This window comes from Martes martes (genome assembly GCF_963455335.1).
Source record: "Martes martes genome assembly, chromosome: 1".
Classification (NCBI taxonomy): domain Eukaryota; kingdom Metazoa; phylum Chordata; class Mammalia; order Carnivora; family Mustelidae; genus Martes; species Martes martes.
This window is the reverse complement of record NC_137888.1, coordinates 211,637,640-211,703,724: the sequence shown is the minus strand read 5'-3', so window position 1 is coordinate 211,703,724 and position 66,085 is coordinate 211,637,640. Positions and strand designations below refer to the sequence as shown.

General features: G+C 57.5%; 5 protein-coding genes across 10 annotated transcripts; 2 read left to right on the top strand and 3 right to left on the bottom strand.

Annotated features, from left to right (window-relative positions):
- Window positions 1-8,435: 8,435 nt before the first annotated feature.
- On the bottom strand, window positions 8,436-16,945 carry STXBP2 (syntaxin binding protein 2). Of its 4 annotated transcripts, none has more exons than XM_080810037.1 (19): window positions 16,834-16,924; window positions 15,587-15,636; window positions 15,241-15,322; window positions 14,847-14,923; window positions 14,599-14,677; window positions 14,414-14,517; window positions 13,926-14,074; window positions 13,645-13,729; window positions 13,429-13,559; window positions 13,233-13,340; window positions 12,896-12,953; window positions 12,684-12,749; window positions 12,523-12,603; window positions 11,991-12,129; window positions 11,379-11,488; window positions 10,399-10,494; window positions 9,794-9,879; window positions 9,516-9,673; window positions 8,436-9,235 (listed from the first exon to the last, which is right to left on the bottom strand). In XM_080810037.1, the coding sequence occupies exons 1-19, from the start codon at window positions 16,868-16,870 to the stop codon at window positions 9,150-9,152; spliced, it is 1,782 nt and encodes a 593-aa protein (XP_080666163.1). In that variant the 5' UTR covers window positions 16,871-16,924; the 3' UTR covers window positions 8,436-9,149. The 4 variants fall into 4 exon arrangements, 1 of the variants encoding a protein (XP_080666163.1); XR_013967215.1 differs by having other exon boundaries at window positions 9,099-9,235; window positions 10,399-10,858; window positions 16,834-16,945; XR_013967216.1 differs by having other exon boundaries at window positions 9,099-9,235; window positions 10,399-10,663; window positions 16,834-16,945.
- A 4,169-nt stretch (window positions 16,946-21,114) lies between these two features.
- On the top strand, window positions 21,115-22,630 carry PCP2 (Purkinje cell protein 2). Its single transcript, XM_080803516.1, has 4 exons — window positions 21,115-21,190; window positions 21,270-21,384; window positions 21,669-21,793; window positions 22,451-22,630. Exons 1-4 carry the CDS (start codon window positions 21,188-21,190, stop codon window positions 22,568-22,570), a joined length of 363 nt encoding a protein of 120 aa, XP_080659642.1. The 5' UTR covers window positions 21,115-21,187; the 3' UTR covers window positions 22,571-22,630.
- On the bottom strand, window positions 22,630-24,154 carry PET100 (PET100 cytochrome c oxidase chaperone). Its single transcript, XM_080803533.1, has 4 exons — window positions 24,084-24,154; window positions 23,295-23,381; window positions 23,094-23,126; window positions 22,630-22,765 (listed from the first exon to the last, which is right to left on the bottom strand). Exons 1-4 carry the CDS (start codon window positions 24,108-24,110, stop codon window positions 22,682-22,684), a joined length of 231 nt encoding a protein of 76 aa, XP_080659659.1. The 5' UTR covers window positions 24,111-24,154; the 3' UTR covers window positions 22,630-22,681.
- Window positions 24,155-24,404: 250 nt separating this feature from the next.
- On the top strand, window positions 24,405-37,110 carry XAB2 (XPA binding protein 2). Its single transcript, XM_080812502.1, has 19 exons — window positions 24,405-24,470; window positions 29,603-29,751; window positions 30,026-30,149; window positions 30,337-30,534; window positions 31,273-31,407; window positions 31,494-31,658; window positions 32,815-32,959; window positions 33,284-33,435; window positions 33,527-33,646; window positions 33,823-33,954; window positions 34,059-34,190; window positions 34,291-34,404; window positions 35,387-35,549; window positions 35,633-35,823; window positions 35,908-36,030; window positions 36,114-36,285; window positions 36,562-36,691; window positions 36,791-36,900; window positions 36,997-37,110. Exons 1-19 carry the CDS (start codon window positions 24,420-24,422, stop codon window positions 37,056-37,058), a joined length of 2,568 nt encoding a protein of 855 aa, XP_080668628.1. The 5' UTR covers window positions 24,405-24,419; the 3' UTR covers window positions 37,059-37,110.
- A 1,153-nt stretch (window positions 37,111-38,263) lies between these two features.
- Window positions 38,264-52,889, bottom strand: CAMSAP3 (calmodulin regulated spectrin associated protein family member 3). 3 transcript variants are annotated; one of them, XM_080813552.1, is made up of 18 exons: window positions 52,657-52,889; window positions 47,084-47,337; window positions 46,649-46,771; window positions 46,471-46,566; window positions 45,285-45,332; window positions 44,886-45,024; window positions 43,957-44,096; window positions 43,779-43,872; window positions 43,651-43,705; window positions 43,418-43,491; window positions 43,097-43,166; window positions 41,545-43,000; window positions 40,385-40,524; window positions 40,005-40,303; window positions 39,512-39,611; window positions 39,109-39,221; window positions 38,903-39,021; window positions 38,264-38,815 (listed from the first exon to the last, which is right to left on the bottom strand). In XM_080813552.1, the coding sequence occupies exons 1-18, from the start codon at window positions 52,802-52,804 to the stop codon at window positions 38,510-38,512; spliced, it is 3,774 nt and encodes a 1,257-aa protein (XP_080669678.1). In that variant the 5' UTR covers window positions 52,805-52,889; the 3' UTR covers window positions 38,264-38,509. The 3 variants fall into 3 exon arrangements, with proteins under 3 accessions (XP_080669678.1, XP_080669680.1, XP_080669679.1); XM_080813554.1 differs by having other exon boundaries at window positions 41,545-42,949; XM_080813553.1 differs by lacking the exon at window positions 45,285-45,332.
- Between the last annotated feature and the right edge of the window lie 13,196 nt (window positions 52,890-66,085).

The window sequence follows — 66,085 nt, the reverse complement described above, 5'->3', positions numbered from 1 at the left end:
ATCCAGGAATGGGATTGCTGGATCATATGGCCATTCTGTGCTTAACTTTTCAAGGAGCTGCCAAAAAGTTCATATATTTTTGAATCATTGGGAAAAAAAAATTTTTTAACAGTGACATACAAAAAGTACATGAAATTGAAATCCCAGTGCCCACAAATAAAGTGTTCTTGGAGTATGGCCATGCCTACTTTTTTATAGACAGTCTGAGGCTGGCTTTCCTAAGTCAGTGACAGAGACGATGCCCTGCAGAGGTGACCCCAGCTACCATCTGGCCCTTTACAGGAAAAAAAAAAAAAATTTGACTACCCCTGGTCAGTAGCAAAGAGTGTGAATGAGAGATCATAAGTGGCAGCTGTGTATAACAATCCGAATGATTCTCTCCAACATAATTGTGAGCAAAAGAATCCAGACACAGAAAGGAACATTAACTGCACAAATCCGTTTATTAAAAAGGACCAGGACAGGGCACCTGGGTGCCTCGGTGGAGTGAGTGTCCGGCTCTTGATTTTTGCTCAGGTCATGATCTCAGGGTCCTGAGATCGAGTCCTGTGTCTGGCTCTGTGCTGGTGTGGACCCTGCTTGGGATTCTCTCTCTCCCTCTCCCTCTGCACCACTCCTCTCCCCACTCCCCACACACACTCGCTCACTCTCAAAAAAAAAAAAAGAAAGAAAGAAAGAAAGGAAGGATGGATGGAAGAGAGAGAGAGAGAGAAGAAAGGAAAGAAGGAAGACCAATTAATCTATGTTGTTGGAGATGATGCTGGAAGTTTCCTGGGGAGTGAGGGGAAATGGGAAGCTAGTGAAAATTCGAGCACACACTTAACATCTGCACACTTTACGCCTGCTGTATTTCGGTAAAAGTGATGTGTGTGTCAAATCCCTGTGTAAGCACAACCGGGTACACAGGGCCAAAGTGTAGAAAATACTTACTGAGCAGTTACTATGTGCCAGATGTGATGCTATGCATCGTGCCTGCCGTGGGAAGCAAGGGGACCCCCACCCCCAGCCCTCAGGCACTTTGCCCTGTCTGTCGGAGGAAGACAGACACCAAGAGAGAGTTCAATTAACCTCACCCTCCATCAGTCATCTCTGCCCTGGAGGAGAGGAATCGAGTTCTGGGAGAACTTCTGGCAGAAGAATGTGGCCCCCACTGGGAGAATCCAAGGAGGTTTTATGGAGGAGGAGATGGCTGAGCGGAGGGTAAGCAAGAGTTAAGCAGGAGAACCAGTCAGGGAGGGCATTCTGGGTTGGAGAACAGCATGTCCCAAGGCCCTGGGGAAGGACAGTGTGCACCAGCTTTGAGGAACTGAAAGAAAGCCAGTGGGCAGGAAGGCAAAGAGCCTGGTTGGCATAAACAAATTTCACAGGCTCCCTCCCTTGAAGACCCCGAAACACAGCTTGGATACAAGGTAGCTCGGGACACGGCAAGGGTCATTTGGTTGAGAGCGCTGATCCTTCAAACCCTTCAGTCTCAGAACTTTTCAGATAAAAACTTTTGAGAGGCACAGAAGTGGGCATCTCTGTCTATAGGTCAGGGCAAAAGCAGGGGGTTTGCGGAACCCCTAGGATTCCCTGGGGACTTAGCTTGAAAACCCTTGGTTTTCAAGTAGCAGGAAAGGGCCACGTGCCTTTTCATTCTCTTTGAAGAAAGGAAAATATTTTGGGGCCGCCTGCCTGGCTCATTTGGAAGAGCATGCCATACTTGATTTCAGGGTCATGAGTTTGAGCCCCACACTGGGTGTAGAGATAACTAAAAAGAAATAAACTTAAAAAATATATATTTTCAGGGGCGCCTGGGTGGCTCAGTGGGTTAAGCCTCTGTCTTCAGCTCAGATCATGATCTCAGGGTCCTGGGATCAAGCCCCGCATCAGGCTCTCTGCTCAGCGGGGAGCCTGCTTCCCCTTCTCTCTGCCTGCCTCTCTGCCTACTTGTGATCTCTGTCTAATAAATAAATACAATCATTAAAAAAAAATAAGGTGTCATTTACATAAAGCAAACTTCACTCTTTTTACCGAGTTCTAGGAGTTTTGACAAATGCACAGAGTTACGTGATGATCACCACCCAATACTTATTACTTAAATGACAGTTGGGGGAAAAAAGGAATTTCCCAACGATCTAAAGGAAATCTGTGTCCTGAGGCCACAGAGAGGATTTTTTCACTCCAAACCACCTGTCTCCCCGCGTGGCCCAGCAGACCTTGTGAAAATTCACAAGTATTACCAGCTTCTTCTTGCCTCTGTTACTGGACAGCTGTCCTTGCAGGGTTATTTTGAACCCACAGGGCCTGGGAAACTGACCTCCAGAAGTAACCTGAGTTACTTACCTCGCTAGATAACAACTTGCTGTCCTGTTGACAGACTCAGATGACAGGAGACGCAGCCAAATCAGGAAAGAATCACTGACACTCGCTTCCTGTCCCATATGAATGACAGAAAAGAAAAGCAAAAACCTTGGAACCCTGCCCGCTTTCTTTAGCAAGAGTTGGCGAGCCTGGCTTCATTTAGAAACACTTCTGACCTGGGGGGGGCGGGGGCTGCCTGGCGGAAGGGGAGTGTGAGCCACTAGCTACCTGCGCAGAGGTGGGGAGAGGACAGGCAAGACCCGATGGGGCCAGGTGGCACCTTGGGGGCAAGGAACAGCGACAGCCTGAAGGTTGGGTGGTAAAGATCATGGAGATTTCCAGCGTTAATGACCTGAGATTGTCCTTGCAGAGACCCACTCTCGCCTCTTGGTGTCCCTGGTGTCCTTGGGCCTCTGGACTCCTTACAGAATATCTTTCCCGTGGGGGCTCCTTGGGATGCTCTGAGATGACTGTGTCTGTTTGTTGATCAATATATACATATGACCACCACCCAGTCAGGTAGAGATGGTAATTATCTCTACAAAAGGAGCTGTTGAGGCCCAGAGAGGCTAAGTGATTTGTCTGGGGTCACACAGCAAGTTGGTGGAGGAGCTGGGATTTGAACCCCGGTGGTCTGGGTCAAGGACATGTACCTTTCAGCCTCAAGAAGTGTGTGGCAGGGTGGGGGAGCTCCCTGGAATGGCCACAGCACTGTCCCGGCTTTACTTAAAAAATAAAAGGAAAGAGAAAGAATAAAAGCAACATTGTTTTGAGAATATTCCTACAGCTTTTCTTTTGCTGTTGAAGAAATGACAGAGATAAAATGTCCCTATTTATTTTTCCTAAGATTTCATTTATTTGAGACAGAGAGGGAGAGAGCAACAAGCAGGGGCAGGGGAGGGGGAAGGGAGAGGAGCAGAGAGAGAAGTGGGCTGGATCCCAGGCGCCCTGAAATAGGGACATTTTGGAGCACCTGGGGGGCTCAGCTGTTAAGCGTCTGCTTTCAGCTCAGGTCATGATCCCAGGGTCCTGGGATTTGTCCAACGCCAAAGTCTCCCCTTTTAACCAAGGCATTTTCTCCCCCAAACCCGGGGATGGGCAGTACGTGGACCAGGGTGGGGATGCGTGGAGTACAAAGGAAAGGGGTGTGGGAAAGAGTTTCATAGAAACTCCTTCCACCCAGCCTGGCTTTTTCATTTTTTTAAAGCTTTTATTTATTTATTTGAAAGAGAGAGAGAGAGAGCATGAGCAGGGCAAGAGGCAGGGAGTCCTACACATGGGGCTTGATCCCGGGATCTGAGGACCCCAGGATCGTAACCTGAGCCGCAGGCAGACGCTTCACCAACAGACCACCCCACCAGGTGCCAGCCTGGCTTTTTTAGGTTCCACATATCAATCTTAAAGAAACAAACAAACTCAGCGTGCCTGGCTAGCTCCGTTGGAAGAGCATGTGACTCCTCATCATGGGGTCATAAGTCCAAGCCCCACACTGGGTGTAGGGATTACTTTAACTAATTAATTAATTAATTTAAAAACTGGGGTGCCTGGGTGGCACAGTTGATTGGGCATCTGACTCTTAGTTTCGGCTCAGGTCATGATCGTGGGTCCTGGGTTCAAATTCTGCGGTGGGCTCCACTCTCAGCTCAGAGGCAACTTGAGACTCCTTCTCGCTCTTGCTCTGCCCCTCCCCCCTGCTCTCTGGCTCTCTAAAATAAATAAATAAAATCTTGAAAACAAACCAAAAAACCACCCAAAAACCTTATAGAAACAGAGAACAGATCAGTGGTTGCTGGGGGTGGAGGGTGGGATGGAGAAATACAGGAAGGTTGTCCAAAGGTCCAAACTTTGAGCTAGACGATGAATAAGTTCCGGGGAATCTAATGTACCCGGGGGGGTCACAGTAAACACTACTGCATTGTGTGTCTGAAAGTTGCTAAGCAAGTAGACTGTAAAGGTTTGCACCACACACACACACACACACACACACACATACACACACAGTAACTCTATGAGGGGATGGATGTGTTAGCTAACCTTATGGTAGAAATCATTTTGAAATATGTCACATCACTACATTGTACACCCGAAACTGACACAATGTTGCAGATCAATTACATTTCAATAATGGCAGAGGACATCAGTTTCATATAAGGGAAATCATGCAGTGTTTGTCTTCGTCTTTCTTTCTTTTTTTTTTTTTTAAGATATTTATTTATTTGGGGCACCTGGATGGCTCAGTGGGTTAAAGCCTCTGTCTTCGGCTTAGGTCATGATCTCAGGGTCCTGGGATTGAGCCCCGCATCGGGCTCCCTGCTCACTGGGGAGCCTGCTTCCCTTCCTCTCTCTCTGCCTGCCTCTCTGCCTCCTTGTGATCTCTGTCAAAGAAATAAATAAAATCTTGAAAAAAAAAGATTTTTATTTATTTGACAGAGAGAGAGACAGAGAGAGAGGGAGCACAACAAGCAGGGGGAGTGGGAGAGGGAGAAGCAGGCTTCCTGCCCCACAGAGAGCCCAATTCGGGGCTTGATCCCGGGACCCGGGTATCATGACCCGAGCCAAAGGCAGACGCCTAACGACTGAGCCCCCCAGGCCCCCCAGTGTTTGTCTTTCTCCTTCTGACTTATTCACAGGCAGCTGCAGACACCACGCGGATCGGGACACCACACAGAACAGATGCTGCAGAAATGTCACCTTTCCTCACCATCGTTTTCCCAGAATTTCCCTGGCCACTGACAGGGATGGAGACTCCGAGTGGTCTCACGAACTTTGGTCACTAGAGGGTTCGGAAGCCCGAGTCAGGACCTCCTCTTCCTGTCCCGTCCCCCCTCCCAGCGCCCCAGCCCTGGGGACTCCATCTCTGCCCACCCCACCCCCCAGCAGAGTCTTCCCACTTGCTGGGCAATTTCTTCACTCCAGGGGCCTTTTCACAATATTCTTGGCAGCTGTTGGTTAACGGCTGTTTGAAGATTTTGAGTAACTTTAGAGAAACAAAAAAACGGGAAGCTTGCTTCGGTGACCTCCTGGCTGTCTGGGCTCCCCTGGAGCGGACAGCTGACAGCCTCCTGCCGTCTTCTCCTTCCTGGAGCTTTCCTTGGCTCGCTGAGTCACACTCACTTCCTGTCCCTGCCCTGCGGCCACTAAGCCCCTGCCTCCCAAGTTGAAGGTTTCAGACCCTCCTTCCTCTGCCAGGGTTCCTGCTTTCACCCCTCCTGCCCACCTGGCAGCTCTGGCGTGCCCCAGAGCCTCGAGTTTGTTTCAGTGGAGCAAGTTCCAGGCCACAAACTTGAATGAAATCTTATTCTAGAAGGACCTCCCTGCATGGCACGGGTGGAGAACTCCCACTCTAATGCATTCCTGACCCTGAGACCGTCCGTCCTCACTTCTCCTGGGGACGTGCCCTCAGACCCTCCAAAGCGCTGATGTGAGCCTGGGAAATCCTTTTTGCTCACTTTGGGGGGCCCTCCTTCTTAGCCCAGGCCCAGACCCCATTAGAGTGTCTAATAATAATAATAATAATAATAATAATAACAACATTATTATTATATCCATAAATTATCATGATGATAATTATCATTACGGCAGCCAGAGTCTCCAGGATGCCTCCTATAGGCTTACAATGTGACCACTGGTCACCCTGAGATCTGTTTCCCCCCTAGATCTCCCTGATAAACTCAAATATCCTGCTGCCTCCTGGGGATCCTGCAGATAATGCCTAAGAAAATGTATCAGGTTGTTACTTTCCAACTAGTTGCCAAGGGACAGGCTGTTTGAGAAGGATCCCAGCTAATCCCAGTGGAAGGATTCATGCACTTGGAAATAATCTTCAGGAAAGAATGGGTCCAGGCATGGAGATGTGATGGCTACTGACACCTTTAGGTGGAGAAGTGGTGGGGACCGAGGGACATCTGCCCCACTCCCACCAACCCACAGATGAACGGTAGCACCCTGACCTTATGGAGCCCCTGAGAAGATGCAAAGGGAGGTGTCCAGCCGCACCGGTGAGAGATTATTCTGACCTACAGTAGAACCTGGTTCAGGAAGTGCTAACCACCCGCTGATCTGAGGAAACAGCACGGTGGGGATGGTGGGAACAGATGCTAAGAACAAGTTATACCGGGTCACAAGGAAGCAGCCAGCCACATCCAGAAGGAGGAGAACCCTGAGGAACCCCAAAGAACACACGCCAAGTCGGGATAGATGTCCTCAGGAAATAAAGGACGGTGACATTTGAGCTAAAACCGGAAGGAGGGAGGATACGAAGATCTGCAGGAAAAGCACTGTAGGCAAAGAGAACAGCAGGTGCAAAGGTCCTGTGGCTGAAACGGAGTGGTGTGTTTGACTGATGGCAGTTGTGGCTGAGGGAGCCAGTGGGGAATGGATTTGAAGAGGGACTTTGTAAAACACAGAGAGAGGGAGGTTGGGTTTCGTTCTCATAGGACGGTTTTGACAAGTCTCAGTAATGCATGCGGAGGGATTGGCGTGATGCTTGACGCCCACAGGGGTCCATGAATTTTTGTTGAATCAAACTGTCCTTAAGTCGGAGACGCTACACCACCACCTCGGCATAGAGGGCAGAGGCTGAGGCGGCGGGAGCAGGGGAGTTTTGTTGCAGCAGAGAAGCTCGGAGTCACCGCTGACCCACTTACCGTTTCCAGGGAGGGTTACCCCAGCTCCCGGTACGGACGTCAAAGGGCCAAGAACCCGGAAAATTGGGGGCACAGCGCCCCCTGGTGCTCACAGCGTTTATCTACCTAAGCGGGCCCCGGGCAGGGGTGGGGCGGAGCGGGGAGACCGCGGCTTCCCGGGGAGGCGAGTTTCACTGTCAAACTTTGAAACCACCTCCTCTCCGCCCCGACTCCGGCCAGTTAAATGGCTTCTCTGCCAAGGCCGGACGGGGAGCCCCGCATCCAGCGCGGGCGTCCCAGGGGTCGGGGGTCGGGGGTCGGGGGTCGGGGCCCCACCCCGCCTCCTCGACGACCTCGCACATCCAGCCTTCTGCCCTGGTGGGAGTTCCGCGTGTATTCTAGAAGTAGACTGAGTCAGAGGGTTCAGCCCTTCTCGAGGGCCCCGCCTGCAAACGCGTCCTTAGAGTTCCCTGAATTCGGAAGGCAGCTATGCTCACCACTATACCACCAACGCTCGCTAGAGTTCCCTGAATTCGGAAAAGGAGAGGCGACTTCAATCGGGGCCACGACTTCCATGGCCGGTGAGGAAGCGTCCCGTCTCCGCCCAAGCCCTCCCGGTCCCGGCCTTGGATGGCCACATCCCCTAAGGTGACCTAACGGGAATAAGTAGCGCTCCACGGGGTGAGGGTGGGGTGGGGAGGGAGGCGCTATCCCCCGTTTGCCCACCCGGAGCCCCTCCCCGGGCACCCCTTCCGGCAGTACCTCTTTGCCAGCGTTAAACGTGGGCCCCTCCGGCCCTGGCTCGGATCCCTTCTGTAGTTTTCCCACTGCGCCGCCGGCAGGGGCCGGATCCCCACCTGCGCCCTCCTGGCGCTCCGCGGCTCTCAGATCTCACCGCCCCTCAATATCCTTTTCACTCCATCTCACTCTCTTGCCTTGACTTCCACTGTGCCGTCCCCGCCTTCCCTGACTCCTCTTCTCATTACCAACTCAAACTTCCCCTCCTCCAGGAAGCCTTCCTTGACTGCCCCTAGACAGGATAGATGGGGGCATCCCTCTGGGCTCCCACAGCCCCCTCTGCTGCTGTCCACCTGGCTCTCTATCTGTGCCCCAGAGAGGGACAGTCCTCATGTCTCATTCACGCTGCAAGATTCCTAGCTCCTTTTTAGCTGAGTGTTGCGGGCTGAGCTGTATCCCCCCTCCCCGAAATTCACGTGGAAGTCCCAACCCCCAGCGCCTCAGAATGTGACCGTATCTGGAGAGAGTTTTTTTTACAAGACAATTAAGTTAAAACTAGGTCATTAGGGTGGGCCTTACTCCAACATGGCTGGTGTCCTTCTAAGAGGGGATTAGGACACAGGCGTGCAGAGGGACAGCCACAGGAGGACATGGGGAGAAGATGGCCTCCCGGCCTCCACTCCCCAGGGCGAGAGGACCAACCAACCCTCACACCTTGAGCTTGACCTTGCAGCCTCCAAGGGCCGTGGGAGAACACATCTCTGTTGTTGAAGTCACAACACGCCCCAGCACGCGCATATACCCAGTTCTGAGCCCCTGTGAACACCCTGGGGGTGGGGCGGAGGACGAGAAGGGGGAGCTCGGAGGCTCTAGGCTGGGTGGGAAGTGGGCGTGGCATGCTGTGCACCTGTCTTCACGCAAAAGCACACTCTGATCCCAGGAGCTGGAGAGGACCCCTGGCCGTCCGGCTCCACGGCCCATCAAGTCTGTTCCTGGAGTGGGGGTTGGGGGAGGCTGTGGGAGGATAGGATACCGGGTCCCTTCTGCTTGTCGGTACTAACAGGCCCATCACAGCAGCCAAGATGACTCAAGACGGAGGAACAGCGGCTGTCACGCCCTCACGCCAACAGCTTTCTGGCATGATCTCTATACCTTGTCTGCAAAGCGGCCCCGAGTTTTGGGGGGATGGAGAAGCCAGGAAGCCGGCCAAGGCCTTACAGCGAGTCCCTCTCAGAGCCAATGTTCAAACGAGGCCCATTTCTTAAGCTTCAGATGCGTAAGATGCCTTCTGGCAGGACAAGAGTGGGTCCTGAGGGACAGGTCAGGGAGGAGGGTCCACGGGAGGCTGGCCCAGGTCAGCTCCATCAGAAAGAAGGCGAGGCGGGCGCCGGCGGGAGGACAGAAGGGAGGAGTTTATTTCTCTGGGAAGGGAGGGGGGGCGGGTCAGGGCAAGGCGATGTCCTCCAGCTTCTGGTCCAGCGTCTTGAGGTCATCCAGGAAGCGTGTCGGGGTGAGGATGTGCGAGGAACCTGGGCCACGAGGGAGGGTCGGGGAGGTGGATCTAAGAAGTCTAGACTCCCTAGAAACATAGGAGTCCAGCCCCCAGGGGACCCCCTTCCCTGGAAACCCAAGCCCCAGCCCCTCAGAAAGTCAGGAGTTTCCAGCTACTCACCCGGGGCTCCCGGACACAGGCCCTGCACAGGCTCCAGGGTTTGGGGACCCAACAGGGAGTCCCCTGTCAGCCCGACCCTCTAAAGCACGTAGGAGTCCAGCCCCAGCACCCAGGGTACCCCAGCCCTGGCTTCTCACCAATGAGCACTTCCCACTTGCCATCGGTGGCCCTGGTCACCTCGTAGGCGGCCCTCATCTCTGACATTGCCACGCCGCCCAGGACGTAGACGATGAGCCGGGGCCCGGCCCGCGTCTCCACACCGGCCTTGTTCTTGTGCCAGTGGCCGAAGCGGGCACTGTGCAGGGGGAGGCGGGCACAGGTCAGTCCGGGCAGGACACTCTCCCCCGCACCGCCACACCCCTCATCTCCCATGGGCCCGGGTGTGGGGCAGGAGGCGGCCCCCCGGGGCCCTCACCTCACAGCAGCCTGGGAGCTGGACGTGGGGGTGGGGTCGGACACGAAGGGCCACAGCTTTCGGTCCAGCCGGTCCTCCACGGCATCCTGGGAGCCAGAGAGGGAGGCTCAGGACAGCAGCTTCAGGTGAGCGCATCCGGGCTCCACGGGGGTGGGTGGGGCAAGGCTGCTGGGCCCCCAAGTGGGAGAGGTGCCAGGGGCCAGAGGAACAGGGGGCCCCTGGCCTGGTCCTTTTGCCTGTTGCTGCTTTGGGCTCCCAGGACAGGTGGGGAGGGTGAAGCGGGAACATGGGGATTTCTCGGGGAGGGTGAGGAGCAGGGGAAAGAGAACTGAGGAGGACGAAGGGGCCAGTGCTTGGACAGGAAATGAGGCTCCCCCTTGAGGTGCCCCCCCGCTTTCCTAATTCCTCGGGTGTGGGCTTGGGGACCCCCCCCCAACAGCAGAGCAGATCGGATGCCAGGGGGATGCCCGTAATGAGGGATTTTCCCTTAAGCCCTGAGGCTTAGCACCGTGACATGAAGAGCACTGAGCCACCGCCTAGATCAGGGCAGGACTTGCCATGGTGGGGGGGGGAGGCAGGGGGAGGCCAGGCCCCACCACTGGTACCTCCATCACATCCTTGATGACTGGGGTCCAGCGGGACAGCTGATAGGTGGGCTCCAAGCGCTCCCTCCGCTCTAGCCGGCTTGAGGTCCCAGAGCCCTACAGGCAGGGCGCAGGGATGGGGGCGGGGGAGGATGGGGGAGAAGGAGGTGGGTCATGGGTAGGACCGGGGACTCACCTGGCTTGGGGAGGGGCTGCAGAAAAAGATGAAGAAATGGAACAGAGAAGCAGAGAGAGAGGGAAGAAGGTGAGAGAAGGAGAGAGAGGGCTGGGGAGGGGGAGAGGGAGAAAGAGGGAAAGAGAGAGGGAGAGGGAGAGGACAGGGAATGAGAAGGAAAAAGAGATTCAGAGCCCGTGAGACTAAATTCTGTGGCAAAGAGAGACAACAGACAGGTGGAGACAGAGGCGGAAGGCAATGGAGAAACAGCGGAACGGGGAGGTGGGAGGCAGGGTGACGGGGGGGCTGGGAGAGAGATGAGGGACAGGTGAGGGGACAGGAGAGCCACCCCAGCAGTGGAGGCAGGGTCAGGGGAGGTGGGACACACAGGGCCAGAGAGAGACAGGAGTGGCTAAGCAGACAGCTGAATACAAGAAGCTACTGTGTGGGTGAGTTTGGGGTGGGGGTGTGCGGGGGGGGGGTGTCCTCTGAGTCCTCCAGGAGCCCATGGTCAATTGTGTGCTGGTGACCTTGCTCTCTGTCCCCTGGGACTCCGGCCACACACCCCACACTGTACCATCACCAGGACCACAGCTCTGGCTACACCTCACCCCTGTTTATCATGCAACCCATGACTGGGGACAGCTGCGGTGCCCGCTGGTCCCCAGACCTGACCCTGCACAGACCTCCCTGTCCTCCCAGCGCCCCACCATGCTTTGAATGCCCCAGCCTCCCAGGCCCCAGACTCTGACTCCCAGGCACCGCCCCCCCATGCCCACATTTGCCTTCCGCCCAGTCTGACCCTAACGGCTTGCTGCCAGCATACCCCAGGGTTGGTGACCGTGCCCCCCAGCTGCTCCAGGTTCCGGATAAGGCTGCTGTGTGCCTGCACGTTGGCGTGCTGGATCAGCTTGGCCAGGTTCTCCTCACTCACACCTGGAGGAGGAGGACGGGTGCGCTTCTAGGGATGGGACCCTCATGAGGGGGGCTGGCTCAGAGAGGGCAGGGAGACAAAAGGTGGCCAAAAGGATTCCTGGGTCAAGGGGTTTGAGGGTGGCGAGAGGAGGTCCCAAGACTGTGATGGGGGGGTCCTCAGGACCAAGGGAGCCACTGGGGCAGGTGCGAGGGGGATGCTAGAATTCTGGATGGGGATCCCAGAGGGGAGAGATGGGGGTCCAAAATTAGTTGACGGGGCCAAGTTTGGAGGAGTCAGGTTTGGGGGTCGCTATGTCAGCGGAGCCCTCATGTCAGTGAGAGTTCCCCCAGATCAATGGCGGGGGTTCCCAGGTTTGAGGTGGGTGTATCTGTCGCGTCTGGTGTGCCTGCTGAATGGGGGCATCCCAAGGTCGGGAAAACTGTGGGGTTGAGAGATTCCCAGGACCACTGCAGACCCCTGTGAATGGAGGTCTCCGGAGGTCTTCCCACGCCCCCAACCCACCGTTCCGTAGAAGGATGTACAGCAGCAGGACCCGAATCTTGTCATAGGCCGGCACCGCCGTATCCAGCAGCACCGGCACGATCAGCTTCATGGCATCCTTGATCTTCTCACCTTCTGCGTCTGAGCCCATGGCCAAGTCCTGCAGGGCAGGGGTCGGTGGGCTTCCAGGGCTAGGCCGCCCCCAGGGTCCTTAGCAGGACCTCGGGGACGGGTTTCTTCCTACTACCAGGTCTGTTGTTTTTATCAACAAGCCCGCCCCTCTCAAGGCCCCTACCTCTCCACAGGCCCCACCCCTTTCCCGGGTCCCACCCCCTCTATGGACCCACCCACCCCATAGACCGCAACGTTGTTCCAGGACCGCCTCTCTCCCAGGGCGGAGCCCCATCGCAGTCCCTATCACAGTCCCCGTGGGTTCCCCGAAGGCCCCGCCCCCTCACAGGCCACACCTCTCCAAGGCTCCTCCCCTGCAGACCCGCCCCCTCTACAGGCCGGTCTCTCTGAGGCCCCGCCCCCGACCCAGTCCCGCCCCCACCTGCTCCACACCGCACAGCTTCTCCACGGAACCCTTGAAGTGCTTCATGCAGTCGTCGGCTAAATGCAGGTGCGTGGAATACTGCGGGGTGGGAGGAGGAAGTTGGGGGGTGACAGAAACTGAGTCCCAGTCCCCCACCCAGGTTCCCCGCCCGGGCTCACCTTGTTCAGCTCCTTCTGGTACTGCGGCATCTTTTTCAGGATGTGGGACAGGTCTTTGATGTTGGCCTGGGGACAGGGAGCCCGTGAGGCCCGGCCCTGCGCACCCCGGATCCCACTCCGGGCTCGGCCACGGGACTGGGGCCCCGCCCCCGCTCGACGGTGGCAACGGGCCTCCGCCCCAGCTGCCCATCCAGACGCGGGCCCGCCGCTACCTTGTCCGTGGTCAGCCTCTTGCTCTCACAGAACGTCTTCAGAAGCTCCGTGACCCTCCTGGTGGTGAACAGTGAGCAGGGGTGGGGTTGGGGACTGGCGCCAAGGCTGTAGTTTGACAGCAGTGTGTGCAGGGGATGTGGGGTGTCACACAGCCGGGACGCGGGAGCCAGGGGACACATGCGTCCCTGTACTACAATGGGCAAGGCCACACTGAGGAGTCGGCTGAGGGGCGTGGCTTGCACTGGGGCGCTCACCCAGGACCAAAGACCACACGCGTGGTCCACAGTGGGAGGTGGGGGAGGGGACGCGACTGGGGTCACGGAGTGGCCCACGCACTTGGACACGTCGGCGATGTGCATGTGCCGCAGCTCCACCCACAGGTCATCGTCCTCGTCCAGCAGCACAGCCTTCTCGCGGGCCTCGCTCAGCCCCGTGGTCTCGTACCTGCGGGGCACGGAGGGTCAGGGCGAGCAGCCGAGGGGGGACGCGGGAGCCGATGCAGCCCGGGTTAGTGTGCCTGGGCTCTGCGTACTTGTACGTGTCCTGTTCGATGTTCAGCAGGTCATAGGCCATCGCCTGGAAGGTGAGCTCGTGCAGCAGTGGGGACACGGGGTCCGCCCCCCGGTCCATGATGAGTAGCTGTGAGCGGGTTTTTTCAGGGCCCTAGGGGGTGGGCAGGGATGAGGACCCTGACCCTGTCCTTCCTGGGTCGCGGCTTCACCCTCTCCTCCCTGGCAGGCCCCCTTACCTCACCCAGACTGGGACTGTCTGCCTTGAAGGCATTCAGCTTGGCCAGGACTGCGTGGGCCAGCTGCGCCGTGACCTCTGGGCCCCTGGGGGTGGGGTGGACAGACATGGGGGCCTCAGGCTTGGGGTGGGGGAGGGCCAGGCCCACGCGGGAGGTCAAGGAAGAGGTTAGGGATGGGAGCTGGGCCCCGGGCAAAGACCAGGACTGGGGTCAAAACTGAGGTTCAAGGCTGCAGGTAGGATGGGGTCAGGGCGGTGGTGGCCTCGGGGGGGGGTCCCCACTTGCGGTAGCGGATGGCCGGGTACTCCTGCAGTGTGGCACACAGTGTGGCGATCTGCTGGGCCAGTGCCTCGATCTGCCGGGCCCGCTCCCCCACCCGGAAGGGGCAGTAGAGGTTGTAGGTGCTGTGGGGGGCATCCAGGGAGAACACCTGGGGGGACATAAGTGTCGGGGCCACCGCTCTGGGTGTACCCCTGGCCCGCACATGGCCTCCAGCACCTGCAGCTCTCCGGGGCTTCCCCTGGGCTCTGGAACCTTCCTCACCATCCAGGAGGCAGGCCGGGCTGCTTTCAACTGATGCCCGCAGGAGGCAGAGAAACAGCCTGGGCCCCTCCCCCTCGGCGGGAAGAACTCAGGCCCCTCTGTGTTGGCTGCTTTCCTTTCTGACCCGAAGGCCCCTTTCTTTACTGGATTTAGTGTCTTTCCGAGGGAACCCAGGCTGTTTGGTCACGGGCTCCCGCCCCCCATCCCGGACCAGCCTCGGCCGTACCTGGGCCTCGTAGGGGAGGAAGGCCAGGTGGATCTCTTTCAGTGTCTTCACCACCTTGGCTAGACGGGAGCGGCCCAGCTCACTGAAAAGGGGCTCAGGGCAGGCTGGGGTGGCAAGAGAGGGCATCAGGCTAGAGTGGCCCCACGCCCCCGCCCCGCCCCATGCCCCCTGCCTGTTTCACTCACTGTCAGTGAAGAAGATGTGTGCTGCTTTGTAGGTGAAGGTTGGAGTCCCCCGGAAGTCGGCTATCAGGGCCTGCACTGACTGGGGGGGGGGGGGGGGGGCGGGGCAGACCATTGTCCAAGCCTGGTCCTGACCCTCCAGAGCCCTGCCCCAGCCTCCCAGCCACGGCCTGTCCCGCCCTCCCCACAACACGTGCAGACATGCACAGAGGCATGCGTACACACACAAACACACTCGTTCACACCGGCACCTTCTCCGTGGGGCTCAGCAAATAAATGGCCTCCAAACTGGGGATGGGTTCTCGCCGTTTGTTGATGTCTTCAACAACTAGCAGGAACGGAGAAAGGACCGTATGTAGGTGGCACTGGGACCAGGGCTCATGGAAAATCTCAGACTCGGAGAGTCGGACACTTGGGCAAGAGGGCTGGACGCCAGGGCAGGGGGAGTGGAACGCCCTCGACGCCTAAGGGGAGGTACCCGCCCGTGGGGCACATGGCGAAGGGTTACATGGCAGGGTTCAGCACGTTCAAGGTCACAGCCATGCCCCTCTAGGTGTCCCCCATAGAAAGTGACACATTCTGGGCATTAGGGGACCCCATGCTCAGGTCCCATCTGGGCAGCATGGGGTGGGGGTGTCCACTCACTTGTAATGCCCTCAGCCAGGATGTCTGACATCTTGCAGCAGGAGGACAAGATGCGCATGCTTGGATGGTCCATGATGAGTACCTGTCCGGATGGATGGACAGACCGACTGATGGACTGAGGAGTGGGAAGGAGACGTTCCAGCTGCCCCCGAGGTAGGGCTGGGGTGGTGGGCAGGACTGACAGCTTCAAGAGCTGGCTGGATGGGAGGACCCGACCGCAGCCTGCCCCACACCCACACACCCACCCCAACCCCCTGGACCAGCAGCCTCCCCAGGGAGTACTTATGGGTCCCACATTCAGGGCCCCCCACATGGCTCTGGACAAGGCATTCTGCCAACCCCATACCTTCCACTCCCCATCCTTTTTGACACTCCGAATGACTCCGCTCAGAATTTCTGCGGGAAAGGTAGAGCGAGCTCAGGATATTAGATTCTCTGGCCCCAACATGGCCCCAAGCCTTCTGAGTCTCGGGGCTGGGCCTCTGTCTTCAGTCCTGTTTACTTCTCTCATCAGTCTTGGGAGGTCACCCCTAGGGTCACCCCCAATTTACAGACAGGGAAACAGTTTCAGAGAGGACAGGTGACCAGCCTAAGCACCCTCAGCCCTAATTGGCTAAGTCCCTGGGGTTTAAGTAGTCACTCAAAAACAAATATGCGTTAGATGAACGAATAACTGTAAAGTTACAGTTCGTGCACAGGTCGACCTCCCTCCAGAGCCCAGCTCTCAGCCTCACCATCGCAACCTCGAGTTCTCCTGGTGGGGGTCTCAAAGCCAGACCCCCCCCTCCCAACCTCCGTCAGTTTCCTGCAGGACCCCTGACTCCCTGCCCTGAAGCAGGCCTGGCTTCTCCGCATTAACCTCCGTGTAGGAGGCTCCGCTTTGGGCTGGGTGCGAGGGGTTTGAGACATAGTCTGCTCTGCCTCACGGAGGGAGAAGCAGAAGGGACAGGGTGGCCCCGCCCGCCCAGAGTGTCATGTCCACTCTTATCAGGACAGCCAGGGCGGAAGGAGCAGGAAGGAGGTGCTGAGGCCGGAACTAGTTGAGATGGGGGAAGGGGCGACCTCCACCCCTCTCCCAAGAGCCCCGACCCACGGCGGAGACGCCCGAGTCCTCACGCTGCGTGAGGTTCGTGGGGACCCGGCAAGAAGGAAGGTGTCCCCCACCCCCCGGGCCTGGACATTGGCCTGACCACAACCCCCAAGCTCTCACACCACCTGGGGTAGTTGACCAGCGCACCCAGCCGGGGCCCCAGTCCAAGAGTCCAGCCCCCCCGGACTCTGCCAGGCTCGAAGACCCGGCAGTCGGGCGTCCAGCTGCGCCCTCACCCCGCCGGCAGCCTAGGGGGTCCAGGACTGCAAGCCCTGGCGCCTGCCTACGCCACCCCTAGCCCGATCCCCTTGGGTCCCGGGAGTCCAGTCTCCCAACTTTGTTTAGCTCCGGCACGGGAGAGCCAGGATGTCCAGCAGGACCGAGTCCCCGCCCGCCCCCTCGAGGATCAGGTGCTCAACGCCCAGCCCGGCCGCCAAATCCCCGCCGCCCGCGTCCCAGGGTTCGTGCACCCCCGCCCCCCGCCCCCCAGGGGACGCACTCACTTTCCCCCACCACCGCCTTCAGCCCCGAGGGCGCCATCTTCCCCCAGGGGCGCCGCCACCGCTTCCGGGTCTGTCCCAAGGTGGGGGCGTGGCCCCGCGCGTCAGCCACCTGGACCCCGCCCCGCGGAGCTGGCCCCTCCCCCACCGGTCCTCTGCGCGGAAGACCCGTCCCCCGCAGAGAGGGCGGGCGCGTGCGTCCACGCAGACGAGTGCGGAGTCGCTGGAGGGGCCACCCGACGACACACGCAGACGTGAGCTCAGACACATCTTCCCTGCTTGCGTGCAGCGAGCAAGTGGGATCGCGGGGAAACAACGCTTTAGTCTTCCCCAGACGCGCCTACCACCCCGCCAGAAGTTTCTCCGCGGCTGACGGATGCTGTGTGCCCATCCGGGGCCGCGGGGCCATAAGCCCGTGACCCACTTACCTTCTGTTCCCCAGAGCGTAGCCGCGGGCTGGACAACATGTGATCAACTCACGAGAAAGCCCGGAGGGAGGGCTGAAGCTAAACCAGCACCCACTGTGTGCCAAGGACCTGTGCCAGATTCTCACTCCATCCCCGGAGGAGCCCTGAGTGCGGTAGAGACAATGAAACCGCCGCTCAGCGGGACCCTTGCCTAAGGCCATACGATGCATAGGCCTGCTGGGATCTGAACCCGGACATCCGAGGGGGGCCGCTTGTCTTAGCCTTGCCCTCACAGGATGATAATCACATCTCTCTGCTGATGAACCCGTGGACTCAGCGGGATGCTCAACCCCTTGCACACTTACACACTCAATTCACACTTGACTCGAAAGTTCATGGCCTGCTCCTGCTGTGCCCCAGCAAATGGCTGCCACCTTGCCACACAGAGGGCACAGTCCAGCAGCACCCATCCAAAAGAGGTCCCGTATCTCGGGTGTGATGCACGGGTGTGAATGCAGATTCCAGAACTGGTTCCCTCATTTGGCCATGTTTATTACGAATTGGTCTGGATGGGGCACCTGCGTGACTCGGTCGGTTAAGCAGTCTGCCTTTGGCTCAGGTTATAATCCCAGGGTCCTGGGAGGGAGCCCCATGTCAGGCTCTCTGCTCGGCAGGGAGTCTGCGTCTCCCTCTGCCCTTCCCCCTGTTCATGCTCTTTTGCTCTCAAATAAATAAAGCTTAAAGAAAAAAAAAAAGGTAATGAGTCTGGTGCTTGGCCCTTTGCCACTTACATGGGACAGGCAATTCACTAATTCAATTAGTGAATAAAACTAGATCTGCCATGTGGCACTTAAGGTGAAGCGGAAGGGGGAGAGAAAATGGTCAGTTCTGCTCTAATGGAAATAGTGATGTGAGAGCACATGCCAGGTTGGGGGGGGCGGCGGTTTATTGCGTGTGGTACCAGAGGGGGACACTCACAGGGTGACATGTAGATTTAACCTGAACAACGTCAAGGAGCCATGCAGTGATGCAGGCAGAGAGAAGAAGGGGTGTGGCTGGAGGAGCAGGGGGGAGTGAGGTGAGCTGGGAGGCCAGACCTCTGTGGGACAAGGGAGGACTGACCCAGCCCAATTTGCCTGGGATTGAGAAGTTTGCAGGACACAGGACTTCCAGAGCTAAAACTGAGAAAGTCTTGGGCAAACCAGGATTGCTGGCCACTCCAGGTAGAATTTGGGGTTTTCTTCCATGTTTTCCTCCCTCCCTTCATTCCTTTCTTGTTTCTTCTTCTTTTTTTTTTTTTTTTAAGATTTTATTCATTTATTTGACAGAGAGCGAGCGGTCACAATGAGGCAGAGGAGCAGGCAGAGAGAGAAGGTGGGGAAGCAGGCCCCCCGCTGAGCAGAGAGCCTGATGCAGGGCTCGATCCCAGGCCCCTGGTATCATGACCTGAGCCGAAGGCAGAGGCTAAACCCACTGAGTCACCCAGGCACCCCTTGTTTTTTCTTTCTTTCATAGCTTTGTTGAGATATAATTCACATACCACAGTCACTCTCAGAGTGTACAATTCAATGCCTTTTAGCATGTTCAGAGTTGGGCGTCCACCCCCAATTTTAGAACGTTCCATTACTCCGTGGTGTTTTCTCCTGAGGGCAACGGGAGCCCAGGGAGAGTTCTGAGCAGGGAAAGGAGGGCATCCCTGCGGCTCCTGGAGGGGAAGGGTGGATTGCAGGGGCAAAGGGAGGAGCTGGGAGGCCGTGACACCCCCCCCCCAGCTTCTCAGTCTGTCCCCTGGGGGTGGAAGTCTGGAGGGTCTACCACCCCCCACTGTACTCTGTGAGGGTGACCAGGGTCTTCTGCTGTTCATGCCTGAATGGTATCCTGTCCACCCTCCCCCAAGACAGGTTGAAGGCCTAAGCTCTGGTACCTGAGATTGTGACCTGATTTGGAAAAAGAGTCATAGCATGAACCTCTAACACAACACGTCTGGTTTCTATGTCTTGTGACGGCCATGTGGAGACAGGGACACAGAGGAATGTCACATGACAGAGCCAGAGGCTGAAATACTGCAGCGACCAGTCAAGGAGCACCGAGGGCTGCCTGCAATCCTGAGGAGCCAGGGAGAGGAAAGGAGGGACCCTCCCCAAGGGTCTCAGGAGCATGGTACCGCCAACGCCCCAACTTCTGGCTCCGGCCTCAAGAACTGTGCAACAATCGTCTGTTGCTCTAAGCACCCCAGTTTGTGACTTTGTTGAGGCAAGAGGAAACTAGTACATCTGCGGAAGAGCAGGGCATCCCGCTGGCATCGAGGACTCGGGGCTGCCAACAGGGTGCAGGTGGCGCCCCGGACGGGGGACGGTTGCCTGGGGAAGAGGACCGAGCTTCCCGCTTAGGCAGGTGTGGTCACAGTGCGGAGAGGTTTTAACTGGTTTCTAGAAAGGCATCTTGGGTAGGGGATGGGGTGCCCGTGGGATCCTCCCAGTGGCACCCTCTCCCAGGCCACTGAAAGGAGGCCATAGGTACTTGGGGGAGGGGGCAGGGACTCTCCTCCTTGCCTGCCATCCCCGGGTACTGAGATGACAGGTCTCAGGGAGAGCTCAACCTGGCATTGGCGGCAGGACAGGAAGTCCCAGATCTTCTTGGGACACCTGGGTGGCTCAGCTGGTTAAGCGTCTGCCTTCGGCTCAGGTCATGATCCTGGGGTCCTGGGATCGAGCCCCGCATCGGCCTCCCTGCTTGGCCGGAAGTCTGCTTCTCCCTCTGCCCCTCCTCCCTCTGCCCCCAGCTCATGCTCTCTCTTGCTGTCTAAAATAAATAAAACCTTTAAAAACGGGGAGAGGGGGAAATCACAGACCTTCTGGTATTAGGGCCGGTGGTGGGCAACCAGACCCAGGGACTGGGAGGGGTGGCCGGGAGACCGGGACGGAGCTACTCAGCCTGGTGGTGCCTCAGTGGTCCTCAAGTCCACCTTCTTGCCCTACCACCTGTGGCTGGCAACAGCCCTACCAGCAGGGTGAGCCCATCTCACTCTGCTTCCCACTGGAGGGCTACAGATCCCGCCTGAGCTGCCCTGGTGGCCTGACCTCTCCCAGCGGGCCAGCCAGCCCCTGCGCCCCACCGTAGGGGGACACTGCTCTGGCCTACTGCTGAGCCCCACTGAGAGTTCTTGGGGCCCAGTGAGTCCTGCTGGGCAAGGTCCCAAACCCAGGTCACCCTGTCTCCTGCCCCCACCGCAGCACTGTGTCCTGCTGCAAAAAACAATTATCTGGATCATCTTTATGGGGCTTAAGCTTGGGTGGGAGCAGATGGGGCATGAGCTGGGGATTTGGGGCTGGGTGTCCGCTCCCCCCTCCACATCCCAGTCTTTTAAAAAGCCTTCTCTGGCACAAGGCCGGGACAGAGGCCAGCAGAGAAGTGGACGGGACCCAGGGGAGGGGAGCGGGGACGATGATGGACCAGGAAGAGAAGGTGGACGGGACCTCGGCTCCCTGCGTCAAGGTAAGCAGATCCCACCCCACACATCCCTAACTCAAGGGCCTGTGAATGACAAGACTAATTGGTTTGTAGGGCACCTAATTAGCAAGCAAGTCTCCTGGGACCCCTGACCCAGTTGCTGCCCAAGGAAGTGCTGGTGGGCATGGGGGTCCAAGGGCCTAGCCCAGCCCCAGGGCAGAAGTCAGGGCTCTTAGTGTTAACCCCTGGGAGGTGGGGGATGCTGGGATTCGGGGGCAGCCCTTGGTATGTTTCCCTGGGTCACATCCCAGCCCCCAGGCCACCCTGCAGTCAGGTCCCAATTTAGGACGTCAGGATGCTGGCACCGGCAGCCTCTCCCTGGAGGCAGCACCACGTGGAGTGGCCCTGCTGGCGGGGCCCCTGGGGCAGGGGCCGGGATTGGGAAGGAGGCTCAGGTCTCATTCTGAGCAGCTCTGCAGAGCAGCACATCAGCGGGGACCATGGTGAGCGCCGAGGAGGGGAGGGGAGGGGAGGGGTTCCCCAGCTGAGAGGCCGGCTAGACTGAGTGTGTCTGTCCCCCAGGCTGGCTCTCCAGACCAGGAGGGCTTCTTCAACCTGCTGAGCCACGTGCAGGGCGACCGGATGGAGGAGCAGCGGTGCTCGCTGCAGGCAGGGCCGGGTCCGACTTCTGAGAGCCGTGAGCATGGGCACGGGGCAGGGGGTGGGGTGGGACTGGTGTAATGTTTGGGGGCATGAACGGGGCAGGGCATAGGGATCCAGGGAGAATGGCCATCTGGGGGGCCTGTGGGCAAGAGTCTGAGAAAGCAAGCTGCAAATGGGAACACTAGGCAAGGGATGGGAGGGAGAGGCCAGCGCGCTTCCTAGAGAATGAGTGGGGGCGGAGGAGCGGGTTGGGGGCTCCGGCTGTGTTCCCTGGAGTCAGCGTATACTTTCATCCCCGTGCGCCTCTGCTTAACGCAGAGAGTGGCCCTGCACCTGAGATGGACAGTCTCATGGACATGCTGGCCAGTACCCAGGGCCGCCGTATGGATGACCAGCGTGTGACAGTCAGCAGCCTGCCTGGCTTCCAGCCCATAGGCCCCAAGGTAGGTGACGTGCTGCCGGGGCTGAGCAGAGACCTGCTAGGCTGAGTGCTCTGACCCTGCCTCCCACTCCCAGCCAGGAGTAAATGGGGCCTTCCTCACCCTCATGTCTAGCCACGATTTGCCCCCTACTTGTAAGTGCTTAGTAAAAGTGCCACCCTGGGTCCATACCAGGCACAGGATCCTGGCCAATCGGATACCCAACTTCGGGTGGGAGGACAAAGGCCCAGACAGGGCCGAGAGGGGCCCAAGGTCAGGCCCGGGGGCATGTGAATGTCAGAGCTGTGGCTGGAACTCATGGCCCCTGCCTGTCTCAGGGTTTCAGGGAAGACAGAATGAGCAGACCCCCTTCCTGGGAAGACACCTCCGAGGAAGAGGGCACCTGAGTTTATACACGGGACCCACGCCTCCATACACTAGTGTGTGTCTGTGACACACATATGCACGTGTACCCCGGGTTCTGATCAAGACCCCAAATACCGCCCTAAAGGTGGTAACTTAGGAGGTAACTAAAGGAGTAACTCATGTACGTGGAAGCCGGGGGATGGCAGGGGCAAACGGCAGGAGGTGGCACACAGGCACCGCCTCCCGATGTCTGGGTCAGCTTCGGCTGGCACTGCCCGTGATCCCTCCCTCTGGCTGACCCCTCTTCATCCACAGGACGGAGTGCAGAAACGAGCCGGGACGCTCAGCCCCCAACCCCTCCTCACCCCTCAAGACCCGACTGCTCTCAGCTTCCGTCGGAACAGCAGCCCCCAACCCCAGACACAAGCCCCATGAAGGCCTGAGCCATCCTGGGCCCTGCTTGGCCCCTGAAAACAGACAATAAAACACTTGCACAAGAAACAAGAAACCGTGTATGTGTATTTTCTTGGGTGGACGGGCTAGGATTCAGGAGCTCTGTTGCGCAGCACGAAGGAGCTTCTCCTCCCGCTGCTTCCGTATCCTCTCTTTGAATTCTTCTAGCTCCCGGCGCTGGGGGGTTGGAAAAGGGGGGTGGAATGGGAGAGGAGGAGGACACACACCTCAGGGGCCTGGACCCCCTTCCCTTCACCCCCTTCCTCCCCCAGGCCACAGCTTCAGAGTTCAGCGTCCATGCTGGAAGCCCTGCACCAATTACAGCGAGGGTCCAAGTGGGATTAGCTTCACCTTTCAGGAAAAGGGCAAGAAAGAAACTATACACCCCTCTGCTCTCAGTTCTCTTTCCTCAGGACTGAGAGCAAAATTTTCATTCAAACCCATCACGGCCACAGGGATCCAGGCACCTCTGTCCCTTTAGGGGGAAGAAGAGTATGTTACTTACCTGGTCTTCCCTCTCAGGTGGCCACAGCTCCCTCTGTGGGGACAAAATAGCAGCTGGAAGCATGAGCCAGGAGCCTCCGGAGCCCCCCCACCCCAGGGCAAGGTTGGCTGGTGGGAAGCAGCCACTGGTCCCCAGCAGGTTGGTGCCCCATTCTCTCCCCCAGCCCTGGAACGAACCCATGAATACTCTCCCTGTGCCCACCTTACGCTGTATGACATAGTCTTCAAACCATTCGGCCTGATTGGCAATCCAGAACATAGCCACAGGGAAGGTGAGGTAGAGTGTCATCTAAAAGGGCAGGGGGTAAATGAACAGAGCCAGGGATTAAAGCTCTTCCACAACACACATAGGCTGCTCAGAGCCTGGAGCACCGTCCTCCCACGGAGACCGGAGTGCCTCCTCAGGGTCCCCAAGAACCGCAGAACTCCCACCACGGGCACAGAAGCCTCACACCTTAAAGCCTAGACCTCTAGTAATAATAATTTAGGAGATCTCAAAGCCTCCTCCAAGTCTGGGGAAACGGCCCCTCAAAGACACACACACACACGTACGTACACACGCGAGCGCGGAAAGACCCCTGCCTCAGAGTACAAAACCCCGTACTAAAATCGAAGGCATCTTCGTGAGACCTCATTACCCACCCGCCCGTCAGATCCCTGGAGCATCTTCAGACCCTGGAAGCCTCATTACTTGGAATCGATTCCCCTAAGCACAGGGGTCTATCAGAAACACACAACCACCCGGAGCCCATGAGCTTCCCCAGGGTCTGGAGCCTTCCTTCTTGGAGCCCCTTTTCCCCATCACTCCTCTCGGACGCCCCGCCGCCACCAGCCCTCCCCCTCCGCTGCGCTTCCAACCTTCAAGATCCCTCTCAAAACTCAGAAGCCTTCTCCCCACATTGCCCTCTTTCCCGGAGTCCCCTCCCTTCCAAAGCCTCCTCCTCAGTGCCCAGAGGAGTCCAACTGTCCACCCGCTGCAAAGCTCACTGACCCGAAACACCTCCAGCTTCACCCCCATCTCGCTTCTCCCAGGCTACAGAGCCGCTTCCGCCCAAAGTCAACCCTTCAGCAAAACAGCAGCTCATTGGGCGTTCGTTGCCTCCATTACTGAAGCTGATTGGTAGACGAGTTTCGTGATGACGTCATCTTCGGACGTCTCTATTCTGCTTCAGGTCGCCGGCGCCTTCTAAGCGAAAGTCAACAGACGCGGTCGGCGGGGTCGGAAAGGGTTCAACCAATAGGAAAGAGGTCTGGCCCCGGGGAGGGCGCCTTCGGCAGGAGACGTCATTATAACGCGACTCCTGCCCGTCGCTGGAGAGCCAGGAAGATGGTGGTGATGGCGCGTCTTTCCCGGTCCGAGCGGCCGGACCTCGTTTTCGTGAGTCCGCGGCGGGGCCGGGGGTGGCCCGGGTGAGAGCACAGGGCTTGAATGCTTCGGAGGTTCGCGGTCTGGCCGCCGGGGGTGTCGGCCAAATTCTGTCCGCCCGAGAGCAGGGCGTGCGGGCCGGGCTGCCAGGAGCCAAGTTCTGGTGCCGGAGTCCAGGTGGTCTGAGTGAAGAGCTGCTGTCGAAGTTAAGCGCCAGGCGACCCGGGCCTCCGGTGGAAATGCGAGCGCGCGGGAAGAGGGGTGGGTCGCAGCGCGAAATCTTGAAGAGATCTTGGCGTCTGAAGTAGGGGATAGTGACCCAAAGCCAGGGCTCTGGTTTCTGTGGTAAAGTCTTGCTGTCCTAAGTAACGGCCTAGGTCTGGCCCTGAGTCTTGTAGTTTCTGGAATAAAGGATTGGTGTCTGGATTCGGAGAACTGGAGTCAGATGTGGAGCTGGTCAGGCGATGGCCAGTGGGATCCTTAGGAGTCCAAGACTTGGTATCTGGAGCACTGACGTATGTCCTTTGATTGTGCTTCACAGATATTGCAGGAGATCTTTGTTTTCTTTCTTCTTTCTCTCTCTTTTTCTTTTTTTTTTTTCTTTTTCTTTTTTTTTTTTTTTGAAGGCTTGCATTTTCTAACTTCTTGTCTCTGTGTCACATTTTGGTAATTCTCACAGTATTTCAGACTTTTCCATTAGTTTTGTTTTGGGGAACCAGGAGCCGCACCCAAATAAAAGGGAAAGTTAATAAATGCAGGTGTTCCAAACTGCTTCATGGGCTGTTGCCTGTCTCTGTCCCTACTCCCTGAGACGTGACAATATTGAAATTAGACCAGTTCATAACCTTACAGCAGCTTCTCAGTGTTCCAGTGAAGGGAAGAGTCACGTCTCTCACTTGAAGTCAAAAGCTAGAAATGATTAAGGTTAATGAGGAAGGCATGCTGGAAGCTGAGATAGGCTGAAAGCAAGGCCTCTTGCACGGAACAGCCAAGTGGTGATGCAAAGGAAAAGTTCTTGAAGAAAATTAGAAGTGCTGCTCCAGTAAACACATGAATGATAAAAAGGTGAAACAGCTTTATTGCTGTTACGGAGAAAGTTTTAGTGGTCTGGGTAGAAGATCAAACCAGACACAACATCTCCTTAATCCAAAATCTAATTCAGAGCAAAGCCTAACTCTTTGGTTCTACAAAGGCTGAGGGAGGTGAGGGAGCTCCAGGAGACAAGTTTGAAGCTAACAGAGGTTGGTTCATGAGGTTTAAGGAAAGAAGCCATCTCCATAACAGAAGTGCGAAGTGAAGCAGGGAATGCCAATGTAGGATCTATATAGCAGGTTAATCAGAAGATCTGGCGGGGCGGCGCCTGGGTGGCTCAGTGGGTTAAGCCTCTGCCTTCAGCTCAGGTCGTGATCCCAGGGTCCTGGGATGGAGCCCCACATCGGGCTGTCTGCTTCGCAGGGAGCCCGCTTCCCCCTCTCTCTGCCCCTCTCTCTGCCCGTCTCTCTGCCTACTTGTAATCTCTCTGTATCTGTAAAATAAATAAATAAAATCTTTTTTAAAAAAGAAATTTAAAAAAAAAGAAGATCTAGGGGCACCTGGGTGGCTCAGTTGGTTAAGCGTCTGCCTTGGGTTCAGCTCATGATCCCAGGGTCCTGGGTTTGAGCCCCATGTCAGGCTCCATGCTCAGTGAAGAGTCTGCTTCTCCCTCTCCCTGCTCTTGCTCTTTCTCTTCCTCTCAAATAAATCAAATCTTAAAAAAGAAGAAGAATATCTAGTTGAGGGGCGCCTGGGTGGCTCAGTTGGTTTAAGCGTCGGTCTTCAGCTCGGGTCATGATCCCTGGGTTCTGGGATCGAGCCCCATGTCCGGCTCCCAGCTCTCCAGAGAGCCTGCTTCTCCCTCTCCCTCTGCTGCTGCCCCTGCTTGTGTGCGAGTGCACATGTGTGTGCATGCACGCACATGGTCTCTCTCGCAAATAAGTAAAATCTTAAGGAGAGTTAAGATAATTAACGAAGGTGAGTACATGAAGCAGACTTTTAAGTTTATTATTATTATTATTTTCTCACAACCCTGAGATCAAGACCTGAACTGAGATCAGGAGTCAGACGCCTAACCAACTGAGCCACCCAGGCGCCCCAAACAGACTTTTAATATGAATGGAAAAGTCTTCTCTCGGAAGAAGATGCCATTTAGGACTTAAATAGCTAGAGAGGAGAAGTCAGTGCCCGGCTTCAGCACTTCAAAGGACAGGCGGACTCTATAGTTAGAGGCTAGTGCTGCTGATGACCTTAAGCTGAAGCTGGTGCTTGTTCTAAAAATCCTAGGGCTCTGAAGAATTAAGCTAAAACTACTCGGTGCTGTATGATTGGAACAACAAAGTTTGGATGATGGCATATCTGTTTACAACACTGTTTACTAAATATTTTGAGCCCCAATGTTGAGAGCTACGGCCCAGAAAGTAAAGATTGCTTCCAAAAAATGACTGCTTATTAACAGTGCACCTGATCACCCAAGAGCTCTGACAGGGCTGTACGAGATTAATGTTGTTTTCATGCCTGCTAACATAACATCTGTTTAGTAGTGCACAGACCAAAAGGGTAATTTCAATTTTCAAGTCTTATTATTTAAGAAATATGTTTCATGGGGTTATAGCTGCCAGAGACGGCAGTTACTCTGATAGATCTGGGAAAAGCAAATTGAAAACCTTCTGGAAAGGATTCACCATTTGAAATGCCATTAAGAGCATTCTGATGCATGAGAAGAGGTCAAAGTATCAACCTTAACAGGATTTTGGAAGAAGTTGACTCTGAGGGATTCCAGCTTTCAGGGAAGGAAGCAACCGCAGATGTGGTGGAAACAGCAAGAGAACCAGAATTAGAAGTGGAGCCTGACGACAGGACTGCCTTGCTGCGGTCTCATGTTAAAATTTGAATGGGGGAGGAGTGCATTACTTCTTACAGATGAGCAAAGAAAGGAGTTTCTTGAAATGGACTCTACCGGCGAAGATGCCATGAAGATTGTTGAAATGACAACAGAGCTTTTTTTTTTTTTTAATTTTTTAAAAAAAGATTTTATTTATTTATTTGACGGGGAGAGAGAGAGAGAAATCACAAGCAGGCAGAGAGGCAGGCAGGGGGGCGGGGGGGGCGGGAGCAGGCTCCACACGGAGCAGAGAGCCCGATGCGGGGCTCGATCCCAGGACCCTGAGATCCTGACCTGAGCCGAAGGCAGAGGCTTTAACCAACTGAGCCACCCAGGTGCCCTGACAACAGAGCTTTTAGCATGTGATGGAAACTCAGTTGACAAAGCAGCGGAGTTTGAGAGGACTGATTGCAGTTTGGAAGGAAGTCCTGCTGTGGGCAAAACGCTGTCAAGCTGAATCCCATACTACAGAGAAGTTCATGCAGGAACGATTCAGTTGATGTGGTAAACCGTTTTTTTAAGAAATTGCCACAGCCCCCCCAGCCTTCAGCAGCCCCACGCTGATCCGTCAGCAGCTGTCCCCGCGGAGGCGAGACCCTCCACCAGCAAAAAGATCTCAACTCCCTGAAAGCTCGGGTTCGCATTTTTTGAGCAAGAAAGTATTTTTTCGTCAAGATGTGATTTTTTTAGACATGATGCCATTGCACACTTCGTAGACTATAGCACAGCATCAGTATAACTTTTTTTTTTTTTTTTTTAAAGATTTTATTTATTTATTTGTCAGAGAGAGAGAGAGGGAGAGAGAACGAACGAGCACAGGCAGGCAGAGTGGCAGGCAGAGGCAGAGGGAGAAGCAGGCTCCCTGCTGAGCAAGGAGCCCGATGCGGGACTCGATCCCAGGACGCTGGGATCATGACCTGAGCCGAAGGCAGCTGCTTAACCAACTGAGCCACCCAGGCGTCCCATCATCAGTATAACTTTTACTTGCACTAGGAAACCAGAAAATTCACTTGCCGCGTTGTGGTACTCCCTGTGTTGTGGTGGTTTGGAGCTGAACCCGCAGCATCTGTGAGGTGTCCCTGTTGAGGCCTGGCCTCTTCACCAGGGTTTTGGTGTTCGGTGTTGATGAGGCTTGGTGGCGGTCCATACCTCTCTGGAGGTAAAGGTCTAGCTCCTGTCGAGCGTGGAAATAAAACTGATAATTATGTTACCAGCAAAATGGGTTTATTTAAGAGTGGCAGAGGAATTTTTTTTATCTTTTTACTTTATTTATTTATTTACTTTATTTTTTTAAAAAAGATTTTATTTATTCATTTGACAGACAGAGATCACAAGTAGGCAGAGAGGCAGGCAGAGAGAGAGGGGGAAGCAGGCTCCCAGCTGAGCAGCGAGCCCAATGCGGGGCTCGGTCCCAGGACCCTGGGATCATGACCTGAGCCGAAGGCGGAGGCTTTAGCCCCCTGAGCCACCCAGGCGCCCCCTGGCAGAGGAATTTTAAATAGGGGTGTGCAAGCTCTGGTAAAACCATGGCAAGTCTGAAGAACAAAGGAGAGGACTGTCACTTTATAGAGAAAAAGTCAGCTGAGAGGGGCTGCTTTGAAGGAAGGTCTCTTAGATGAAAGTGATATTCCGGGGGTGGTGATGGCTTCTCATTGACTGAGTTCTGGCAGTTTCTGGGCTGTTGCCAGGCAAGGAGAGCATCTTCCTGTGGGGGTTCTGCAATTGACAGAGAGATGGTAGCGCGTGAGAGTTCCCCCTTCGGGCTTCCCCATTCCACTCCAGGTGAGGTTTCCGTATTCATAGTTCAACTTATCCAAGTTCTGGGGCAGAGTCGAGCTCCGCTCTGCCTAGTGGGAGCCTGAGATGTCAGAGGCCTGGTGTTCGGGAAGAGACACGTTGTACGGAGTCACGGCTTGGTGTCCAGGTCCGAGTGAGGTCTGGCATTGGACCCAGGAGTCTAAGGAATCCGGTGATCGGGGCCAGGGAGTGGGTGGCTCGATCCAGAAGTCCCAAAGAGTGGTGTCTGGGGGACAGTCTTGAGCCTGACCTCGAACCCTGATTGAGGGGTCTGATGACTGGGTCAGATGGTTGCCGCTGGGATTCCGAGGAGTAAAACCCGGACCTGAGCCCTAGGATCTGGGTGTCTGATGACCTGGCTCCGATGAACGGGGGGACTTGGGAGCACGCTCTGAGGGCAGGTCTCTCTCCTCCCCATTCCCTGGTTCAGGAAGAAGAGGACCTCCCCTATGAGGAGGAGATCATGCGGAACCAGTTCTCGGTCAAGTGCTGGCTCCGCTACATCGAGTTCAAACAAGGGGCCCCGAAGCCCCGGCTCAACCAGCTGTACGAGCGGGCGCTGAAGCTGCTGCCGTGCAGGTGGGACCCGCTGCGGCCCCCACCCCCGCCCTGACCTTACAGAACTGGCCAGGAGGTCCTGGGGGATGGCTCTCGTTCTGGCACTCAGTAGCCATCCCCCCGCGGGTCAGCACATCTCCCCTCCCTGACCCCCGTTGCAGGGACTTGTCCTCCTTCCTCAGGTCCCTTCTCCCAGCAGTTGCTTCATGGGGGCAGGGCGAAGGGCTCGGGGTGGGAGGCGGCGGGTATTCTGTAAGGCTGACGGGTCATCGGCTGCCCCCGCCTGCCTCCCCAGCTACAAACTCTGGTACCGATACCTGAAGGCCCGCCGGGCACAGGTGAAGCACCGCTGTGTCACTGACCCTGCCTACGAAGACGTCAACAACTGCCACGAGAGGGCCTTCGTGTTCATGCACAAGGTGGGGAGGGCGGAGGCCGGAGGCGGGGTGGGGGGGTGGTTTGCTGGGGGAGCGCCACCCGGTCCCAGCAATGGGCGGAGCGGGGGGATCGGAGTCCGGCCACCTTGGTAGACTTGCCCTTGAGCTAGACTTGGCCGTGGAGGAGGGAGTTCTGGGCTCACCGCGCGCCTCTGCCCCGCGCCGCCAGATGCCCCGTCTGTGGCTGGACTACTGCCAGTTCCTCATGGACCAGGGCCGCGTCACGCACACGCGCCGCACGTTTGACCGTGCCCTCCGGGCCCTGCCCATCACCCAGCACTCCCGAATCTGGCCCCTGTACCTGCGCTTCCTACGCTCCCACCCGCTGCCCGAGACGGCCGTGCGGGGCTATCGGCGCTTCCTCAAGGTAGGCGGGAGGGGCACTGCCCCGCGTCAGGAGGCCCCCAGAACTGGCTCCCTGGTCACTAGCCCCTGGCACGATGTCACGGGGCAGAAAGTGGGGAGAAGGCTTCCTGAGACAGATTTTGTCAGCAATTTGTTTATTCTCCATGCCTTTGCTAGCACCTGCCGCGTGTCCAGTATCGAGACAGGTCCTGGGACAGGTGACAGGGACAGTCTCTGCACGTGGAGGTGTTTGGTCCCACTGGGCAGACAGATGCCCCTGAGCTGACCACGTAAACCAGAACTGCCACCACGGGAGGGCAGGGAATGCGAGGCGAATGGCTATGGGAGTGTGTCTAGGTAGAAACCGGGTGCGGATGGTGTGTGGCCTTCTTAAACTTCTAGCAACTATCATACACCACGGAACTCTTAACACAGCGCTCTCTGGCCGCGTAGGTCAGGTTGTGGTAAAAAGCAAGGCCTGGAGGGTGCAGGCTGTTCCGTTGCTGTCGAAGCCGGAGCAGTCGGGGCTGGCCTTGGACCAGTGGGGCCCAGACTGATTCCAATTCAGACTTGGATTCGGTGTGGCTGAAGCCGCACTGGTGGGACCCGGGTTGGACAGGGGTGGCTGAGGCCGGGTTGGCACGGCTGGCTCTTGGCCGGGACAGTGGTGGCTGGCTGACCTAGAGCCGCCGAGAGGGAGGGGGTGTCGTGGTGTGGCTCCTCGGCCCCCCGACTGCTGATGGGGCCGGTCACCGCGCAGCTCAGCCCCGAGAGCGCGGAGGAGTACATCGAGTACCTCAAGTCCAGCGACCGGCTGGACGAAGCCGCGCAGCGCCTGGCCACCGTGGTCAACGATGAGCGCTTCGTGTCCAAGGCCGGCAAATCCAACTACCAGGTGGGCCTGTGGGGGGATGGGGGCGGGGCAGGACTTCTCGCTCTCGTGGGGGAACGCGGCTGAGACTTCTTCTCCTGGCGCTACAGCTGTGGCACGAGCTCTGTGACCTCATCTCCCAGAACCCGGACAAGGTGCAGTCGCTCAACGTGGACGCCATCATCCGCGGGGGCCTCACCCGCTTCACGGACCAGCTGGGCAAGCTCTGGTGCTCACTGGCTGACTACTACATCCGCAGCGGCCACTTCGAGAAGGTGAGCGGGCCCGGCAGCCGATGAGGGGAGGGGGGCAGTCCCTCCAGCACGTGGCATTCAGGGGACGCAGGCGGGCATGTGCGGGAGCAGCAAACACGCAGGCGTGCCGTTTGTGCACACGGGGCACGCCCGCTGGCACGCACGCCTGCCTTGGGGTTGGCCAGACCTGAGTCCTTCCAGGCTGGGTGGCCTTGAACCCACCAAGCCTGGGCGTCCTCATTTGCAAAGTGAGAGTGACAATTGCTCCCTCACCTGTGAGGAGCCCTGTGCCACCCAGGCACCTGGCGTGAGGGTCACTCCCAAAGAGTTAGCCTTCCTGTCCGTGTCCCTGTCCGCTTGCTTGTCAGTGGGGTGGCACGCCCGGGGTGGGGGGTGCCTGGGGCTCTGACAAGTGCCTGGAGGGCCTGGCTGGGGTTGTTGGGAGCCTCGGGGAGGAAGGAGCAGAGGGGAGTAGAGCTGGAGCAGAGGGGAGGCTGGCGAAGGCGAGGGAAGGGAGAGTTCTGCGGGCCGAGGAGGGGCTGGGTGGGCCGTGCGGAGGGGAGCCACGGGCCCCTCGTGAGTAGGACAGAGGCAGGACCAGCTCTGCATTTTAGCCCCTGGGCGGCCACAGGCTGAGGCCCATGGCAGGAGACCAGCCAGGAGGTCTGGCGGGGGCCGTGGGATGACCAGCCAGGGCTGGGTGCAGAGATGGGGCCCAAGCTTCGGGGGCAGGAGTGATGAGGAGACCATGAGCTTCAGCAGCGGGGCCGGGCTGGCACGCGGGGTGCTCCACAGCCATGGCGGGGCCCTTCATGGCTGAGCCGAGGCCAGGGTCCCTGCGGCGTGGACCTTGGGGCACGGGGGTTGGTCACCTCACGAGTCTCACTGGGTATCGGGCACCTTACACACGTTTCCCTCGAGTGTCATTCACTTTGCACAAGGGAGCATCACCGTCAGTTTCCTGGGGAGAAGTGGGGGCCCCAGAGCACTCTGGCGGGGCGGGGGGCAGGGGACAGTTCATCATGGCTCTGCTGTCACCACTCGGAGCCTGACAGAGCGGGGCGATCCCGGCTCGGGACCACTGCCAGGGCCGTGCTGTTGGCTTCCCTGTGTTCACGTGAGCGGGCACCTGTGCCTCCCCTGCCAGCACTTTCCTTCCGCCCTCCCATGCCCACAGGCCCGAGATGTGTATGAAGAGGCCATCCGGACCGTGATGACCGTGCGCGACTTCACACAGGTGTTTGACAGCTACGCACAGTTCGAAGAGAGCATGATTGCAGCCAAGATGGAGACAGCCTCAGAACTGGGGCGGGAGGAGGACGGTGAGCTGCCGGGCAGTCGTCCTGGGCTGGCAAGGAGGGAAGGCCCGGGCTGGCCCGAGGGCCCCGAGGGTCCTGAGCGGCTGGGGCAGGGGAGAGGTGCATCTCCAGGGCCGTCGGGGGCCGGCAGGGAGGGAGGGAGGCCGGCTGAGTGGCCCGGGGCACGTGGAACCTTGGCGAGTAGCCAGGACGATGTGTATGTCTCCGGCTGGAGTGGCCGGTGGGCTGAGTCCGCCAAGCCCAGGGCACGCGGTGGGGGCTGGGGAGCGGGGCGGCTGTGTACCGAGGCTCTCACTTGTGCTCCCCGACCCCCGTCACGGAGCCCAGATGACGTGGACCTGGAGCTGCGGCTGGCCCGCTTCGAGCAGCTCATCGGCCGCCGGCCCCTACTGCTCAACAGCGTCTTGCTGCGCCAGAACCCACACCACGTGCACGAGTGGCACAAGCGCGTGGCCCTGCATCAGGGCCGCCCCCGGGAGGTGTGTGACGGTCCCTCCCCTCGGCTGTGCGACCCCCACACCCCCCCACTGGGGGCCCGACTGTCTCGCCTGACTCGATCCCTCCCACCAGATCATCAACACGTACACGGAGGCTGTGCAGACGGTGGACCCTTTCAAGGCAACGGGCAAGCCCCACACGCTGTGGGTCGCATTTGCCAAGTTTTACGAGGACAATGGGCAGCTGGACGATGTGAGTGCTGTGCCATTTGTGCATGCGTGCGTGTGTGTGTGTGTAGATGCGTCCTTGGCCAGAGGATGCAGGAGGCCCAGACGCAGTCACGTTTGCACGAGTGTATCTGTGTGCACCCTCGTGGTGGGGGGGGCAAGCGGGCAGGGTCTCAGCCTGCCCTCTCTGCACCCTGACAGGCCCGCATCATCCTGGAGAAGGCCACCAAGGTGAGCTTCAAGCAGGTGGACGACCTGGCCAGCGTGTGGTGCGAGTGTGGTGAGCTGGAGCTCCGGCACGAGAACTACGACCAGGCCTTGCGGCTGCTGCGGGTAAACACAAGCCTGGACTTGGGGCAGGCCGGGGGGTGTGCAGGGCCACATGGCCGGACCCAGGACGCTCCTAAGCCTCCGCATCCACCGCTGGCTCCCTGCAGAAGGCCACCGCGCTGCCCGCCCGCCGTGCTGAGTACTTCGACGGCTCGGAGCCCGTGCAGAACCGTGTGTACAAGTCGCTGAAGGTGTGGTCGATGCTCGCCGACCTAGAGGAGAGCCTGGGCACCTTCCAGGTGAGCTGCGTGGCCAAGTGCCTGTTGCAGGGGGAAGAAGGGGGGATACGGGGCTGCAGACTCTCCCCGGGACCTGCTCCAACCTGCCCCTGCCCCGCAGTCCACCAAGGCCGTGTATGACCGCATCCTGGACCTGCGCATTGCCACGCCCCAGATTGTCATCAACTACGCCATGTTCCTGGAGGAGCACAAATACTTCGAGGAGAGCTTCAAGGTGAGCGGGGCTGATCGGGGGGTCCCAGATGACAGCGTGTCCGCTTCAGAGCCTCGAGCACTGTGTTGTGTCCTCTCGCTGTCCTAACGGGGTATCACAGACCAGGGAAGTTAAACAACTGAGACGTGTCATCTTAGTCCCGGAGGCTGGAAATCTTGGATTGTCATGTCGGCGGGGCTGGTTTCTCCTGAGGTCTCTGTCCTTGTCGCGCAGGCAGCCGTCTTCTCCCCGTGGCCTCCCATGGTTGTCGCTATGTGTGTGTCTGTGACTTCATCTCCTTATAAGGACCCCAGTTCTTGGATTAGGGCCCACTGTAGCGACTTCATGCTCGTTTCCTTTTTAAACCCCTCATCTCTAAGTACAGTTCCATTCTGAGGTCCTGGGGATATGGCTTTGGCAGGATTTGGAGGAACCCTGTTAACCCCTACAGAGGCCCCAAGTCCTGCTTCCGTGTTTACGGGGCGGGGGTTGGTGTGGGTGTGGGTGTGTGGGAGCTGTTCCCGCTCCACAGTTTAGGCCCGGGTTGTAGGTCTGCGCATGTGCACGCAGGGACGCCCCACCTGGCTGCGTGACAGGTTTGGGAGACCGGACACAGCTGGGGAGGTGGTACACGGCACACGGGCCACCCCCAGCCTGAGTGACGTGGGCCCTGCCCCTTGGCCTGGGTGTGGGAGCCTCCGTTTGGGGCTCTGGGCTCCAGTGTCTGCAGAGCTGAGGCCCCCCCCATGCCCCCAGCTCCCCGGCCCATGACGGTACCTCCTGGTGACTTGGTGAGTCCTAGTCCTGCCCAGTGGTTGGGGACTTTGCAGTTTGTTGACGGAGGCATACGGGCCTTCTCGACAGCATCGCGATAGTAAGGAGGGGGCGCTAGGGAAAGGCCATCTTGCTTAGCCCAAGGGAGATGGGGGGCAGGCTCCCGGCAGCCCAGGCACCAGGCGCGCTCGCCCCGCCTTCCCGCACATGACTCCCTCTCCTGGGGCAGGCGTACGAGCGTGGCATCTCGCTGTTCAAGTGGCCCAATGTGTCGGACATCTGGAGCACCTACCTGACCAAGTTCATTGCCCGCTATGGGGGCCGCAAGCTGGAGCGCGCGCGGGACCTCTTTGAACAGGCGCTGGACGGCTGCCCTCCCAAATATGCCAAGAGTGAGGCGGGCAGGGCCGGGCAGGGCCGGGCAGGGCACCCCGGGCTGGGCTCCAGCCTCTGACCCGCCGTCCTCCCGTCCCAGCGCTCTACCTGCTGTACGCGCAGCTGGAGGAGGAGTGGGGCCTGGCCCGGCACGCCATGGCCGTGTACGAGCGCGCCACCAGGGCCGTGGAGCCCGCCCAGCAGTACGACATGTTCAACATCTACATCAAGCGCGCCGCCGAGATCTACGGCGTCACCCACACCCGCGGCATCTACCAGAAGGCCATCGAGGTGCCCCATGGGGTGGCTGGGGGCACTGGAGGCCGGTCCCGGGCGTGGGGACCCCGCTGACGCCCACCCCTGTGCGCCTGGTAGGTGCTGTCGGACGAGCACGCCCGGGAGATGTGCCTGCGCTTCGCGGACATGGAGTGCCGGCTTGGCGAGATCGACCGGGCGCGCGCCATCTACAGCTTCTGCTCCCAGATCTGTGACCCCCGGGTAGGGGCAGAGCCTGGCAGGTGGGCGGCGGGGCGCTGCAGCCAAGCCGGCCCGCTCACACACCTGCCGCCCACCCTCCACAGACCACCGGGGCTTTCTGGCAGACGTGGAAGGACTTCGAGGTCCGGCACGGCAACGAGGACACCATCCGGGAGATGCTGCGGATCCGCCGCAGCGTGCAGGCCACGTACAACACTCAGGTCAACTTCATGGCCTCGCAGATGCTCAAGGTGTCGGGCAGCGCCACGGGCACCGGTGAGCAGCCGCGGCTCCCCCTCTCCCTGGCCAGGCCCCATCAGCCTGGCCTCTGCCCCCTGCGCGGCCCGGACCTTCTGGGCTGGGAGCTCTGGGGGTCACCTCTGCCCTCCCCACTGGAGCCTGGGGACTCCCTGCGGGCTGCGTCCTCAGACAGCTTGGGGCACCCTGCAGCACCCAGAGTGAGGTGGGCCTGTGGGCTGCGGTGCGGGCCGGTGTGGTTGTGGGGCGGGCAGGACCCCCCGAAGCTGTCTGACCCCACGCTCCCCCTCCCAGTGTCTGACCTGGCCCCCGGGCAGAGCGGCATGGACGACATGAAGCTGCTGGAACAGCGGGCAGAGCAGCTGGCGGCTGAGGCCGAGCGGGACCAGCCCCCACGGGCCCAGAGCAAGATCCTGTTCGTGAGGTAAGCGTGGGGGGCGGGGGTGGGCCGGCTCTTCGAGAGGGGAGGGGCCGGGGAGGCCGAGTCGTATGGCCCCCGTCCCTGATCGCTCCCTGCCTCCAGGAGTGACGCCTCCCGGGAGGAGCTGGCCGAGCTGGCCCAGCAGGCCAACCCTGAGGAGATTGAGCTGGGAGAGGACGAGGATGAGGACGAGATGGATCTGGAGCCCAACGGTAAGGGGCCGGCCAGACGGGGCAGCTTGGGGGGAGGCAGGGGTGGGACCGTCCCTCTGGAGTGACCGTGTCCTCCCCGCCTCCCCCCTTCCCCAGAGGTGCGGCTGGAGCAGCAGAGTGTGCCGGCCGCCGTGTTCGGGAGCCTGAAGGAGGACTGACCCGCCCTAGCCCCCACCCCGCCTCCCCCAATATAGCCTGTGTTTGTACGTAGTGGTCTTAGCCTCTTTCCTGCTGCCCAGGTGCCCGTAGGGACTGCCTGCCCAGTGGTGCTCTGGCCCTGGGCCCAGTCTCCCCCCGCCCTTCGCGGCCCCCCCCACCCCTAGATTGGCTGGTGCAGGGGGTGGGGCGACTGGGCTCCAGGCCCGGGCCTGTGCCCCACCCTCCCCCTGCAGAGCCGGTTCTGGACTCCGAGGCCAGTCTCTGCCGCCTGAGGCCTCCTTGAGGGCCTTGCCCCCGACTGCCCCAGTCTTGCCAGCCCGTGCCCGCACTGGCAGGTGGATACACTCAGCCTCCCCTCTCTAGACTGTTTCTTCCTGAGCCAGGGCGCCGACGACCTCTCGGGAAGGCAGGTGGACGAGCTTAGGAAGGTACTTCCCCCCCTGGACAGCAGCCAGGAGCAGTCCTCAGCCCTGGGCCAGAGCCAGGGCCGGGGCCGGGGCGTGGTCCTTAGGCCTAAGCTCTGGGAAGCCATTAGTGGGCTCTAAACTAATAAGGGATTTTCAGCATTGAGGGATGTAATCAGATTTGTGCCCTGAACAGGCCATGCAGGCTGTGAGGGATTGGCTTATGGTGGGAGGGCACTGAGGCGGGGTGGGGAGGCCCAGGTCGTTGGCCTGGACTGGGGGGTTGTCATGGGGATGGAGAGAAGCAAGTGAGACCGAAGAGGCCATTAGGCATGGGGGGGGGGCAGGGAGAAGGGGCAGGGGGGAAGCTGGTCCCGTGCCTGAGCCATAGGGAGACCAGGAGCTCAGGCCAGCTCGAGCTCACAGTGTAGGGCCTACATCTGAGATGTCCGTGGCCATGCCAAGGTCGGACCCAGACCCTTCAATGTGGAACTTGTGGGAGAGAAACATGGGAATCCTTTCTAGCAGTGGTAACTGAGCCCAGAAATGGAGGCAGGTGGCGGTTGGAGAGAAGGTCAAGCTTAACCGCTGGCCGCAGACCAAATGCCAGGAGAGGCCGGTAACCTCCTCACTGAGAAGAGTGGAGTGGGTGGCGGGTGGGGAGGCCACGGGGAGAGGTGGCCAAGGAGGGACCATGAGGGGCCTTGGCAGGAAGCCACATCTAGGCCGTTGAGAAAGGGAAACAGGCAGCGAGATCGCCAGCTGCCCGTCAGCCTCAGGAAAATGCCAGCACCCAAGCTCTTTCTAAATTATTTTATTCAAGAAGATGGGGAGGACGGACAGGGGACTGAGCTGAGCCCTGAGTCCCTGAACCTCCCAGCTCAGCCCCCACAGCAGGACAGGACAGAAGTTAGGGGGTAGGGACTCCAGCCCTACCCAGACAAGGTTGGGGACAGACGAGACCCAGGAATACCAACTGATTGTCCTCCAGGCTGTCCTCCGGGAGGGCGAGGCTGGGGCCTGCCCCCTGTACCACCGGGACGAGGCTACTTGGGGGTGCTGCTGCCCTTCTTGGGAGTCGTGGGCTTCTTGCTCTGCCAGAGGTGGCCCTGGATGGTGAAGGCGTCTACGCTCATGGACATGGTCTTGGCAGGGATCTGGGTAAAGCGCTTGCGGTCCGAGTTGTACTTGTAGATGCCCTCAACCATGGCGGGTGTGACCGTGCGGGGGCCGTAGCCCGCCAGGCGGGTCAGCTCCTCCGTCTCCCCAGACAGCGTATAGAGGGCCCGGAACTGGCAGCTTGAATCTCGGAAGAGGATCAGGAAGTGGTTGGCTTTGCTCTTCTCAATTTCCTGGTGGGACGGCGGAAGCGGTTGGGGGGGAAGCAGGCCCTCCCAAACCCCCCCCCGCCAGTGCCCCCACCCCAGACGCGGGCTCACCTCAAGAATGCGGTTCTTCTGCGGTTCGTTGACCTTGCCCGCCAGGCAGCAGTGAGACAGGGCGTTGTGAATGATGAACTTGTTGGACTTGGCGCTGGGCTCCTTGTACAGCCGTGGACCTGGGGGGGCGAGGCAGTCAGCGGGGCTGGGGGGTCGGGGTGGGGGACAGGCAGGGCCTGGGGCTCGCCAGCTCCGGCCCCACTCACCCGTGTACTCGGGCACCGACGCGGGGGATGAGGCGTTGCTGCCGTTCTCCCAGTCGCGCTCACGGCTGCCAGGCAGGCGGCTGGGGGACATGAGGCCGGATGGGGACGGAGCCCTGTGGGCGGACAGGAGGCGACAGGGATGCAGTCAGCGGTAGGGGACGCCTCCCCAGAAGCAGAGGGACCAGGGAAGGGACCAGCCTGGGACCCTGCGGCGGGGGAGACGCGCACGTGTGTGTACGTACTCCGGCGGCAGGTGCCTGCACCCTCACTCGTCTGCACCCCCACTCGGGTGCACAGGCACGTTCTTGACGCCCATCAGCAGCGCCCTTGCGCAATGCACAGGATTGCGTTCTCCCTTCGACAAGACACACAGACCCTGAGAGGGTGCCCGGGCCAAACTCACCGAGACGTGGGCCTTTTCACGCCAAGGTTATTGGGGGCCTCGTTGGCCACGGTGGACAGTGACAGGGTGGACTGAGAGTAGACTTTGCTGAGCCGGGAGCCTGGGAGAAGAGGGCGTGGGGTCACCCCTACCCAAATCCCCCTGCCTCCAAAGGGCCTGGGGGCGGGGGGGTGTTACCTGACGGGCTGTGGAAAGAACATGGGGTCACCCTTGCCTGAGACCCTCTCCCTGTGCACTCCAACTGGGACAGACCCCCCCCTTCCCTCCCCTAAAAGCTCTTGCTCCTAAGCATTCCCGAGAGAGCCTTGCAGCCCTTAAGCTCTGCGCATGCCTTACGCCACTGTAGACCCCACACCCCTCTGAAGTCTAACAGACACGGGCAACCCCTCAAGACCCGTTTCGCCCTATGTACTCATGGGGGGGGGGGGTCTCAGCAAGGCCTGGACAAGCGCAGTGGGCAGGCACTGACGCCCCAGCCCGACAGGGTCCTTACCCAGCAGGCCACGGGCAGGGCTTCGTGCCAGGGCCGAGTCATCACAGCAACCGGAGCGCGGCCGGGGGGCCCTCCGCCCGCCCCGGCCTGGCCCCCCGGTCCCCGCAGCCCGTGGCCGCAGCACCTTGTCAAGGTCATCCATCAGCTTCAGCTGGGCCCTGCGTTCATACTCGAGCCGAGTGAAGTCCCCCCGCCTAGGGCCCACCTCCTCCTCAGCTGGGGCCCTCCCAGCAGGGGCTGGGGCTGCTGCAGGGGCCACAGGAGCTGGGGGGGCCTGAGTCACCTCCTCCTGGGCCAGCCTGCAGACCGAGAGTTACCGAGCCGTCAGACGGGTCCCAGGTTCACCGGCAGCAGGTGTCCCGGGCAGCCCCCGGCCTCACCGTGTGGCCTCTTCCCTCCGCTGCTCCTTCTCCGCCTCCTGCCACTGCTTCCGCCGCCGCGCCTCCTCTGCCCGCCGTTGCTGCCGCTCCAGCAGGCTGGCCCGCTTTTGGGCCATCTCGTCCTCGGGCTTGTCTTCATCCTGGGGGCAGGCACCGAGTCCGGCTGGCCATCCTCCCCTGGGACTCCTCTGCCCACCCCGCCTGCTAACCACGCACCCCTCCTTGGCCTTGTGCAACTGGTCTGAAGGCACCCAGTGGGTTCCTGCTTCATGCGCGGCCCCGTGGTGTGTACGAGGGCTAAACGGGGACCCGGCCAGACCGGGTGCTCATCACACCACGGGCTTAACCTGATGGGGAAGGCAACCTGAGAGATGAGAAGGCTATCAGTCTACGACGGTGTGGGGACATGCCTAGCCTAGCCTGTGGGCATTAAGAAGGCTTCCTGGAGGCTGCAACCCAGAGGAGGGCAGGGACTTCACTGGGGAGGGGTAGGAGGGGAACGGAATATTCCAGGCAAAGGGAACAGCAAATGCAAAAGCCCTGAGGCCGGAACAGGCCTAGCAGGCGTGGATCGGTAAGGAGGCTGCTGGGGCTGGGCGGTGGCGGGTGGGGCCGATGGGCCCAAAGCCACGGGAAAGACTTTTTTATTCTAAGAGCAAGGGATGGCGTCAAAGGGTTTAAGCAGGGGACTGACAAAGTCTAGTTTACGTTAATATCTATACATCTATATCTATATATCTGCGCTGTTGAAAATGGCCAGGGATGGAGCCGGGGCTTGGACGGTAAAGGCCAGTCAGCACGTGACTGCGGGCGTCCAGGTGAGACCACTGGCCCAGGCCGGGGGTGCTAGAAGGACAGAGAACAGTGACATGGAAGAGGAGGATGGGGAACTGGCAGGGCCGTGGTGGGGACAGTGGGAAAGAACATGAGGGAGATACCGTGGAAGACCCCAGCCCTGTCTGTCCACCCATTCCTGTCCATCGGTCTGTCACCCACCCACCCATCCATCTGCCCACCCACCCATCTGTCATCTGGCCACGCACACCTCGCCTGTCTGCCCGCTCCCACCTGGCCAGCCACGTCGCCTTTTATCCACCAGCGTCCCCCGATCCCTGACCACCCAGCGGGTCCCTTCCCCCACCGGCTTAGGGGACTCTCACCTTATAGAAGAACCCCAGCCCGGCCCGGGGCTCTCCCTCTGAAGATGCCTCTTCCTCTAAGGAATCCTCAGCACCAGGGGGGCTCCCATCTCCCTCGTCCTCGGCTGCGGGTTCCTCCAGGCTGCCCAGCGGGATCTCGATGAGGCCAGGCCGGGCCACAGGCTCCTCGGGAGGTGACCCCTCCGCCAGGAGGATCGAGGAGCGCGTCTGCACGGGCACCTGGCTTGGCGAGAACTTGCGCAGGTGGGGGAGGCTGTCTACGTCGTGGGGAGGTGTGAGCACTCTCGTCAGGGGCGCTAGCCGCAGCTCTGCCGGCCGTGCGTGTTTCGGGCTTCGGGGTGTCGGGCTGGGGCCGGGCCCGGGGCTGCGCCGGGCAGCCGGGGCACGCCGAGCAGGGCTGGGAGAGGCGGCTTTGGGACCCGCCGTGGGACCGGGGATGACCCATGCGGCGGGCGGCGGGGCGGGCCCCGGGGCCTCGGGTGGGGCCAGGAGCCGCTGCTGCTGGTCCGTGAGCCTCTGCATGTCCCGCTGCAGTGAGCTCAGCGCGGCACTTAGCTTGCTGACCGCCCGGTTATAGTCCCCCAGCCCCTCGGGGGGCACCGGGCCCAGTTCCGGTGAGAAGGTCACTGCCTTGGGCCGTGGGGATGGATCACCCTGGCCCTCACCCGCTGGCCGCTCCCCACCAGGGACCGGGCCCGGCTCCGCCTCTGCCTCCCCTCCGGCCTCCCGCGGCTGCACCTGCAGGAAAGCGCTCTTGCCCAGCCGCTGGCGGTGCTTGGCAAAGATGGCCTCGATCCGTCGCTTCTGAGCCTCGATGGCCCGTCGTTTCTCCTCCAGCCGGGCCCCCAGCTCACTCATCTCTGAGCTCAGAGCCTCTGGCGCTGTGGGGGTGGCCGCCGGGGACCCTGCCTCGGCCTCAGCCTTGACCAGCTGCTTCTTGCGTTCAGCAAAGCTGGTCATCTTGACCTCAGAGTTGCTGGCCGCTGGGGACGAAGCTGCTGCCTTTGGGGAGCCCTCAGACAGGGCCAGCGGTTTCGACACCTCCCCTGCCGGGCAGGAAGATGGTTTCAAGGGGCCCTCAGGGTGGGGCACGTAGATGGGTGCTTTGGTGGGCCCATCGGGCAGTGGCTTTGAGGCCCCCTCGAGTGGGTAGGAGGAAGCCAGCGGCAGTTTGGAGGAGCCCTCAGGGGAGTGGAGGTAGAAGCTGCCGTCGGCAGCCCCATCGGGAAGCAGCCGGGGCTCGGCACTGTGGATGATCTGCAGGGCCTCCTCGATGGTAGGCAGGTCGCCAGGCTCCGGGGGCGGCTGGACGGGGGTCCGGGCTGGCACAGGGCGCGGGGGGCCCAAGCTGTCTGAGCTGACCGAACGCAGCAGGACGGGGTCTCCCATGACGACATCCACGTCGCTGTCCAGGCCAAAGGGGGTGCTGAACGACACTGCCTGGGAAAGGGGACGGCTGGGCGGCCGGAGGGAGGGGTCAGCCCCTGGGACGAGCCCCGGCCCCGCCCCCGCCCCGCCTGCTGCCCCAGCCAGGCCCCGGAGATGCACTCACCTGAGCTGCCGGTTCCAGGCCTTGCCGAGGGCCTCCATGTGGGACATGGACGGGGAGGACTTCAGTGAGCCTGGGGAGGGGTGGTAAGTGGTCACTCAGTGGTCACTATGGAGTCACTGGGGACCCTGGGTGGGGTCAGCCAGAGTGTGTCACTGACGGGGCATTATGTGGACAGATAGCTGGGGCCACTGGGGGGGTCAGGGTCACCATGGGGTCATTCGGGTGTCAGAGGGACCTGGTGGAGGGATCGGGAGAAGTGGCACCTGCTGAAGCCGTGTTTGGGTGGGGGCCGCCGGCAACCGGCTGCACCCCTGCCCTCACCTGTGGATCCCCGGAGTGGGGACTGGGGGCCTCCGGGTGACAGGAGCGGGTGGCGGAAGTTGAAGACGGGAGAGCTGCCAAGAGATGCATGTCAACCATGGGGGTCCCTCCGCGGGAAGGGGGTCACCTCTCCCAGGAGCGGAGCACAGGGTGTCCCCTAGCTCTGGCACAGCGCCCAGCAAGGGGAGGAGCCCACCACGGCCACGGAGACTCCCCCAACAGGGCAACCGTACCTGCAGCCACTGCTGTTCTGAGCAGGAGAGGCCTCTGTGGCCCGGGGGGAGGCGGCTGCAGCAGAGAAAGCAGGGTCAGGCCGGGCTTGGCCTCCCTACCCTGCCCCACACCCGGGGACAGGCCTCACCATGACCATCAGGCAGGTCCTTGGCCTGCACGAAATCAGGTTTCAGCACCTCAAAGCACATGAACATCTCAGCGAGCAGCACCACCAGGTTGACCTGGAGGCAGAAGGCAGGGTCAGCCTCCGGTGCCTGTTGCCCTGGACACCTGCCTCGGCCCAGAAGGCCTCGAGATGACCTTACCTTGAGGGGCGGTGGGACATAAAGCAGGTCCTCGAGGGACAGCGGGCAGCCACGAGGAAGGCGGGAGGCACAGAAATCCTGCACCAGCTGGAGGTTGTACAGGCTGTCCGCCACGGACATGGGGTCCTTGAGGCACACCTCTGTAGAAACAGGATACCTGGGTCCCCAGATCTATGGGGAGGAGGACGGGGCCCTGGGGAAGCGAGGGCCTCCTCGTGCTAGGTGCTTTTGACAAAGTGGGTACTAGGACAGGCTGTTCTCGGGTCTCTGCACCTGTTCCCAACTGCCTGCAGAACTAGTCCTCCAAGAACTCGACTCAAAAAGCTTTTCCTGGGGCACCTGGGTGGCTCAGTGGGTTAAGCTGCTGCCTTCGGCTCAGGTCATGATCTCAGGGTCCTGGGATCGAGTCCCGCATCTGGCTCTCTGCTCAGCGGGGAGCCTGCTTCCCTCTCTCTCCCTCTCTCTCTCTCTCTCTCTCTCTCTGCTTACTTGTGATCTCTCTCTGTCAAATAAATAAAATCTTTAAAAAAAAATAAAAAAAAAAATAAAAAAAAAAAAAAAAGCTTTTCCTGACCCACCCAGCCCGCCTTGGAGCACCTAAGATCCAGAATGTTCTTCTGGATGAACTTATTGTCTTTCTCTCCCCACTAGGATGGGAGCTACCTGAGGTCAGAAACCCCTCTGCACGGTTCTCACAGGCTCTAAAATGGAATCTGGCATTCTACAAATATTTGCCGCAGGAATGAATTATACTAAGCACAGAGAAATTGAGACACTTGCGCAAGGTCACAAAGCTCACTGAGGGGAAAGTGTGCAAGCCCCACTCCATCAGTTCTGGAAGCCACCCTCATAATTACTGCCCCACTCTGGGGCGGATGCCCAGGGGCCAGGCTCCCAAGGACGAGTGTGGCCCAGGCCCACACACTCACCCTCGAGTCGCAAGAGCTGGGGACAGTAGCAGTGGATCGTGGCAGCCAGTGCAGCCCCACTTGCCAGATCCTGGAGGGTGGTCACATTCGGAAAGCAGGGGGCGCGTCGGGCCACAGCTCGGTCCTTGCGGTAACGGATCTGTGGGCGGAGGCAGAGCCGAGTTAGGGCAGAGGGTCAGGCTGGTCCCAAGTCAGTGGTCGCGCAGGCTGGGTGGGGGGGGGGGCCTGGGGTTTCCGCCATGTGGGGGCGTGAAGCTGGGGGTCCCAGAGCCAGAGTGGGGCCAGCCTGGAGCGGGGGAAGGGCAGCAGCAAGAGGCAAAGGAAGTGTCTGCGAGCAGCCAGGCCAGCAGCGAGGGCTGGGGCGGGACTCCTGGGAGCCTGGGGCGGGGGATACATTACCATGGGGGGTTTGCTCCCCGACTCCTTCAAACAGAAGGCAATTGCGTGCTGGGGGGGAGAGGAGCAGCCGTCAGCGGGGCGGGAGGGGTGCTGACTTGCTGGGCCCCCAAGCTCACCTCCAGGGGAGGGGGAGCTCGCCCTGACCCTGTCATGAGCCCTGGCCATCCAGCTGCGACCACGCTCTGGCCAGCTTTGGGGACCCCAAGCTCCTCCCAGCCTGGAGGGACCCCACAGAGCAGCCTCCCATGCAGGGAATCTCCGCCCCCCAACAAAAGACCCAGGCCCCAGCTTGGGGAGGGGGTGCAGAGGAAGCAATAGGCAGGAGAGAGGAACCCCCAGCCCAGGCCCGAGAGTGGAAGGAAGGGGGCCCCAGAGTGAGCAAAGGGAGGGACCCCGTCCAGCCCAAAGCCTCCCACGTGCAGGGGGCACCTGCCCCTGGTTGTGCTTCAGGGATGGACACCCCCCCCCCCCCGCCCACCAAAGCTGGGACCCGTCCCTAGGGAAACTGGGGTCTTGGGAACGTCCTTCCACCTTCTCCTGGGTTGGGGGTCTTCTTCTTGACTAAGGGGGTGTTCTCCGTGTGCCCTGCCACTGGGGTCAGGATCCGTATGTCTGATGGGCCGGGGTCCCCCCTTCGGAGGTGCCGGAAGTCTCCCGGCTCAGCTAAGATGGACAGGCCGAGGAGCTCCGTCCTCTCGATTACGGGGAGGGGAGGTCCGTCCCCCTGAACGGTAACTGGGGAGGGGTCTGCCCCGGCAGCGAACGGCAGAGACTCATCTCTTCTCTGAGTCTGCAGAGGGCTTCTCTGCCCCCCGCCCCCCCCAGGGCTGGGGTCCCATGTCTTTTGCTCACAGCTGGGAAGAAGTAGGAGAGGGAGCGAACAGGCAGGCAGGACAGACACATGGAGAGACAAAGCGACAAGCAAGGCAGGCAGACGGGGCGGAGAAACAGCCCCACTTACAGGAACCAGCTTCCAGTACCAGCGTGTGGGGCACTGATGCCATAGAGGCAGAAGGGAGAGCAGCGGGAGAGGCACAGGGGAGAGGGCAGAGAGAGAGAGAGAGAGAGTCACCTCAAGCCCCCCCCCCCCCAGTGCGGGAATGGCCTCGAGGTGCAGCCCTTCCCTGCCCACCCAGCCCTCCAACTGTCCTTGTGTCCGTCCGTCCGTCCAGCGCCCTAGCCTCACCGAGGGCTGTGCTGGGGCCACCCCATCGGCAGGGGCCGCAGGAGAGGCTCTCTGGGCAGCTTCCTGCTCTGTCTTCTCCTGCAGCCGCCGGATGGTCTGGGGAGCAGGGAGAGGTCGTCAGAGCTCTAGTCCCTGGGCCATCCCGGCCCCCAGCCCACACCAGCCTAACCCCACCTACCGTGTCCACCCAGAAAAGGAGCTTGTGCTCCAAGCTGGCCAGGGCCAAGGGACCGGGCAGTGTCTTTGTCCACTCGAAGGCAAAGGCAACCATGAGGGCGTCAATGACAGCTAGGTGGGCCCCCTGTGGAGGTAAGGGCCGAGGGGTGAGACCAAGGCGAGGGGTGGGCGGAGCGTCCATCCCCTCACCTCGGAGGGAGAAGAGGAGGAAGTCCCCCAAGGTTGGGGTAGGGGGCGGGGCTTGAAGTAGGAGGGGCTTTGGGGGAGGGGCCAGGGTCAGTGGGTGGGGCACCAGGGAAGGAGCCAGGAGAGGGGTCCTGGAGGGCCAGAAGGCAGGTCCCCAAAGGCCTGGTGGCGCGTCTGGGGAGGAGGAGCCTGGCAGGAGGAGCCTTCAGGAAGGAGCCGGGCGGGCGTGGCGGGAAGGCGCGGGGCCTACCATGAGGATGGGCTGGTGCCTCAGGTCGGCCTCCTGCACCGGGCGCTCGGGCAGCGCGGGCACCGTGCCCCTCCGCGCCAGCTGGGCCAGCAGCGCCGAGGGGCTGGGGGGGGTCTCGAGCTGCGGCAGCGCCTGGCGCCAGGCCCGGCAGTAGAGCTCGGCGGAGAGCAGCAGCCGCGTCACCGGGGGCTTCACGTGCTCCTGCGCGTACTGGTCCGTGTAGAAGGGCTCCCACAGCTCCGAGGGCACGTGCTCTGTGGGGCGAGGCGGGGCACGGCGGGTCAGGGCCCCGCGGCATCCGCAGGGAAGGCGGCACCGGGACGGGAGGCTGGGGCACCTGCGTGGAGGCACGCCGCGCACGTGTGCAGGAGACCCCCGGAGGAAGAAGGGCTCTGGGCAGAGGGGCCCGCGCCAGCCTGGGGCCAGGAGGTGGGAGAGCAAGGGGCCTGGGGTGGGGAGGGGAGGGCAGCTCTGGGACCCGAGAGGAGGCTGCCACCTGCTGCCACCTCCGCAGGGGCTTGTGGGGACGTGGGTGGTCCTGGAGGCCCTCAAAGAACAATCACAAGGACAAGATGGCTTAATGGAGCTCCCTGGGTGGCCCGGCAGCCGGGGAGGCCGCAGCCAGGGCACAATAGGTAACTCCAGACACTGAGGCACAGGGTGGGAAAGGCCACCCAGCTGCGGCGCGCCGGCACTGGGATTCAAACCCAGGCCTTCAGCAGAGCCTACACCCTCTCTCAGCTTGAAGGCTGGGGTGGGGTGAGCTGTGGCTCGGAGGGCTGGCTGGTGGGGCACAGAGTGGGGGAAGGAGCTAGACTGCAGACGCTGGGGGGTGGGGAGGAGCGGTCTGTACCTGGCGACTCAAGACCAGAAGCAGGGGAGGGAGAGGGAGGTGCCCCAGGCCCCATCAGGTGTGACTGGAAAGATGGGGGAAAGGGAGGTGGCTGAGGTGGGGGGACACGAGGGCCAGCAGGTGAGGCAGCAGAGACTGAGTGTGAGAGGCTGGGCCTGAGGACAGAGGTGAGATCATCTAGCAGAGGCCGCCACAACCCCCCCTCCCCCACAACACCGAATGACAGAGAATGACACCAGCAGGGGAGGAGGCCAGAGGAAGCCCCATGGCAGCGGTGGGCGCTGGGAGGGCAGGTCCCAAGCAGGACCCAAGGGTGGGGAGGAGAAAGACCAGAAGGGGCCACGAGGACGAGTCTCTGGGGAGGTCTAGGAGAAAGTGGCTGAGGCCAGCATGGGGAGCTGGCCCTCGTGGGGGTCTCCCAGGGAGGCCCCAACTCTTAATTCCAGTCCAAACAGCTGTTTTGCCTGTTGGGGTTCTGTGTGTCGGAGAGAATGGGGAGCAGCATTCTACCGCTTAAGAACATTTGCACAGGACATCCCAGACCGTCCTCAGGTGCCTGTCGTCACAGCCGTGCTCCCCAGAGGCCCCCTGCCTTCCCCTACAAGAACCCGGGCATCGGTCCCTTCAGTCCCTCCCCGCCCCAGCTCCTGACCCACTCCCTAAAATCACACTTGACCTTCCCTCTTAATGCTCTACTCCTGTGCAGACTTGTGCCCGCTCTCTGCCCCTCTCAGCGCAGCTCCTTGAGAGAACAGAGTGTTCCAGGCTCTGCTTCCTTCCACCGGACCCCCACCCCAACCTCTCTAACTCCTGCCCTCCCAGCCCCTCCACCTCTCCAAGGCCAGCAGCCGCCCTCCGATGCACAGCTGTGGGCCGTATCTTGCCCGGGCGCTTTGCCCAGCACCTCCTTGTTCCGGAAACCTTCCTCCCCCAGCATCTCCCAGCGTCCCATCTCCTCTGTCCCACCACTCAGGCCAGGCCTCCTCCCCACATGCCCCGTCAATGCCAGGTTCCTGACACTCGATCAGAACAGCCCTGTAAATGGATATGGACTCCACCCCCCACCCCCACCCCAGTGGCGGCTTCCATGGCCATCTGAGTACTGCCACCTGCTGCAGCCCAGGCCTTGTGTCCCACTGCCCTCTGGGCATCTCCCATGATGCTCAGTACCTGCTCCAAACCTGCTCCTTCTCTCTGAAATTGCACTGAGAAATCACCATCTCCCCCTCCCCCTCCAACACCTAATGTCCTCGGGTTTCAACCTCCTGGCATCTCCCCTACCCAAACCCTGCTCCCTAGCTCCCCAAGCCCTGCCCACTTCCTGCTCCCACTGGCAAAATTAAACAAGTTTCTTTCTGGGGCTCCTGGGTGGCTCAGTCAGTTAAGCGTCTGTCTTCGGCTCGGGTCATGATCCTGGGGTCCTGGGATGGAGCCCCACGTCTCTCTCACTTTCCCTCTGCCCCTCCCCACTGCTCATTCTCTCTCCCGCTCGCTTTCTCTCAAATAAATAAAAATCTTTTAAAAAGAAAAAAAAGTTCCTTTCCTGCAGGACTTGTCAGGGCCTTCAAGATGAAAACCATGAGCTAGGGCTACCACTAGCTAATGCTGATCAAGCACTTCCTCTACACCTGTGTGTGTGTGCCAACACCCCAGCACTGCTGGCATTTGGGGCTGAATAATTCTTCCGTGTTTGGCAGGGGATGGGGTAGGCTGCCCCGTGCTTTGTAAGATAATCAGCACAGTCCCTAGTCTCTACTCACTAAATGCCAGGAGCACCGTCCTCCTAAGTAGTGACAACCAAAAATGTCTCCAAATGCCCTCAACAGTCTCCTAAGAGGCAAACCCCCCCCTCTGGGTAGAGAGAGAGCCACCACGCACGACTCAAAAGGTTCATTAGCCGTTCACCATAGGGAGTGCTGTCCGAGAGAAATATAATTCGGCCCACAGGCGTAGTTTTCAACTGGGTACTAGCCCCATTAAGAAAGTAGAAACGAGTAACCTTAGTAATATATTTAGCCCCAGACATATCTGATACTAGCACTTCAACACGTAATTAGTATGAAAACATTATGCGATATTTCACTTTTTTTTTTTTTTTTTTTTTTTACTATGACGTCTTCAGAAGCCACGGGGTGGTTCATTCACGCATCACGAGTCAGAGCAGCCCCGTGTGGTGGTGGCCACGTCCTGGGACCGCACGGCTCTACGACAGAGCTAGCACTGACTGAGACCAACGCCACCTTGCATGCGTTTGCTGGTGGAACCCTTGGGACAACTTATTCTTAGCCCCACTGTCCAGATGAGAAAACCAAGACCCAGGGAGCTGACATAACTCGCTCGAGATCACACAGCTCGTAAACAGTGCTCAGCTGCCGTGAACCCCGGTTCCCTACGGGTCACAGTGATGCTCTGACAGGGACTTCGTGTGGTGTTTCCCAAACTTGCAACAGAGATGGTACCCTTTCTTATCTCTGAGCCAGAGTCCCAGCTGCCTGCATTCCTGTCCAGCCTCCTCACACCTGCGCCCCCCGGCCACCAGAACGACCTGCTCCCTGGGCAACTGCCTGTCTGATCTCATTTTGTCAAGTCCTCAAACATGTTCCATAGCTCCCCAGTGCCCTCAGATCCCCCACAAAATACACACACACCCCTTGAGAGGGCATCCACCAGCCTGTCTCATCTCCCACCTCCCCCAGCCACCACCCGCCACCAGGACCTGCACAGCCTCCTCTGAGAACTCCCTGTTGGTCCAAACCCCAGGCCTTTTCACATGAGGTCTCCTCCCCCTGGAAAACTCCTATGCATCCTTCAAGGATGGGAGAGGCTGTGGCACACCCGGGTCTCTCCTTGCCAGCCTCTTCCTCTAGACCCTCCCTCCTCTGGGGGGACTTCCCTTCTCCTTCCCTCCCTGGCAGAGTTCAGGGATCTCCTCCCAGAGCCCCTCGGCAGCCTCTACAACACAGACCTTATCACTCTAAGCAGTAATGATCTGGTCCCCTGTCCCATCCCCCTCTCTCCAACTCGGCCCCCACTCCCTCTATCCGGAGCACCTAGCACCAGCCAGGCACCCCATGGGCACTGGTAAAAAGTCCCAGAGTTCATGAATTGAGAGGAGCTTTGTTCCCCACTTCCCTCTTGGGGCTTGGCCACCTTCCTCTGCCCCATCCGTACAGAGAAGGAAGGCGGGACTGAGGACTGAACGTGACCCTCGGGGAGGAAGGACACCACACAGTGCGGGGAGCCGGGTCAGTGCAAACAGAACTGGGGGAGTCAGGGCATTGCCTCAGGAGACTTCACTTTCCTTTCTGCAAAATGGGATGGTAATTTCTGCTCCATGATGATAGTAATATTAATAAAAATACCACTACTGATCACAGCAGCAGGGACAGCAAGCAGCCGTTTAGGAGGTACAGTATGCCAGACACGGCACAAAGAAATCTGAGATCTGCCGCCAGCAACCTTGTGAACAGGGTCCTGGGACCCCCACCAACCCAGGCACTGCCCTGACCCTTAGTGGGTGCCCCCCCCCACATCTGCAGAATGGATAAGTGAATAAATGCCCTCTTTTCCAGAGGGGAGAACAGCAGCTCTGGAGAACTGTAATAATTCGTCCATAACCTGGTGGAGGGGGGCTCAAACCCCGTCTGATCCCCGAAGCTGAGCCCTCTAGGGCCACGTAACCTGGGATGGGAGAGGCTGGGGCACACCTGGGTCTCTCCCTGCCAGCCTCCTTTCTTCCTCTAGCAGATCCTCGGGGAAAGGAAGGCCCCAGAGTGGGCCCTGCATGGGAGGGTGCTGGGAGAAAGACACGGGCTTGGGCGGACCCAGGAGACGGGCAGCTGTCCCTGAGCCCCACACCCAGAACAGGTTGATCTAGGAAGGCCACCAAAGGGAGGATGGGCTGTGCCCAGCCGGTGCCGAGACCAGTGGGCAGGCGGGTGGGAAGGCAAGGCGTCCCCTCAGGACTCCCCGGAAGGCCCAGACCTTAACTAACCCCAGCTGCCCCATAACAGGCCCTGGCTCCCAGCTCTGGCCTGAGTGGTGGGGCTGCCCTAGGGCCCTGACTTGGCCCTCTCGGGCCCTCGCATCCTGGGGACCCACCCGCATCCTTCCCCTCGGGGTGGCCTGACTTCCGCACACATGTGGGCCTCGGGGAGGAGTGGAGGCTCTGTCCCGGTGGGAGAAGGCCCTACACCTGGGCTCCCACCCCCGCGGATCTCGGACAAGCCAATTCCCTTCTCCCGGGCTCGCCCGCCTCCTAGGCAAAATGGGGTAATAAGTCACAGCTGCCAGCCGCTGGCCGCGGCCATGGAGGCGAAAGTAGGGGCTCCCTCGCCGCCCGCAGCGCAGGGAGGGCTGACGCGGGCTGTGGGGTCCCGGCTGCGGGGCGGTGGGGAGGCGGGGGTCCTCGCGGGGGCGTGATGTGAATGTGTAAGGGGGGGAGGGCGTGCAAGGCCCGCCCGGGAGACCCCGCCCCGCTCACCTGGGCTCCCGGACGCCCGGGTCCCGGCGCGGATCTGGGCCGCCGGCCCCACCCCCACCGCGCTCCCGCAGCCGGGCGGGCAAAGTCCACCGCCCCGGCCGAGCAGGAAGCCCGGAGGCCCGGCGCGGCGGGGCCCGAGCCCGGGGCCCCCCGGCGGCCGGCGCTATTGTTCCCACGGCCCCGGCCTCCGCGGCCCGGCGCCCCGCCCCCCGCACCTGCCGCCCCCGGCCCCGGTACCTGCGCCCCCGAACGCGGTCCGCAGCACCCACGCCAGGCTGGCCGCCGCCTTGGCCCGAGAGAAATCGTACTGGTCCAGCGACTTGATCTCAGGCACCAGGAAGGTCCTCCGCAGCGGCCCGGGCCCGGGGGGCGCCGCCTCCACCATGGCGGCGCCGGGGCTGCGGGCGCCGGCTCCGCGCTCGCTCCAGCTGGGCTGCGCCGCGCTCGCACCCGGACCGGGCCCGCCGCCGCCGCCGCCGAGCCAGGTGCGGCCGCTCGCGCTCGCGACGCAGCGTCGGCCCCGCCCCGGGGCGGAGCCCAGGTGCGCCCCGCCTCCGGCCCGGACCCCGACCGGGTACCCACCCCCCCGCCGCCCCGCCTGGCCGACTGCCGCGGGGTGGGGCGGGCCCGGACTGCGGTGGTGGAGGGAGGCTGCGGAGGAGTGCGTGTGCGCGCGTGCGCTGGGGAGGATGAGGGACCCTCTGTTTGCGGATGTGTGTGCTGGCCCAAGTGTGTCCCCTTAGATGTGAGCGTGAGCATCCATGCGGGCATGTCATTCCCGGCCAAGAGGCAGCGTGTGCATGGGTGCACCTGTGTCCGACTGCGTACTGGAAACGTGCAAGAGTGTGTGTGTGTTCCTATCAGTGTGTGCGTCCCTGAATGTAGTCGGGTGGGGACTATATTTGAGGGTGTCTGCGTGTGCGTATCTGGGTGGGAGCGTGACGGCACGTGTGTGTCCGTGTTTCTCATGTGTGTGGTGTGTACAAGGATCTGTACTGTGTAGGTGTCTGTGTCCAGAAGATATAGGAGTGGTGAGTGTGCGTGTGTATTTGTGTTTTATCCATGGACTTGCGAGTGTGCCTATTAGTGAGCATCTAGATGTCGTGTTTTGTATAAGGGTGTGATCAGTACCAATGAAGGAGCCTATGACAGAAATTGAGGGCGTGTGTATTTATGCACCAGTGTGAATACTTGTATCTATGAATGTGGTTGAATGGGTCTGAATGGATACACTTGCAAATGTCTGAGCCCCTTTGTGGATCTTTGTTTAATAATTGCTTTTGTATACCACTGTGGTTTTGTGTCAGAACATCTACCCTGTGCCTCTTAGCAGTTTGGAACTGTGAATGCCCAAGTGTTTGTGTTAAGTCTTTGCAGGCCTGTATGTCTAAGTGTGTGTAGTCCAGTGTGATTGTGTGTGTGTAGTATGTGTATGTATGTGTTTGGGTTTGTATGTTATCTCTTCTTGACATGTATGACTGCTTGAGTGTATGTGTGTGAAGCTCTTCACATCAGTGTGAATTTGGGGATAATTTGCATGGATCTGTGTGTGAGCATGAGTGTGACAAGGTGCACACGTGGGTCTGTTTCCTGAATGTAGACTGAGTGTTGGAACTTACCTCTTTATGTGTGAGTGCATTTGTGGGCGTGCCTGATTATGAATCTGTGGCTGTAGTGTATTGGGGGGGGGGAGGGCATGCATGTGTAAGTGGTTGTGTTTCGAATGGCTCGGTTTTTTGTGTGCAACCAGATGCATTTGTGCATCGTATCTAAGTGAGACTAGGTGGTTGAATTCCATGGAAGGCGATGTGAGTGTGAGTTTCTGCCTTTACAACTACAGAAGGAGTCTCATTCAAAACACGTGCATGCACATGCACACATAGAACAATCGGTATTTTCTCAACTATATAAAATTCTATGAGATGAGAAAGCACTACAGCAAGTCAGTTTCCTGAGACAGCCCGCCTCCCAGGGGGTGGTCCCTGAGCCCACACTTTGTTGAAATTCCTGGGTCCCCTAACATACATTGCACAGATGTGTTTGAGGGGTGGGTCTCATGGTCCAGAGCGTGTGACTGGAGAGGGGGTGGGTGTGCCCGAGGGAGAGGCACTGGGGCGTCGGCCCTCCTGTCGGGATGTGCCCGCGCACGAGGTGGGTGTGGGTGCACAAAGGGGCCAGTGTGTATGCGTTCGAACACACATGTTGACGTGTGTGATGCATGTGCCTCGGCTCCTGTCCCAAACCCCGTGAAAGACCTGAATTGTCCTTTCCCCACTGGGCCTTGGTTTCCCCCTCTGTGGCACTTTTGGGGCTCCCAGCACAGCATGGGGAGGTGCCCTGGCCGGGAAGGGCATGCTATCATGGGCTGCCACTCCTGCGAGTGTGGCGTGTCCTGCTGGCTCACGCTCGTGTTTGCTTTTCTGGGAAGGTTCTCGTGACCTCTGTGGACCCCAAGGACGAACAACCAGCTGGCCCACACCCCTGGGGGATGCTGTAAATACACAAGAGAGGCTTTTGGCCCCAGAAGCAGACCCGCAGGCCTTCACCTGTCCTGGGCTGGAGGGCCTGGGGCCTTCCGCTGGTGTCTGTGCCGGAGTTGGGCACAGATGCCCTTGCCTCAGGCCCAGCCCCCACACTGGGCCAACTGGAACTCCTGGCTGGGCCAGACCGCCCCACCCACACAGCCGGCTGGAACCGAGGTCCCACCTGCCCCTGAGGGCCTGTTCCTGGGGCCCAGGCGGCTCCAGACACACTGGCTCCCCTGTGTGCAGGAGGGGGCCCCCTCCCTGCGGCCCCCCTCCCGCCCTCCCCAAGTCCTTGCCTGCCGCCTCCTCCCTCACCTGGGGCTGCCTTGGGTTCTCACACCTCCTAACTCATCAGACAGGCTCGGGTTATGAAGCCGGGGGTGGGGATGACTTAGAGGGTTCATAGGTGAGAATTCAGGACTAGGTTTTGGGGAAGCGTATGAAGCCCCCAAAAATCATCTGCAAAATTCTGCGTGTGTGTGCCCTTTGGGGATCATACCAATGGGTAACAACTTCAGAGACTCTTTTATCCCTAGCACAGTCTCATTTAATCCTCACACTACCCGGAGCCTGAGGAGTCGCATACCCACTTTACAGACAGAAACACTGAGGCTGAGAGCCCCGAAGTGACACGGCAAGGAGAATGGAAGGGGGCTTTGAGCCCAAGGCACCTGGATCTACCCGCTGATCCGCTACGCTGCCCTCCCACTCCGAGGCTAGCCCACCTTCTGCCCTCAGATGGCGCTGGATGAGGCCAGCAGTTGTGGGGACTCAGAAGAGAGGATGGTTGGGACTCCCTCTCTGCACCTCTCACCTACACTTAACTATAGCGGTAGGGATTCAAGAATGGTCACTGTTTTTGTTCTCCCCACTCCCAGTGTCCTACGGTGGCCCCTCTGAAGTTTGGCCTCCGTGGAAGGAGATTATTATCAGACCGCACCCCCCCACACACCATCACCACATCCAGGGATCTCCGGAGACGGTTCTGAAATATCTAAAAAAAAAAAAAAAAAAACCACCCCAAAAGCCACAATATTGTGCATGCCAAAGTCTATCCCTGTCCTCGTGATGCTTGCATTTCTTTTTCTTTTTTAAAAGATTTTATTTTATTTTAAAGATTTTATTTATGTATTTGACAGAGACAGAGATCACAAGTAGGCAGAGAGGCAGGCAGAGAGAGAGGGGGAAGCAGGCTCCCCACTGAGCAGAGAGCCCGATGCGGGACTCGATCCCAGGACCCTGGGAGCATGACCTGAGCCAAAGGCAGAGGCTTAACCCACTGAGCCACCCAGTGGCTCATACACATAAAATCCCAAGATTTTGTTTTTAAGTAATCCCTCCACCTAACATGGGGCTCGAACTCAGAAGCTTGAGATTAAGACTCCCACGTGCCATCATCGGAGCCAGCCGGGTGCCATGAGGCTTAGGTTCAGAAGTAATTGATAATACGTCAGATTATTTCAGCAGGGGGCAAACTATTGGGGGGGGGGTAAGAAAACAAAGCAAGAGTGCTAGAGAAAGCTTGGGGGGGTTGCTGCGTCAGCCGGGGAGGAGGCGGCTTCTCTGAGGAGGGGAGATAGGCAGAGACAGAAAGGATGAAAAGGACGAGCTGAAGGAAAAGCATTCCAAGCAGAGCGCACTGCAAGGGCCCTGGGGCAGGGGCAAGCCTGGTGTGCTCAGCAGAAGGTCGTTGATAGGGCAGAAGAAGCTGCTGGAAGTGCTTCTCCAATTCTCTCCTGTGAAGAACTACCCCCCCCCATCCATAAAATGCAATAAAAATTTCTAGGAAAGGGGCACCTGGGTGGCTCAGTGGGTTAAGCCTCTGATTTCGGCTCAGGTCATGATCTCGGGGTCCTGGGATCGAGCCCCACATTGGGCTCTCTGCTCAGCAGGGAGTCTGCTTCCCCCCCATCTCTCTGTCTGCCTCTCTGCCTACTTGTGATCGTTGTCTGTCAAATACATAAATAAAATCTTTTAAAAAAAATTTCCAGGAAAGTACAGTTGAAAAAGACATGCATGTTGCCAGAAAGCAAGGAATGGCAGGCAATGAGGGGGTAGGTGTCCAAGGCCACGGGAGCCCACCGAAAGAGCCCCCAGGGGCCACAGCTGGAGCGAGTTAAGGAACAAAACTGATGTCGTGTTGTATTATAACCCCAAGAATAAAGTCAATACCCGTGAGTTCGTCCTGATACAAACAAGTGATCAAATGCATTCACAGTTGAAGGGCAAGAAATGAACTTGACATGCAGAAGAATTCCAAATCATTTACGGAAGATACTGCATCTTCCAAAAAAGGTGAAGCGGCACAGGGTGGCTTCCTTCCAAGAAGCACAGTGTGGAAAGAGGGGGACAAAGAGGAGCTTCCCAGGGCAGAACCCTGACAAACACATAAGGTCACCAGGCTGGGGGGGTCAAGGCCACCGTCTGCAGTCATGACTGGGTGGGTAGTATGTACTCTCACGCTATATCGGGAGAAGACTGGCACTCTGTGATCTTCCTTCCCCAAACCCGAAACCCTACCCTAACTGTGAGGGAAAGATCGGGAAAATTCCAACAGAGAGGCACCCTCTGGGATCCCTGACCAGTTCTCCTCTGAACTGTCAAGGTCATCAAAGACAAGGAGAGCTCAAGGAACCACCCCAGCCAAGAAGTGCCTAAGGCGACGTGACGGCTTAAAGTCATGTGGGATCCTGGGCCACAAAAGGACATTAGGTTAAAGCTAAATACATCCGAATAAAACACGTGCTTTAGTTAACACTAGTGTGTCAAAACTGTCCCATTAACTGTAACAGATGTCCCACACTAGTGTAAGATGTTACTAACGGGGAAACTCGTGTGTGTGTGTGTGTGTGTGTTGGGGGAGGGGGTATACAGAAACTACACTAGTTGCTCCATTTTTCTGTAAATTCAACATTGTTCTGAAAAAGGATTTAAAAAAGAATTTAAAAGACACGTAGGGGCACCTGGGTGGCTCAGTGGGTTAAGATTCTGCCTTCGATTCTGGTCATGGTCTCAGGGTCCTGGGATGGAGCCCTACATCGGGCTCTCTGCTCAGTGGGGAGCCTCCTCCTCCCTCTCTCTCTGCCTGCCTCTCTGTCTACTAGTGATCTCTCTCTCTCTGTCAAATAAATAAATAAAATCTTTTTTAAAAAATTAAAAAATAAAAGACATGTAAAACATGAGCCCCAAAGTCGTAAAATTACTATGCCAAGTTACTATAAAGTGTCTCTACACTTCCTGTTTTCTATACTCTCTCATCCGGACAGGTGATCAGCGGGTCCGGACAGCGGAGGTCTGTGGAGGGCTTTAAGCCGTTCCAGGTAAGGGTTCTTCCCCCTCAGCTCTGTTGACATTTGGGGACAGATCATTCTTGGGGGAGGGGCCATCCCGTGCATCATTGGGTGTTTAGCAGCATCCCTGACCTCTACACACTAGACGGCTTGTAACGGGCCCCTCTGCTCGTGACAACCAACAACATCTCCGGACATTGTGCAATGGTCCCCAGCCGGCCAAATCGCCTTCCCATCGGAAACCATGCGCAGAAGCAGGTAGCAAAGTCAGGTCTGGAAGTGCGGGCCAGAGAGCTCCGTGCGTATTTGTGGGTCTCAGGGCCACGTGGAGGAGCCTGGTATTTCCAAAACAACTCTACCAGCGTAAAGGGATTCGTGGAGGCTTCACTCAGAAGGCCAATCCCAGGGTGTGGCTTTGGGGCTGCAGAGAACGGAAAGATTCCGAATGTGTTTGGGAGAGAATTGACCGGACTTGCTGATCACGGAGGCAGGAGGCAGAGAGAGGAAGGGAGGAGTTCTGGAAGACGCGCAGGTTGCTGATACCTTTCGCAACTGGGTAGATGGTGGTGTCATGTGCTGAGATGGGAACGTGAGATGAGGGGCCAGGCTGGGCGAGGGAGGGGAGGGTGATGAGTTTCGTCTTGGACAGGTTGTGTTTCAGGTCCGGTAGGGCCACGAAGGAGAGCAGAAGTTCGCGATCTCGTACACATCGTGGAGGAGGGATGCTCCGTGGGTCCATTCAAATGTACAGCGTCCCCAGGGGGGCCACGTCAGAATGGCCAGAGCCCCCTTCTCTCTCCACCTCTCCCTACCCCCATCCCCTACAATCACATGCGCTCTTCCGACATTACCCCTCTGGGAATGTTGCACTTTCAGTGGGCACGTGCGGCATCGCTCATCACGATGTGTACAAGATCGTGAACCTCCTCTCTCCTTGGCCCTGTCCTCTCCCACACGAAAGGACAATGGGACTTGGGAGCCTCCAAGACTCCCTTCAGGACGCGAATGGATACATAAACTGTGGTCGATTCGGACACTGGCACATCATAAAGCTCGTGAAAAGAATGAACTTTCAAACCACAAAAAGACATGGAAGAATCTTAAGTACTTATTACTAAGAGAAGGAAGCTGATCTGAGAAGGCTACAGACCATCTGATCCCAGCTCTAGGACCTTCGGAAAAGGTGAAACCCTGGAGCAATTGCCAGGGGTTCATGGGGGCGGGCGGGATAAACAGGTAGAGCACAGAGCAGTTTCAGGGCAATGAAAATACTCAGTATGAGACTATAATTATGATCACACGTTACTACACACTTGTCAAAACCCACAAAAAGTATGACACCAAGAGTGAACCCTGATATAACCTACAGGCTCTGAGAGATGGTGATGTGTCCATGTGGGTTTGATTGTGACAAATGTCCCTCTGGGGCGATGCTGATAGTGGGGAAGGCTGTGATTTTGTGATGGCAGGGGGTATATGGAAATTGTGTATTTTCTGCTCAATTTTACTATAAACCTTAAACTGATTTTTAAAATAGCTTATAATAGGGGCGCCTGGGTGGCTCAGTGGGTTAAAGCCTCTGCCTTCAGCTCAGGTCATGATCTCAGGGTCCTGGGATCGAGCCCCACATCAGGCTCTCTGCTCAGCAGGGAGCCTGCTTCCCCCCTCTCTTGTGTCTGCCTGCCTCTCTGCCTACTTGTGATCTCTCTCTCTCTCTCTGTCAAATAAATAAAATAGAATTTTTTAAAAAATAAAGTAGTCTATAATAAACACGCACACATTCACACACATAGTCCGTACTAAAACAGGTCAAGGGAGGGGCGCCTGGGTGGCTCAGTGGGTTAAAGCCTCTGCCTTCGGCTCAGGTCATGATCCCAGGGTCCCGGGATCGAGTCCCGCACTGGGCTCTCTGCTCAGCAGGGAGCCTGCTTCCTCCTCTCTCTCTGCCTGCCTCACTGCCTACTTGTGATCTCTGTCTGTCAAATAAATAAATAAATAAAATCTTAAAAAAAAAAAAAACCAAAAAACAGGTCAAGGGACAGAGATTATCTCAAGTATGCCTTCTGTCCTTGATGGGAAGAAAATTTCTGTCCACTTCATCTCTTTTTTTTCTCCTCCCTCTGGTAGGACAAGGTCTTTGGGCAAACAGATGTGAGGCAGTGACTTTGCAGATATAAAACCTGAAGACAATGGGATTGTAGAGGATGGAGGGAGGAGGGAGAAGTGGAGAGAAGAGGGGGCTCTGGCTGCTCCTCGGACATTGGTGAAGCCTGGAGGAGCTCAACACAGATGAAGGTTCCATATCATCCTCTAAGCTCATTGCTGTGCCCACTGGCCCTTGCCAACCCCGCGGGGACAGCTAAAGGACGTGCCGGGAAAGGCTAATCTCATACAAACTTTGGGTCCTGTGATGCTGCAGTCTGCCAAGACCCCACGGCTCAGGAGCCCCTCAGGAGTCATGCCCAGAACCTGCAGTGCCCTTGGAGAAGTCCGAAATTGAAGCCCCACGGAAACTGAGATACAGGCTGACAATGGAGCCTGGAGAGGAAAACCAAAGAGGGCAAGGTTTTCCAGAGGGTGCGAGTGCTCCCCGGGGTTTGGGGCTGGCCTGGAGGGTCTGTGAGATAAGGACCGAACACTCACAGTGGATACAGGAACGTAGTGTTCAATAGTGACCTTGAGGAAAGCAGTTTCAAGGGTGCCTGTGGGAGGTACAGGGGAGGGAGTCAAAGAAGTGAGATGAGAGGGAGTGGAAACGACCTCTCTTCCCTCTGAAATCTTCCCTCTGAAACCTCGCTGCATCTCCAGCCTCCCTCCATGACTTTCTCCCGCTGTCCTCTGAAACTGCTGCTCCCCTCGGCGCCCGGGTGGCTCAGTCGGTGAAGCGTCTGCCTTCAGCTCAGGTCATGATCCCAGGGTCCTGGGATCGAGCCCCGCATCGGGCTCCCTGCTCAGCGCGGAGTCTCCTCCTCCCTCTCCCTCTCCTGCCCCTTCCCCTTCCAGCCTGTGCTCCCTCTCACTCTCTCTCTCCCAAATGAATAAAGACAATCTTGAAAAAAAAAAACCCAACAATAAAAAAGAAGCTGTTCTTCCCCCCAACCTCCCGGAGTCTTCCCTTTGTGTTCCTTTTCCATATCTTCTCTTTCCCTCAAACTCAATCCCTGCTCTGGGGGGTTATTGCAGAGGAAAGGAACCGTCAACCTTGGTTGGTGCAAACCTCCCCCAAAGTGAAAACAAGCCCCCTCTGCAGCATCTCTGTCTCCTCTCGTACAGCCTGTCTTTGATTCTTTCCATGAGAAGGGAGCTCCGCCAGCCCCAGATCTATTCTTTTCGCCAAATCATACATGCACGCAGTACATACTGAGTTCATGCTTGGAGGGTCTGTTTCCTAGACTCCCCACCTCATTTCTCAATTTTCCCAGCAAATGATGTATCCTACACATGAAGGTAATTGTAAGGTGTGGGGTAGCTTGTAGATTACAGGTTTTCATTTCAAACACAGAAATTAATAGAGCATTTCCTATGTGCTAGGAGTTGGGGAATCAGCCCAGATAGACAGACACAGTCGCTGTCCTCAAGGAGCTTATATTCTAGGAACATGGACAGTGAACAGCTAAAGACACAATTATGTAATTACAGGTGTGGTGAATGCTCTGGGAGAAAGAGACGTAGGAGGACTGGTAGACAGGCAGACCATGCAATAAGGTGGTCTTCATGAATGTGCAATACTCTTTTTTTTTTTTTTAAGATCTTATTTATTTACTTGACAGAGAGAGATCACAAGTAGGCAGAGAGGCAGGCGGGGGGTGGGGCGGGAAGCAGGCTCCCCGCTAAGCAGAGACCCACCCCCCATGTGGGGCTTGATCCTAGGACCCTGAGATCATGACCTGAGCCAAAGGCAGAGGCTTAACCCACTGAGCCACCCAGGCGCCCCTGCAATATTCTTCTTATACTTACATAAATAAAACTGGTCACACAAAGTCACTAAGCAAGTCATAGGAACAAATCTGTTCCTTAGGGGCAGAAACTTCCCACAAGGAGGTAGTGTGTATGGCAGATTATTGAAGTAATGGCTCCCAATTTGTTCACATCTGTCTGTCTCCACCCACCTGGGGGATCCCCTCCCACCCTGAGTCAGTGCAACTTATTTTGGCCGATGGGACAATGGGAAATGTGACGGAGACAGAGGCTTGTACAAGAGCACTTGCACAGTGGAATAAAAGAGAGGAGATCACTATAGGTCTTTCAGACATTGAAAGGATAATGAAGAGGGAGCCTGGGTGGCTCAGTCAGTTAAGCGTCTGCCTTCGGCTCAGGTCATGGTCTCAGGGTCCTGGGATCAAGCCCTGAGCCCCGCATTGGGCTCTCTGCTCAGGGGGAAGCCTGCTTCCCCCTCCCCATCTGCCTGCTTCTCTGCCTACTCATGATTTCTCTCTCTGTCAAACAAATAAATAGAATCTTTAAAAAAGAAAAAAAAGATAACTAGGGAATTTTATGAACAACTTGATATCTATAAATCTGAGAACTTACACGGCATATACAAACTCCTTGAAATGCAAGACTACAAAAGCTTACTTAAGAAAAAAATGGACAACCTAGGGACGCCTAGGTCAGGTCATGATCCCAGGGTCCTGGGATCGAGCCCCGCAGCATCAGCATCGGGCTCTCTGCTCAGCGGGAAGCCTGCTTCCCCCCTCTCTCTGCCTGCCTCTCTGCCTACTTGTGATCTCTCTCTCTCTGTCAAATAAATAAATAAAATCTTAAAAAAAAAGAAAGAAAAAGAAAAAATGGAAAACCTAAATAGTCCTCTATTTAAAAATGGAATTTGAGGGGTGCCTGGGTGGCTCAGTGGGAAGTCTGCTTCCTCCTCTCTCTCTCTGCTTGCTTCTCTGCCTACTCGTGATCTCCATCTGTCAAATAAATAAATAAAATCTTTCAAAAAAATAAAAATAAAAATAAAAACGGAATTTGTGATTTAAGCCCTTCCCACAAAGAAAACTCCATGCCCGGATGGCTTCACTGGTGAATTCTACAAAATATAAGAAAGAAATAATACTAATTCTACACAAATTCTTCCAGAAAATAGGAGGGCGCACTTCCCAGTTCATTCTATAAGGGTTATATTAATCTGATACCACAACCAGATAAGCACATTATAAGAAAAAAAAAAAACAACCCTACAGACCACTATCTTTCAAGAATATGGACACAATTCACAGACCTGTACCCCTGGGGCTAATAATACATTATATGTTAATAAAAATTTTTTTAATTAAAAAAGAAAATCTTAAAAGAAAAAAGAATATGGACAAAAACAATCCTTAACCAAATATTAGCAAATAGAGCTCAGCAATTTATACAAAGGGAAATACATCATGATCACATGGTGGTTTATCTGAGTAATGCAAGGTTGATTCAGCATTTGAAAATCAATCATCCTGATTTGCCATACCCAGAGATTAGAAAAGAATAATCAAATGAGAATCATCATCTTAATAGATGTAGAAAATTCATTTGACAAAAATCAACACAGACTCACGATATTGGAAAAAACCTCTCTGTAAACTAAGAATAAAAGATTTCCTCTATGGAGACAGTTGTTAAGCGTCTGCCTTTGGCTCAGGTCATGATCCCAGCATCCTGTGATGGAGCCCCACATCCCCCACATCAGGCTCCCTGCTTGGTGGGAAGCCTGCTTCTCCCTCTCCCACTCCCCCCACTTGTGTTCCCTCTCTTGCTGTGTCTCTCTCTGTCAAATAAATAAATAAAGTCTTAAAAAAAAAAAGATTTCCTCTATGTACTAAAAAGCATATATGAAAACTTATAGCTAAAACAATATACTTAATAGTGAATGCTGAGGTGTTTTACCCCAAGATTGGGAACAAGGCCAAGATGTCTGCTCTCACTGCCTCTATTCAACATTGTGTCTGAAGTCATGGCCAGGGTCATAAGGCAAGACAAGAAATAAAAAAGCACGAATAGGAAAGAAAAGTTAAACATGATTGTCTACGTGAATGAAAAGAAAACAGTAAAATACAATCATCTACATAGAAAATCAAAAAGAATGGAAATAAGGTTACTAGACCTATTGTGAGTTTCACAAAGCTGTAGGATACAAGATCAATATATAAAAACGAATTCTGTCTCTACATATTAACAACAGACAACTGGAAGATGGAAATGCGAAAAATCAATATTATTTTCAATATCATCAGAAACATGAAATACTTAGAGATAAATCTAACAAGATGTGTGCATGGAAAACTAGAAAGCTAAAAAGCACTGTTCAGAGAAATCAAAGAAAGCCAGAACAAACACAGAAATACACTATGTTCATGGAGTAGAGGATTCAATATCGGTAATTCGTCATTTCTCCCTAAAATGACCTATAGATTCAGTGCAATCCCACTGTAAATTTCAGTAGGTTTTTTTGGTAGAGGTTGGCGAGTGGATTCTAAAGTTACAGAAATGGGAAAGATCTGGAAGAGCTTAAGCAATTTGAAAAAGAATGAAGTTGGGGTGCCTGAGTGGGCCCCTCAGTAATAAAATAATAATAATAATAATAAAGAATGAAATTGCAGGATGTAAGTTACTTGATCTCAAGACATAAAGTTACAGTAGACTAAACAATATTATGCTGGTATAAGGATAAACCTATATATTAGTGGGCTAGAAAGCCCATAAATACAGACCCACACATACATGATCAGTTGTCTTAATAAAGCTGTCCAAGTAACTTGATGAGAAAAGGAGAGTCTTTCTGACAAGTGGGATGGAAAAATTATGCATCTGTATGCAAAAATAAATAAATAAACCTTGATCCCTACCTCACATCATATATAAAAATAACTCAGAATAGATTACAGACCCAAACCTAGAATTAAAACTATAAAACTTCTAGATGAAAACATAAGATAAAATCTCTGCACCCTCATTTTAGGCCAATATTTCTTGGTAGGATACAAAAAAACTAGATCATTCAAAAAATGATAAATTGAATTTAACCAAAAGATGGAACTTTTGGTCAGTCTTTCCATGATACCATTAGGAAAATGAAAATACAAGCCACACACTGGGAGAAAACATTCTCAAAGCACATATCTGATAAGAGACTTGTATCCAAGAATATATTAAAAACCCTCACAATGCAATACGACAAACAACGTGGTTCTTCCCCCCATGGGTAAAAGATTAAACGAGCACTTTACCGAAGAAGTTATACAAACAGCAAGTAAGTATGTTCGGTATCATTAGTGATCAGAGAAGTTCCAATTAAAACTGCAAGGAGAGGCACTCCCACTACAATAACAAAAATAAATTAATTAATTAAAATTAAAAATAAAAGATAAGATATGACAGTACCAACAGTTGGCGAGTATGTGAAGCAATTAGAACACTCGCCCACTGCTGAAATGGTGTGGCCACTTTGGAAAACAGTTTGGCAGCTTCTTATAAAATTAATAAACACACACATCACATATGATACAACTATTTCACTCTCCCACAGAGATGTAAGGGAAGTGACTGTGTTTTTCCATTTCTCATCACTGTTGCTACAGACTTCAACATGGTGCTCGCACAGAGCTGGTGCAAACGTTTGTTGAATGAATAAGGAAAGTCTATTTGACTCTTTGATCATTTGATGAATTTTCTGGTCTGCAGACCCTTTTTGCCTGGCTCTGAGAAAGAATGCAAGGAGTTCAGTTCGGAAACTGCTGGTTTAAGTCCCTCCTGAGAGACAATCCCAAATTGGGGTCACAGAAAAATGGCGCCTCTCTCAGAATCCATGACAGGTGAGGGGACCCTGGGCAGTGAAGACTTCACTGGAGATTGCCCAGCTCACCTACCACA

Bases quoted from the DNA above. Each gene is read 5' to 3' on its own strand.
- CAMSAP3 (XM_080813552.1), bottom strand. From the start codon at position 52,804: ATGGTGGAGGCGGCGCCCCCCGGGCCCGGGCCGCTGCGGAGGACCTTC. The intron at 43,492-43,650 runs GTACGGTTGCCC...ATCTCTTGGCAG, and splicing joins CAGAACAGCAGTGGCTGCAG to CTCTCCCGTCTTCAACTTCC. The intron at 43,167-43,417 runs GTGAGGGCAGGG...ACCCCTCCCCAG, and splicing joins CCCACTCCGGGGATCCACAG to GCTCACTGAAGTCCTCCCCG.
- STXBP2 (XM_080810037.1), bottom strand. From the start codon at position 16,870: ATGGCGCCCTCGGGGCTGAAGGCGGTGGTGGGGGAAA. The intron at 14,075-14,413 runs GTACGGCCGAGG...ATGTCCCCCCAG, and splicing joins TCCTCCCCTACGAGGCCCAG to GTGTTCTCCCTGGATGCCCC. The intron at 9,880-10,398 runs GTACCAGTGGTG...TCTGGCTCCCAG, and splicing joins TCATCAAGGATGTGATGGAG to GATGCCGTGGAGGACCGGCT.
- PET100 (XM_080803533.1), bottom strand. From the start codon at position 24,110: ATGGGGGTGAAGCTGGAGGTGTTTCGG. The intron at 23,382-24,083 runs GTCAGTGAGCTT...CTGCCCTTTTAG, and splicing joins TGAAGCTGGAGGTGTTTCGG to ATGACACTCTACCTCACCTT. The intron at 22,766-23,093 runs GTAAGTAACATA...CCAACCCCCCAG, and splicing joins CACCTGAGAGGGAAGACCAG to CGCCGGGAGCTAGAAGAATT.
- XAB2 (XM_080812502.1), top strand. From the start codon at position 24,420: ATGGTGGTGATGGCGCGTCTTTCCCGGTCCGAGCGGCCGGACCTCGTT. The intron at 36,031-36,113 runs GTAGGGGCAGAG...CACCCTCCACAG, and splicing joins CCCAGATCTGTGACCCCCGG to ACCACCGGGGCTTTCTGGCA. The intron at 36,692-36,790 runs GTAAGCGTGGGG...CCCTGCCTCCAG, and splicing joins AGCAAGATCCTGTTCGTGAG to GAGTGACGCCTCCCGGGAGG.
- PCP2 (XM_080803516.1), top strand. The intron at 21,385-21,668 runs GTGAGCATGGGC...TGCTTAACGCAG, and splicing joins GGGTCCGACTTCTGAGAGCC to AGAGTGGCCCTGCACCTGAG. The intron at 21,794-22,450 runs GTAGGTGACGTG...CTTCATCCACAG, and splicing joins TCCAGCCCATAGGCCCCAAG to GACGGAGTGCAGAAACGAGC.